The 72,089-nt window shown below is 36.6% G+C and overlaps 3 protein-coding genes across 5 annotated transcripts; 2 read left to right on the forward strand and 1 right to left on the reverse strand.

The window, feature by feature from the left end:
• The first annotated feature begins 4,397 nt into the window (after nucleotides 1–4,397).
• Nucleotides 4,398–10,517, forward strand: LOC108999226 (ubiquitin-conjugating enzyme E2 2). Its single transcript, XM_018976069.2, has 6 exons — nucleotides 4,398–4,773; nucleotides 5,475–5,617; nucleotides 5,757–5,782; nucleotides 7,634–7,723; nucleotides 7,806–7,894; nucleotides 10,166–10,517. Exons 2-6 carry the CDS (start codon nucleotides 5,493–5,495, stop codon nucleotides 10,292–10,294), a joined length of 459 nt encoding a protein of 152 aa, XP_018831614.1. The 5' UTR covers nucleotides 4,398–4,773; nucleotides 5,475–5,492; the 3' UTR covers nucleotides 10,295–10,517.
• Nucleotides 10,518–16,103: 5,586 nt separating this feature from the next.
• LOC108999227 (protein IQ-DOMAIN 31-like) lies at nucleotides 16,104–22,499 on the forward strand. The gene is made up of 8 exons (XM_018976070.2): nucleotides 16,104–16,271; nucleotides 16,414–16,453; nucleotides 17,069–17,199; nucleotides 17,873–18,169; nucleotides 19,144–19,347; nucleotides 20,003–20,083; nucleotides 20,780–21,875; nucleotides 22,155–22,499. Exons 3-8 carry the CDS (start codon nucleotides 17,116–17,118, stop codon nucleotides 22,184–22,186), a joined length of 1,794 nt encoding a protein of 597 aa, XP_018831615.1. The 5' UTR covers nucleotides 16,104–16,271; nucleotides 16,414–16,453; nucleotides 17,069–17,115; the 3' UTR covers nucleotides 22,187–22,499.
• Nucleotides 22,500–22,944: 445 nt separating this feature from the next.
• Nucleotides 22,945–30,486, reverse strand: LOC108999275 (ABC transporter A family member 2-like). 3 transcript variants are annotated; one of them, XM_018976144.2, is made up of 16 exons: nucleotides 30,049–30,485; nucleotides 28,957–29,188; nucleotides 28,672–28,841; nucleotides 28,388–28,573; nucleotides 28,156–28,251; nucleotides 27,877–28,077; nucleotides 27,529–27,688; nucleotides 27,210–27,436; nucleotides 26,407–26,524; nucleotides 26,238–26,314; nucleotides 26,035–26,124; nucleotides 25,707–25,850; nucleotides 25,302–25,622; nucleotides 25,142–25,222; nucleotides 23,465–23,641; nucleotides 22,945–23,335 (listed from the first exon to the last, which is right to left on the reverse strand). In XM_018976144.2, the coding sequence occupies exons 1-16, from the start codon at nucleotides 30,415–30,417 to the stop codon at nucleotides 23,078–23,080; spliced, it is 2,907 nt and encodes a 968-aa protein (XP_018831689.1). In that variant the 5' UTR covers nucleotides 30,418–30,485; the 3' UTR covers nucleotides 22,945–23,077. The 3 variants fall into 3 exon arrangements, with proteins under 3 accessions (XP_018831689.1, XP_035543787.1, XP_018831690.1); XM_035687894.1 differs by having other exon boundaries at nucleotides 23,154–23,325; XM_018976145.2 differs by lacking the exon at nucleotides 22,945–23,335 and adding an exon at nucleotides 24,917–25,004 and having other exon boundaries at nucleotides 23,537–23,641; nucleotides 30,049–30,486.
• Between the last annotated feature and the right edge of the window lie 41,603 nt (nucleotides 30,487–72,089).

The following is a 72,089-nucleotide window of genomic DNA, read 5'->3' on the forward strand; positions in this document are numbered from 1 at the left end:
TGTCAAGTTTTCTGACTCAAACAAATAGAAATTAGTCTACAAGAAAATTGTACCGATTGTTGTAAAGCAACCAGTCTACATATGAAGGTAGAGAGATAGAGAAATTAGTTCAAGCGATACTTGTGTTCACGAAAGGAATTCACTCCAAGAGTCTCGGTGGAATATGCTCACCCTCCGATACTTGAAAATCCCAGAAGAAGTCACTCCAAGATTTCTAGATGGACGCACGGATTTGGTAAGGCAAAAAGGAAACAACAACCCTAGCTTCTATGGGGAAGGAAAATGAAGTGGAGGCCAAAGCAAAAGCTTTGGGGCGTATTTGAAAATGGAGATGAAGTCGTATGTATGAAGTGGGTGGATTTAATTGTAGCTAGCCGAATTGGGGAAGAACGTGGAAGTACTGGGGAAGAACGGAGATGATTTTAGAAATGGGTAAGGCTCGGGAGGGGAGGGAAAGGGGGAAATAAATTAGTTTTGGCATCCAGACCTTTCCCGTCGATTTCATCTCATTGCAACTTGTGATTTTATATTCCCGTGGATTTTTTTCGACGCTAAAATACATTAAATCGTTGCAAATAATTAAGTTAGGGACCACAAAGTGTTTTTATGAATATTCGATTTTAAAACGTGCGACGAATTCGAAATCGCTGCAAATAATAGCTTATTGTGGCTATTTTTTTTGTAGCAGAAATAAAATCACTGGGAAAGGGCCTATTTCTTGTAGTTTACATGTAACTAAATTTTTTAGAACAAAATATGAGACGTTGCATGTATTGTTGGCCTTCCCTCTTAACATGAATCATGATTTTCTAAAGTCATAGCATAAGAGTTATGTTTCATTAACGTCCATCTCAATTTCTCATGTAGTCTTAAAGAGCTATTACTGCTTAATATTCTGATTATAAGATTTGTGTTATGCACCATAGGTCAAAGACAATGACAACTCAAAGTACTACTCCAATTCAAATAATTTTTTGGTTCTCATATGAACGTGTTGAGAAATAATCTCACATTACCTGTAGATAAGGTCTTGTGCATATTTATAAGGAATGAACAATCATTTCTTGTAGAACCAGTTTTATAATATGAGTTAGGTCCATGAATTTCTTCATGGTATCAAAGCCTGTTACATGATGAATTGAGGCTCACACTACTTATTCCGTGACAAGAACCAGGAAAAATACTGGTTTGCACTTGAGGGAAAGTATTGAGGAATAATCTCACATGACTTGTGGACAAGGTCTTAGATATATTTATAAGGAATCAACAATTCTCTCTTATATAATTGATTTTATTAGATGAGTTGGATTCATAAATTTCTTCAAAACGGATGCATGCATGGCGGAGCATAAGTGCATGGCAAATCATGCACTTGTATGCATGGAGGATACACTAGTACTGATTTGCCTGTAAACGCTTGATCTCTAGCTCTCACAAAAATTATAGAGGAGCCATCAATCCCATCTCTCGGAGGGACTGGCCGAATGATGACTGTACGGAGGAATCTATGCAAGTATTGTTGTTGTATCTGCAAAGCCTACCCAAAGGCCGCTCATGCCGGATTGTATATATATAGGAAGTTGGCCATATATATATATATATATATATATATATATATATATATATAGAATAATGATACATATAATCGTAGAATGTCTAAATATCATGCAGTCGCTTTGAAAAAGAGTGAGATCTATTATTAAAAAATTAACTTATTTTCTTGTGGATCTCATATTTATTCATTTTTTTCAAAACGACTGTACAATACTTGTACATTCATAACTGTAAATATCATTTCTCATATAAATATATATGACGCCTGCAATTCCTAGCGGTAAGTCATCAGCATATTGCGCAATAAATCCATATTAAGCAATGGATTTTTTTTAAGGGAGACAGGTACTTATCGGTCAGGAGTCTCTATGACTTGATAACTAGCGTACCTGGCCACCACGCCCAGCTCTCTCACCAAGCTGGCCTTTCTTACTTTCATTATATATAGAGTATTTATGTTGGGAAATTACAGTACTACTTAATTTGCCGCATACACTAATAATTGATACATAATTTTATGAGCTGTGCAAGTCTGTGAGCTGTGCTACTCTGTTGTTTGAGTAACACCGCTCAAATTAACCGTTAGGTTAAATTAGTATTTTTATTTTTTTAATTTATATTTTTTATCCTTTTAAAATATTTTTAAAAAAATATAAAAAAAAAATATCAATATATTAATAGTTACTTCTTTGATCATTAAATTAAAAAATTAAAAATTAAAAATAAAAATTAAAAAAGTGTTAAAATAAGGTATCAAATTTAAATACCAAAATAGTATTTTCCTAATTTTATTACTGGACAATCCCATAGCTAAGGATATTTCCTGTTGATTCTGCATGGCCGTCACGACGCACAACCAATTCTAGCTAGCTAGCTAGCTATGAATTTCCTTGACTTTTCGCCTTTTCCAAATTAATATTCCGGTTCATGCATGTATATATTTGGAGGAGTAATTCTATGTATCAGTCTACATTCTCTACATATCATGTATTTAATTTTTTTTTTAACTTAATATACTAAGTGTGTTGAGTGTGTGATAAATAGTATGATGATGTAAATATTTTTCCTATTTGAAGTCTGATCGAGTTTGTTGATTTCACAAAAATCTTTGCATCATATTCTTCGTAATATTCATAATATTCTTCATAATATGACATACATAAAGCTTTTGGTAATTAAAAAAAAAAGATAGAGATTTACTAAGATTTAATTGTGAACTCTAAAATTTAAAATAGAAAAGAGATAGACATATAAAATAAATTTTACAATATTTATTATTGTTTGAACGAGTTTTTTTAGATAATATTAATTTTTTAATAAATATTATGAAACTCATTTTATTTATTTAATTCACTTATTGATCTAGACCCTAAAAGCTTAATGACATATATATTTGTTTTTATATAGAAGTGCGGGATTCGAACTCAGTTGTTTCATAATCAGGCATTCTAACATATTATTAAAAAATAATGCTATATACCACATTATTATATTATTTTTATTTTATTTTATAAATATGATACCTTTCATAATATTTAGATTATATCTTATTTTCTTGTAAAAGAAAATTTAAAAACTAACCTACTTATAAAAGAGGAATTCTGTTTGCAGTACCCAAATGCGCACGCGAAACAATGTGTTTCATTAAACAAAAAAACGCATTGTTTTGGCAGATGTCCATCTCTTTCCCCCTTCCTCAGTGCGAGATCCATCTGAGCCCTTCGTCAACTTGAGACGGTCGTCCCCTTCCTTAGCTTGTAGCCGTGGTCCCCTTCCTAGATCTCTCTCTCTCTCTCTCTCTCTCTCTCTCTCTCTCTCTCTCTCTCTCTCTCTATTTGAAATTGATTTATCAGATCATTCTCGATTACTCGTAAATTTTCTATTTTATGAAGAATTATTTGATTTACACGGTATATCTGTTAGCTTATATGTTGAAATTTGGTATTAATTGCTCTGTGTTTTTTTTTCTAGTTTTCGTTATTATTGTTACTTGTAGTTGCTGCTTTTGTTAGGTTTAATTGTTGTTTTTTTTTTTTTTGTTTCTAGTCCGTTTCTTTGCATTCGTTGGGTTTATGGCTACGCAATCGATTTATAAGATTGCGTGGAGAAAAGAAACTAACAAAAATGTAAATAATTCGTTTGCTCGGTTTATGGTTACACAATCGGCGTCGGCCCCTTCCTCAGTTTGCAAAGTAACGATTTCGATGGAATCACTGTGTTATTTATGTTCTCTTTAAATTTCTGGTTGGTTGCCTGGAAAATGAGGGTGAGGGGAGTGAAAGGAAGACAACTGGATGGTGGGTTTTTGTTTTGCCCACCAAGTATTTACTTTTAGGCTCTTTGGAAAAAACTCGCTCACTTGTTTTCTAAACTATAAGTATGCTAGAAATGAAGAAAAGAAAAATCAAATTGTTATCATTTAAAATGTTGCAGCCCAGAAATGAAGAAAAAATCAAACTGTTTTCCGACGGATAGGGAAAAAGCCTATGCACGAGGAAGCCGACGATGGTGGAAGAGGCCAACGGTGGTGAAGGACTTGACCATTGGTACTTTGTAGGATAAGAATTGAAGAGACGAGGCAGGGAAATTTTTCAGTCGATTTCAGAGAAACAATTCGTATTGTATACATCAGTGGCATTATTGTAATTCAAAGAAATTTTAAGGACAAAAATGTCAAGCCTGCGTGGACAGTCCTCAAATGAAAACTGTATGTAGACGGACTCTTTATAAAGAGAGATACGAGAAAAATAAATTTATAAATTAATATTACTTAACACGTTATATTATAAAATTTCCTTTATTATAAATTATTAAAGAGAAATGTGTCGTGCACATTTCAGTTTATCAAATTATCTCAATGATTTTCTTCCGAAGTTAGCGGATCAATCGGGCGTACGTACGCAGCCTATGAATGTAGAAAGAATACACGTAAGACACACGGAGACACGCCGGCTAAGAAGTAAGAACCCATAAGTGGGCCAGAGCCAGTGGGGACGATCTGACTAGACCAAACCCACCTACATCCCAGTTTCTCCTATAACAATCTCTCTCTCTCTGTCTCTCTCTCTCTTTCTCTCTCTGCATCCTTCCATGGGTTGGATCTGATCTGGTTCCCAAATTTCTGATTCTACTTTGTGCTCTTCTCTTCCAAGCCCTAGCTTTTGCTCCCTGAGACCGGAGCTTTTGAAGAATCAAGGCTTCTCTTCGCATCGGCTTCCAGTTGAGACAAACTTTACAGATTTTTTTTTTTTTAATTTATTTGTTATTTGCTACGAATTTCTGTCTCGTTTACTTTAATTTCGTTTTCCAAGTGGTTGTTGTGGTGGATGATGAGGCTCACGGGGAGAGAAGGATCCGAGTTTCGTGTTCCATGAAGATCAAAACCCTAATATCTTCGTGGACCGTTTCGTTGATTTCGTATTGGGATTCTCCTGTACAGATTTGGGAAGCTTTATCACCGGAGTTGTGAAGGGATTTTATTAGCTTTGATTTTGAATATATAGAGCTAAACGATTTCCTGAATTGAAGTAAAAACTCTGAATTTTTGGAGCTTTGTACAATCAAGGTCCTTTACGGGGTGTTTGTACGCTATGTTCCTCGTGTGTGCAACTTGATTTCAAATCTTTATATCTTTGGGAACTCGTGCAATTTCATAAATAAAACTTTGGTATCAATTTTCGTTTTGTATAATAATTGGAACGCGTTTGGTCGTTGCTGTTCCATGGAATTTGGGTTGCCTTGATGTGTTATTTTTAATATTCATGTACAAAAGCATTTTCATAAATGTGGCTGTTAGAAAATAAAAATAAAGTGTCATTCTTTTCCACATAATGCGCCCTTAGTGTTTGATAGACTTGTACCCCATTGAGTCTATATATTTATTTGCTTTTTAATTTTCTTTTCCGGTTGGTGAATGGCAGGAATAATAGTTGGTGACAATGTCGACTCCAGCAAGGAAAAGGCTGATGAGAGATTTTAAGAGGTTGCAACAAGATCCACCTGCAGGCATCAGTGGGGCACCCCAAGACAACAATATAATGCTTTGGAATGCTGTTATTTTCGGGTAAGTTGCGGATACAGTGCATAAAGATATGTTCTTGTGATTTTTGTTTGTTGTTAAACTGTTTCCTTTCATTTTTCAAGTTTGTCTTAAGTTCAGTTGGATAAGCCATTTCTGGTTTCTTGTCTGGTTTGGATTGCAGTCCTGATGATACTCCTTGGGATGGAGGTGAGTCAATCCTTGCACTGAAAATTTTATTGAATTAATTGGTATAAACTTTAAATGGATTACTTATAAAAAAAAATTAAGGAACTATCCAATGGATTATGTTTAATTTATTTGATATATTTCCTACTTGCTTCAACATGCTATAGAAATGGATGCTGTATGTCCTATTTACTCTCTCTTTGGTTAAGATCAATGCAAGACTTTGATGCATGATCCTTTTTCTATTTGCCATTATTAATTTGGTCATTTTTACTACATTCCATATTCTGAAACCAGCATTTTACATGGTGGAATGGTTTCATATTTGGGGGATTTCAAAATGGTTTCATATTCCTGCACATGGAATATGGTCGTGTTCCTTTCTGTGCTGCCTGTTGAGATAAAATGATATTCTCCAGTGTGATCATTCTTTTTTGGAATTTTATTTTAAGGTACTGGTTTCATTGTTTACAAAAGCTTGTCTGTAATATGCATAAATTTACATGTTTTCTGTACATGAATGGTTTCTAATAAAATGAATGAAACAGAAAAGAATGGAAAGGAAAGGAATGGAATGAATAAAATCATTCTTGTTTGGATGCTTTATAAGAAGGAAGGGAAAGCAATGGAAAGTAAATAACCTTATTTAGAAGTATATGATAAAAATGAATGTAAATGAATCATTTGTAACAATATTAGCGTTATGCCCTTTTCTTGAATTTCATTTTCTAATTTATAAATTGTACTTTATTGAGATGAAATTTTGATATTATTTTCACCTAATAATTTTAGAAAGGGACTTTCAAATATAATTTTTACTTAATAACTATTTCAATATGCACTTGCGGGAAACTGCTTATCGAGGGCCTGTGCACCCCGGGATTAGTCGGGACATTGTTTTTGGACACCCGGTGCCAATGAAAAAAATATTGAATTATTTTGCAAATAAATAAGAAAATTTACTTTGGATCTATTTGAAGTATCTTATTCACTTTAAACTATCAAAACTGAGTATTTATAAACGGGACAAGTAAAGAGAGTATTAGAAGAAAAATAAATGAGAATCTACGTGTGAAAATGAAAAAGAAGGGTAATTTAGTATTTTAACAAAACATAATGGAGGTATTAACTCTTCTTCCATTCCCTCTCATTCCTCCCAATTTTGGAGGGAATGAAAAACTGAGATTATGAGGGAACTGGAGGGAATGGGAGTTTTCTTCCACCCATTCCATTCCCTCTTAATTAAACATCCAAATAAGGAAATACTCGTTCCATTCCCATTTGGGAAGGAATAGAATATGCTAACAAATTATATTTTTTCCATTCCATTCCATTCCCTAGTCCCTAAAGATGATGCAAATATGTCTAGTTTATTGAGCAGCAGCATGTAAGAGCTGGTTGCTCCATTTATTGAGGTGTTGAGGTGCAAACTTTTGTGGCATTATGGTGATTTGGACCCAATAAATGTATTTTTTGACCTGTGGAAATGTTCTCTTTCTGCTGGTACCATGCCCTGCATGTTTGATACTAAAAGTTGGGTTTTGGATACGAGTGTGCAAGCAAAATTGGAATAAGATGAAACTAATTCGGTATTTCTTATTAGCTTAATCATATTGAATAAGTGAAGGCTAGTTGCATTCCATCCTAATCATTTGGAATCCTCCGTATGATCTCTTATAGAACGAGATCACCTCTAATTGGGTTTCTGATTTATATTTTTAGGGGGCAGGAGGTGTAGATTTTGTGTATGTGGATGCATGTATTGAGTTTTTTACTCCCTCCCATTAACTGATAAATGGCTACGCTTGTGTTTCTTAACATTATCTTAACAACATAAATCTTCATAAAAGAATTTTCATTTGAGTTATCCAGGCACGTTCAAGTTGACTTTGCAGTTCACAGAGGATTACCCAAACAAACCACCAACAGTACGATTTGTTTCTCGGATGTTTCATCCAAATAGTAAGTTGGATAAAGAACTATCTTATCATGTATGGAATCTTACCCCAACTATGGTTTCTGACTGCAACTTTATTTTTGTTAGTTTATGCTGATGGAAGTATTTGTCTGGATATTTTACAAAATCAGTGGAGTCCTATATATGATGTGGCTGCTATACTCACGTCTATCCAGGTATGATAAAATGTTTTTATTTTGTGTTGGTAGAATTGTTGATCATTTCATATAAGTAAGTGAATCAAATGCATATATTTCATACATCATGATATTCTCTTTGATTTACAAGATGTCTCTTGGCAGCCAGCTAGTTGAGCAAGCAAGATTTGTAGGTTCTTTGTGTCCACTATGTGTATAGCCGCAGTAGAGCGGCAGTAGGGGTGAATAATCTGTCAACTTTTCCACTATCACCCCAAAAAAACCAAACTCTGCTTTATTTAAAGTTTTTATGTACTTTGTAAATGCATCTTTGTAAATTTGTGTTGAATTTTAGAACCATGTCCAAAAACCTTTCTAGGACCCTCCTTTGGCACAACCCTCAACAGTATGACAGGCTACCTTCTTCAATTGATCAGTTCAACTTTCTGTCAAAGTGAAAGCATATCACCCTGTCCAAGTTTATGAAATTGACTTGTACTTGTTCCTTTTTCTGCACCTCCAGTAGAAAAACTTTCCAGCTTTTGTCATGTCAAACAGGTATTCCATTCCCGTGTCCTGTACTTTGCATGTTGAGTACCCATTTATTTTTATCACTGTTCCAAGTAATTGTTCAAAAAATGAACTGTAATTTGGTCCTTTTTTGGGGTTCCTGACCAAAACCATGGTACTGTACTGTTAGCCCTTTTTTATAGTGCCCCATTTCATGACCAATTACAAAATAAGACATTTAGTGACAACATCATCTGTTTTTACAGACTGCTTTTTGTTGCCCACTGTCATAGTATAGCTTTCCGTGGATCTTTCTATATCGTGCATTATATTTTTCTCTTGCGTCACACATTTTGGTTCTCGCGAATTTGAATCTGTCCCATTGATATTGTTTAGAAATACTGTTGATTATCCTGGTATGTACTGCCTATTCTGAGGCTAAGAAATAAAAGATAATACTAAAATCTATCTAATACTCGTCGGCCTTCTAGATCTAGGCCGTTTGGATCATTAGAAATATAAGCATCATTTAGGAATCAATTTCTTCATGGAAAGATGAATGCAATCTTGGGTAATATTTGAACTTGGACTTGGGTTAAGCTTTTATCCCCCCTTTGAAAATAACTTTGGTTAAACTCTGATTACCCAAGAAATGTAATTATTAAAGGAAACTTGTGTTTTGGCTGATAAAAGATAGGGTACTTACTGAATTAGCCTATTTGCCCTAGTCCACTCTTGTCTTATTAATTTGCAGAAGTCACTTAAAATTTGAAAAACTTTGGAGGAGGGGCAAGTATAGTGTTTAAGGATTAGAGCCTGTATAGGGAGGGATCTCTATTGATGGGCATGTTCCCCCTGTGAGACCATGGTTACATGTGCGGCCCCAAATTTGTTTTTGATACGTAAATAAGGTATATTACTCCAAGAATAAGCCTAGCCCAGTATATACAAAAACAACCCTGACTAGGAGGGTGCAAGGGAAACAATTTAAATTTTACTATTTAAATAATGTGGTTAGTGTGTTCTACCCACTGACTTAAAGATAGAAAAATTCTTATTCGTAACCATTCTTCTCTTATGCAAGGCAAATAAATAATGGAACGACCCGTGTTAATCCTTAGATGCTTGCCTGAATGTGTGTCTGAATGTCATATTTGGCGAGTCCCTATATTCTTTTTAGATATCCACGACATTGATGATACCGTGTAGTAATTGCTTGTCATGTCATTTCCTGCCATATCTTTTTGAAGTCTTTAGTAATGTAATTTTCCAGCTAGTTTCACGTAAAACATTGATGAACACATCTTTAAAAAATAAAGAAAAAATCTGTGTTATTTGGATAAGGCTGCAAAAGACTGCATTGTAATAAAATAATATTGGCCAGTCATACACAACTAAGCTAAAATGCAATATGAGATTTAAGCAGAGTTGCTAACTTGTCTCCTTGTTCCTGGAACCATTATGCACTATTACTTATTAGAAAAATGTGTCAAAATTGTTGAATGGTTAGAAATATAGCATTGCTTGTGCCACTATCTTGGGCTGCAATCACAGCAATGACAACCGTGGACATAATTGACTTTTACCCTGTCAGTGTTGCATATGCCTTTGGGATCTTGCTACATGTATATTTCAATATTTTTATGCTCACTAAATTCAATTCGTATATGTAAAAAAAAAAAAAAAATGATTTCGCATTTCTGGTTGAAAGATTAAAATAGTGATTAGAAGTTCACCTAATGAAAGCTTCTGCCAAGAACGTTGTATAGAATGATAAGAGATATCATCCTGTTATTGCAGTCACTGCTGTGTGACCCCAACCCCAACTCTCCTGCAAATTCAGAAGCTGCTCGGATGTTTAGCGAGAACAAGCGCGAGTACAATCGTAGAGTGAGGGAAATTGTGGAGCAGAGCTGGACAGCAGACTAAACTCGAAGGGGCAATGGTGGTAGGGCAGTCGTGAGGCTGTTTGATGGAAAACGACATTGCCACCCAAGAAACATTTGTGCAAACCTATCAACTTCTATCTTGTATTTCATGTCTTCCAATCGTAATTGTTTGGGAAGTTTTATTTGTATTTGAATATGAATTGCTGTGTCACGTGTTGTTATGCTAATATGAAATAGAATTTATGGATCACTTTTACATTGAATTGTTCATGTGGACTTTGCTTCAACATAGAAGTTTCTTGCGGACTCATTACTCAAAAGATCCCAAGAAGTTTCCCTGACATGTCGGGGAAAGAAAGGGAAATACAGCTCAAACTCTGACAAACCTCCGTTTCAATTCCCGACTTTTATTAATTATATATATTAATTATTATAGCATAAAGGCCCAATCCAAAACCTTAAATTTTAGGCCCAGCCCAACTCATTTTCTAAAGAGTAACACCGTCTTCAAAATATATTAATTTGCTCAATGTCAACTAATTATCAGAGAAGGATTAATGACTTGGGTGTGGTCCGTGGAAGAGGTAAGGGAAAAGTGCCGTTGAAGTTTAACAAAGTAACAATGGTTTCTTTGACAATAATTCAGCCCATGATACAACTACACATCAATTGTTGTGGAATGTTGTGTTGCTCTCGATAGAAGTTTTGGGTGCCCTTCATCTGACGAGAGATTGGGATGTTTTCCTTTATGAGTAGAACTTTCTAAGACAGCTTTTTGTGCTTTTTTTTTTTTTTTTGGGGGGGGGGGGGGATTTGTTTACTTTTGTTTTCAAAGCTTTCTAATTTTATAAATATTAGTGAAATAGTACGAATGAAGATATTTTATCAGATTTTAAAAAATGAGAGAAAAAATTGAATACCATAACTATTGTACTGAAGTTTGTAAAATTTTGAATAAATAAAGTTTAAAAGTTGTTTAAATATAATTTTTTAATATAGTTTTTTCAAGTTTATAAAAGTTATATTGATTTTTGTATTTTATTTTTAAGTTTGTAAGAATTGTATTGATTGTTATATTAGAGTAATAATTATGGAATGAAAATTTTGAATATTAATTTTTTAATAATAATTTACTTTATGGAAACAACATAAAAATAATGATTTTTTAATAGTAGATTCACTATTTCTCAAAAGGGGTGTGTCGCTTACACAACTCATGACTATATCTACTTATCTAGCATTACTTTATGAAACCAACATGAAAAATTAAATTTTTTAATAGTATATTCCACTCTTTTCATAATGAGTGTGTGGTGCTTGCATAACCAATGACTGCATTTAACATTACTTAAAATCCCACTTGAAAAAATTACAAGTTCATAGCGTGTATGAAAAACTTTTTTGAGAAAAAAAAAATTGAGTTGGTTCCTAGTTTTTTCAAAAGATTAATGGGGCTTGCACATTATGAGCCTACACAAATAATTTTTTTTAGTTTTTTAATCATAATCCCCACATCTTCCTCTAATGTAGCTATGGGTAAATTTGGTCCGGTCCGATCGGTCCCTAGAATATTTTTGAGACCAGACTGAACTCCTTCGGTTTAAGGTTTCTCCACCCTGAATCAGACTGAATTCACATACGGACCAAACTAGATCGTTGACTATCAGTCCGATCAATCCGTTTGGTACGACCATTATCAAATGGGCTAGTTTTTTCACATTCGGCCCATTTAGCCCATTTTGGTCCAAGTTCTTACTTTTATCCCATTTACAACCTAGATTATTATTAACCTACAAAAAAATAAAAATAAAAATAAAAACTTGAAAAAAAAATCGAGAAGTATAGTTTTCGAGACTATAAGATCAAAAGTTTCTTTTTTCCTTTTAGATTCCACCACTGAAAGAAACCTAAATTCAAGAATGGGAAAATGTTAACTATTAGTATTCAAAGAAATCCATGAGAAAAAAATTCCGACTCACAAATCAAGAAATGGGGATGAACGAATCTAACAATTTATATATGAGTTTATCACTAATTCACTAGAATCGCTACATTGTAAAATTGCAAATAGGGCCAATGAGAAAATGCAGTTAGTCTAGGAGAAAAGAAAATGCAAGACTGTACCTTAGGAGGCAAGGACTGCGACGATTTTGGAAAGGGGAGGGGATGCGACAGAGGGGTCGGAAAGGGTAGAGATAATGGGCGACGACTGCTATTGCTAGGGTTTTGAGTGAGAGAATGGGAGGGATTTGGGGGGTCTCTAAGAAGTATAACCCATATGTTGAAAGAATGTCGTTTGGGTTGAAAATAACCTTAAACGGCGCCATTTCAACAAATGGGTTATTTAAAAAAAAAAAAATGAGTTGTGTGAAACAACACCATTTTTGCGAAAAAAAAAAATATTCATAACTCATTGAAAATATATTGTCGTTAAAAATTATTAATAACGACAAAAACACAGTTGCAAATGTACCACATTTAGTGATGACACTTTCATCTTATGAAAGGTCTCATACTTGGTTTCCAGAAATTCCCATGAAACCAAAATGGTCGCAAAAATTAATGCAATTGTGACAAAAGACTTGGTTTTTACTAATATTAGACAATTAATGTCATCGCACGTATGAACATTATAGAGAGCAAAACAGTTGTCACTAATAGAAAACTATTTGTGAAGAAATATTTATGTTGTCAAGATTACTTTTGCCGTATAAATCTAGTTATCACAAATAATAAAATAACAATGAGTCTAGAAATACGTGATGGGTTAAATTCATAAGTATTGTCTACTACTGGCAACTATTAAATCTCGTCACTATAAGCCATGATTTAGAATTAGTAACAAATACTTATTATCATAAAGGGGGAAATGCTTTTAGAATTAATGATAAATATATTTCATCACGTATAATTGTACAATTTTTCATTCTTCATAAATAAAAAACCAAATAATCATCTATATTGGGAAAAGAAACTTAACATATTCTAATGATAGATAAAAATGCATCAAATTAAAGTCATTACTTAAATCTACCATTGTTCATAAAAACACTCAAATAAAACTTGAACTTTGCAAACTAAAGAAGAAATGTGAAATGGAATGTCACTTTAGGACTCTATTAGAATCTGATTGTGCCATGACTTCTAAGAGATGACGATTATATTCACGTAGTTTCTTTATTATATTGTTGAAATTTGATTATATAGATTTTGCCCCTTGCAGTGACTGCTCCTACTTCTCCTTGTAAACCTCCATTTGATTCTTATATTTTTCACTTGTTGAGTGAGTTGGATGAATTTTGGATGAATGTGAAGATGATGGAATATGCATGACATAATTCCCCAATCTAGGAATGGGCGATGGGCCTTCACCCCTTGCCACCTTGCTCCAGTCCGCCCCGTCCCCTCCTGGGCAATGCTGGCAATAAAAATTGAAGTGGCATTAAAAATAAAAACTAATAATATTAGAGTTTTTTTTTTCATTTTTTTCTTATTAAAAATTCAATGAAACCATGGTATCTCACCCATTGGCCATTGGTGAGTATATATACACACAATAGTTGCCAAAACTGCCAATATTGGCAAACACTAACCTATTGCAATTTTATTGAAACATATAAAATTTTTTTTTTTATATAGGTAAAACATATAAAACTTCGCTTCCTCAACTCAGTACCCAACCCCACCGAAAAAGGAAAAGTAAATCTAAACTGTCTGCAGTCTGCCCTTGACTACACTATTTAGAGAGGTGCTAACTCTACAAGGGATCTCACAAACTGAACTGTCTGTCCTTGATATGATATGTTAGATAAATTTTTTCTTATAATTTTACGTATTACATCAAATTATATCAGTTTATGAGTCTATTTTGTGAAATTCATTTAAGGATGAAGTATTTCTATACTACTTACTGTATCAAGAAAAAAAAAAATCCTAGCACACCTCTTGCTCTCTCCATTTACTCTCTAGAGCAGCCCCCTTAAAAAACCCAAACCAGAGAAGAGGGTTAAAGCTTCGGCTCCTCCCTCCATCATCCCTCCTCCCTCTTCTCTCTAGTTTATTTATTTATTTATTTATTTTTTGATTTTGTGTATTTTTCTTTTAAAGTAGGGCAAAATGCCGATCTGTTGTTTGGAGCCCAACGACCACCATGCATCTCATTGCAAGATTCCCAAGGCATCAATCCTTCAAATGAGCGAAGAATCTTTTTGAACAAAGCAGCACGTGAGCCACATGCACGATCTAAAGTATGCGCGTGACATCCATGCCCCACCGCAAGAGGAGCTCTACTGCCGCCACGGGCAGCATTTTTGGGACCAGGGCATCGGTTTATCTAGACTCGACTATCTGCTGTACTTCTAGGGTGGTGTGTGACGTGTGTCCCTCACGCTCCACCATAGTCTCTGTGTTTGCTTTTTTCATTTCTTCTAAGGTTGAAAATGCAGATTTATAGCTTTCCAACTTGTATTTCGCTATTTTTCTATGTATCAATTGCGTTTTCTGTTATTTCTTTTGTTTTAAGTTAATAATAAAAAATAAATAGTCTCTTGGGCATTTTGTTTATAGAGCGAAAGTTTTATCCTATGTCTGGAGGATGGAGTTTGAAGTCTTTGTTTTAGACAGAGTGTGGTCTCTTAGACGATTTGTCTGTAGAGAGTTCTAGAAGTTAAGACCATACTAATCACAAAAGAATTTGTATACTAATGGAGCCCCAACTGTGAGTAATTGGCTTGTAATATGAGTTTTTTCCTTGTATGTATCAGTCACAGTTGTAACTTCAGTTTCATAAATGAATGCAATCTATTTTCCATAAAAAAAAAAACACGGTATTATTGATCTTGGTCAAGTGAATATTAGATACACTATAACGAGTATGCTAGATATAATTATAAAGTATGCAAGTTTTGCGTATTCTCTTTGAGAAAAAGTAAGGTGTACCATTAAAAAATAATTTCATCAAGTAGATCTCAAATTTATCTACTTTTTAAAAAAAAGTGCACAAAACTTATATAATCTAAAATTGTTCCATTATAATAGGAGATCTATGAATGAGATTTTTTTTTATTTTTTTTTTACCAATGTATAAGAAAAAAAAAATTATACGAGAATGGAGTCTCAAACATAATAAAATACAAGAATTGTCCAAATTTTCATTTTAAATTTAATAAAACCCCGGCCGTTTTATCAATTAGAAGACAATGTGAAAAAAAAGGTTCGTCCTTCCATTTGATAAGGCCTAGCTAAGAGTTAAGACGTGTTAATTGTTATGGACCCGGACAGGTGGATCGGGGAAACGAAGATGACCCATTTCAACTGGATTCAGTTAATTCAACCACTCTCCAAACATTTCAACGGTTAATGTCTATCTCTCCCCCGCTTTTACCTCTCTTACTGTTAATTGCAACCCCCCCCCCCCCAAGAACTCTCTCGTCAACTACCACGCCCACACAAAATATCCTCTGTCATCTCACGCGCTACCCATCCTACGGTTCATACCGACCAGTCTCCGTACACTCTCTTCAGGGTAAAAAGTTTCTGGTACGAGGGTACTTTCGTAGTTTCACAATGCTTGGGGAATAAAGAACACCCGGGACACTTGTTTCCGAAGTAACTGCACTTGGGACACCCATCACACCTTTACTCTTAACAACTCACTCGCGTACTCGCTCACACCACAGACTCTCTTTGTTGACCGTCCGATCCTTAGGTTCTTAAAAATCGAACGTTCAGTTTCAAAACTTATTCAAATTAACGGCCAAGAAATCAGAACTCACTGTTTCTATAAATGTCGCGTCCACACCTTATTATTGCTAATTATAATATCTTTGTGTTTTTTGCAAATTTCAGGTATATTTTTGTTTTTGCTCTGAAGAGAGAGACACTACAGTGAGTGACAAAAGAAAAGAAAAGCAAAGCGAAAGCAGAAAAAAGGAGAGAAAAAAAAAAAAAAAAAAAATCGGTGGGAGCTCAGAGATCGAATTTCCTTTGTTTGCAAGCTCTCTCACTCTCACTCAATGGTGCATGCCCCTTTCCTTTTCCTCTCCCACTCACTTTCTTCGACTTGTATATATGTTGTCTCTGGCATTTTTATTTCAGAAACTTGAGCAAAATTTGCCCTTTTTTTGGTTGTTATATGGTTTGATTCGTTTTGGCTCCCAGGAATGGTAGATTTGGGGTCTACAAGCGCCACATTTGTCAAGTAAGTTTCAGATCTGGTCTGATTCGATCTTCCTTGTGTTGGTATTGTGCTCGGTTTCGTGGTCTAGATTTTGTGTGCGTAGTATTTTTTGTTTGTTGCTCGGAACCGATCTTCTGGGTTCTAGGGTTTCTTTGTAATGAGGGCAGTGTATTATTACTACACTTCGGTTTAGGTTTGGTCGAAACACTATTTACTGATTTAGAATGCTTGGAAAAAGGAAAAAAAAATATTAATTGGTATTTTTTTATTTCAAAGGTAATTTCTTCATATTGATACATTTCACTCGATATTTTGTTTATTTGATGTAAGTATCTCTTTATTCATCATTTTGACTTAGTTTGTTAGTTGGTGAGCTGAGGAGATCTACGTACTTTGCTTAGTTGCTTTGGATCTATTAAAAGTCTCTTCTTTATGTTTTGTTTTAGTTGTTTTGAGAAAACGTAGTAAATAGTTGTCGCCTTAACCCAATAACTATTGAAATAGCGCCAAAAATGTATACGAAAATTAACACGGTGGTCATACTTGGTTCAGTGATATTGCATGGCGTTATGTTTTTTTAGCATTAAAATGTATCATTTCGTGTGTATAAGCTGTTCTCACATAAAGAAAACGCAGAGAGTGGGATTCAGCTTCTCGTGATTTCTGGTACTGGCCTTCTTGCAATGGGAAAATCACCTGGGAAGTGGATCAAAACCATACTGTTTGGGAAGAAGTCATCCAAATCTAATCTTTCGAAAGGGAGAGAGGTAATACTTTAGCTATTTACTACAGAGATTACATATACTTTTACGCATTGGACTATAACATTGTAAGTCAACTATACGACTGCAGATCCTCATTCAGTGGCATAATAAGAACATATATTCTGTTGGTATGGGCTTTTTCTAAACCCATAGCAAATAGTAATACTGGATTTTGAGGATCTCAAGCGGATGCTGGAGGAGCTTAAAACTCTCTTTTTCAATACCTTGTTCCTTTTGGCAGCCTCTAGAATTTAATGGGCTGGTTTCATGGTTTCTTGCCTACTTTTCTATTTCTAGTTAGGTGTTTCTGTTGTATACTTTCTGTGTACACTTGGGCTACACCTTTTGAATTTCTTTTTAATATAATATTTGATTATTTAAAAGAAAAAGTAAGACTGTATTTATAGAACTTTAGCTTCAAACTAAGTTTCATGTTAAATTGGTGCTACAACTGAAGTGTCATATTTTGAATGAAAAGACTTTGATCTTCCTGCCGAGAATTTGGATTTGGAATTTGGATTCGGTGTCCAGTCAAATTCTTGATAGGTTATGCTTTTAATATGCGCATTACAAATTTATGAATGATTTTTTTTTTCAACTGTAGATCTCACCGTTCTCTCAGTTATCTAATTATTATACATAAGTCCTAATATTCTGACCGAGAAATCTGTTGTAGAAACTTACGAGTGAAAAAGAAGTCTTGGTTCCTGCCAAGACATCGGTAGGAAAATTGGGTTTGGATCTGCCTGTGGTTTCATATCCTACCTCCAGAGCTGTTGGAAGACATGAAGGGAAGGTAGAAAAGGAGAACAAGGAAGTCACAAATTCATCACATGATGGGGGGGAAATTTTGCCCAGGAATCTAGAGACAGATGCACGAGGATCCACACCCCAATATGCACCACATGATCCTGAGAATATTAGGCAGGAGGAAGCTGCAACAAAGGCACAGGCTGCTTTTAGGGGTTATCTGGTAATTCTCTCTCTCATTGAAGTAAAACTGTAATGGTGGATCATTGGTAATTGTCTGCTGAATTAATACTATTGTGGTGGATAATTGAATTTTAAGTAAATCTGCTGCACTTATTTCTATTTGAGTCATCCTTTTTTAAGGGCTTTGGTGGAATTGAGTTCAAGGTTTCTAACACCTGCAATGGTCTTGAGTTTCGTAATGCTATCACCTCAAGAAAACCCTAGCTAGTCAACAAAATATTTCAAATAATTGCATTACTTTTGTAGGGTAACTACTTATAAAAAAAGTTTTTTCAGGGTAACTTAGTTAAAAAAGGGTAAATTATAGTTGATGCACACTTGTTACTTTTATGTGTTAGATGTTGGGTACATTTTAGTTCCAGCAGTGCTCTTCGTTCTTTTCACTCATGTTGGACTCCAAATCACTTTCTTTTTGGCTTTGAATCGCAAGTATATCTCATTTACTCACCTCTTTTACCCCACTAATTCTGTCATTTTAGATTTTTAGCCTTGATGGAGTAGGTATGGCCCCGATTAAAGAGGTTTGTCTTATGCATTATTTACTCGCCAAAGTGGTTCCAGAAACGTTTGACTGCCTGCATGCATCTTATATTTGACTCCATGCTGGAGGTAGCCTCACCTAATTGCTGAAACTCTTTCCCCAGTAGTTTTATGGTATACAGATTAGCTCCCCTTTTGTTTGCTTCATCTTGTCTATATGTCAGCAAACTGACTTGAGAAAATAATTTTTAGCTTATGCAATTTGTCCATTATGCCGATACTATATAATTTTATCTTTTCTTGGTATAGTTGTAATTATTTCTTGTAAACTCTAGTTAAGTACCTCTCATATATACATCCTTGTGTACTTGAGCTATGCCTTCTTTTCTTATATATAAAACTTCTTGATTACCTATAAAAAAAATAAAAAATAGTTGTAATTATTTTGGCACTAATTGAGCATATTATGTGAAGGCTCGCCGTGCATTTAGGGCCCTCAAAGGCATAATAAGGTTGCAGGCACTTATTCGAGGGCACTTGGTTAGGAGGCAAGCTGTTGCTACACTGTGCTGTATGCTGGGCATTGTCAAGTTTCAGGCTCTTGTTCGTGGAAGAAGGGTCAGACATTCTGATCTGGGGCTTGAAGTGCATAAAAAGTGCGGTCTGGTGAAGCCTCTGGTAATTCTTTTTGCTGTCTCTGCGAGTACTCAGTTAGTAACTACGGGCATCATTCATTAGTTTGTATCAAATGGGACATATTTTCTGCTAGGATTTTCTTTCGACAAATATGTCTGCAATTTGACCATAAATGCCTTGTTTATGGAGGGTCAAAGATTCCACCATGTTCAAGCACTTTGGCTTGGGGGCATTTTTTATTTTAAACTGAAGTAAAAGCGTTAATTGATAGGCAGCTTGGGTGCATTCAAAATGGTGTTGACTCACATGCATAGTCCCAAAAAAAAAAAAAAGAAACTGATATGGTAAATAATCAACCTTGGTCGATCAAGATAAGTGTATCGTACCTTACTAACTTTTGTAGAAAAATTGGAGCTGTCAGTAATCTCTGCTACTTATAAAGATGACCAATGAATAAATTTTTCTTCATGGCTAATGTTAAATAATGTTCTAAAAATCATTTTAAATAAAAAGTCTCAATTGTTCTTTTGTTTCAAGTTATTATCATACATCAATGGTGGATATGGAAAATAAAATAATAGTGTCAAGGGCCGCCTAGAAGGCTCTAGGTAAATGTAAATATGGTTAAGCTAGCTGCTTTTAAATGGCCGTAATTATGCTTCTGCTTATAATTATTATTCCTTGCGCAATCTATCAGGAAAGCCGGCCTGCAGTTCCTGTTGAATTTGATATTTCTACACGAATTGCAAAGCTTTCTGCAAATGCTTTTGTTCGTAAGGTGAGTTCAGCATCATGTCATGCCTGTAGGTACATTTGTTCTATGCCTCTCTTTTAAGTTAGCAATGGATGCAGCTATCATGAGAACAATTTAGTGTGGTATGAAGGCAACCAAAATATGTTGGATATTAGGCTTTGATCTATCTACTGTATCAGAAATGGATTTTTAGATAAAGAATAAATCAGGCCCTAGAATTTGGCTACATATATTCTTAAACAATAGTTGACTCCAGTACACGATTGGATGAAACCTACAACATCAAGCTGTGGTCTATAAAGTTTCTCACTTTCATTATAGGTTGAGCCTCTTCATCTTGGAATATTTGTAGAAGTTTGTAGTTCATAACTATGTATTTGTTTACATCTGGAATTGGGGATGATGGCAGCATGTGTGTGTATGCATATTGATTTTTATGTCCATTTTCTTATTTTAAATCAACCTGAAGCATATACAGTTTTCAAGTATATATTGAACTTCAGTTTTGAAGAATCTTAGAATTACTTATCAAAAAAAAGAATCTTAGAATTATTGTATGTCACTGTGATAGGACAGGGAAGACCTGGCAGTTTGACTTTATATATTCATCTAACCCAAACATATAAAAGTTTCAATTGCAGTATTACTGTTTAATTTTCCTCTCACTTTGTTTTGTATGCTTTTGAATTGGTAATCTGACTGCTTGGTTTATCAACTTAGCTCCTTGCTTCATCACCAACTGTCATGCCTCTGCACCTACATTATGATTCTTCGGAACCAAATTCAGTCTCAAACTGGTTAGAAAGCTGGTCATCATCCCATTTTTGGAGACCAGTTCCTCAACCAAAGAAAATCATAGACACAAAATCTAATAGAAAGCAGGGAAGTGGGCAAAACGTAGAAGCTCAATTAGCCAAGTCAAAGCGCAGTACCCGGAGGATTCCTGTTGCACATATGGACAGTGCCTCAGTGCAGGCAACCTCTGAATCTGAGAAACCCAAACGTAACTTGAAGAAAGTTTCAAACCATTCAGTAGATTCGGTACAGGAGAATCCACAAAATGAGCTTGAAAAGGTCAAACGTAATTTGAGAAAGGTTCATAACCCTGTGGTAGAGAACTCTGTCCAGCCAGAGGTTGAAACTGATAAACCTAAGCAGAATATGGAAAAGGCCTTGAACAATTTGAGCCATGATGTTTTAGGACGGGGAATTAATAATTCTAGTGAGAAAATGAAGAGAGAGGCAAGCTTGAATACATCCAAAACGTCTGATGTGGAAACACCTGAACCGTTGGTGCTGAAAGAGTTATCTGATTTACCGCATGGCGATCAAGCTACAATGGTGTCGAAGCATTTGACAGAGGGGAGTGGTGAAGATAAAATTAATTCTGGTGAGGAAGCTACACCTGAGTCAGATATTTTAATAGAGAACAGAGTTAAAAATGAGAACATTTCCATAACAAATGGAGATGAGAGCCAAAAGGAAGATTTGACAAACGAGAACCAGAAATCCAACCGGAAAGCTTCTGTCACCACAAAGCAAGAACGTACTGAGAATGGGTCACAGAGCAGTCCAACATTGCCCAGCTATATGCAAGCAACGGAGTCTGCAAAGGCAAAGCTGAGAATTCAAGGCTCCCCAAGGTTTGGACAAGATGGGGTTGAGAAAAATAACGTCACAAGGCGCCATTCTCTGCCATCTTCGACTAGTTGTAAAATCAGTTCACAATCCCCAAGGACGCAGAGGCTAGTGCAAGCAGGTGGGAAAGGGGGAAATAAAAGCGACAGATCTCTCTTGTCTTCAAGAGATGGAAATGGTATGATGGGTTTGGTTCCCAATATAGTTTCTGATTCTTAGGATCTTTGGTGGTTTTAAAATGTGTTTCATATTTATTTTATTCTTTTTAGAAAAGTACTTTTAAGAAGTTTTAATGGAAGTTATTTTTGGTGGTAAAACGTAAAGAGACGTAGCATACTTACCTATATAAAAAAAAAAGTAAAGAGAGAGAGCAAAAGAAAGCTGGGCATCATTTTCTGGAAATGAAGTGTATTTACTTTTGACACATTAAAACTTGTCTTGGTGTTTGATTTTGCAGCGAAGGTAATCCAAGCCGAATGGAAAAGATAATTTCTGAATGAAATAGGATCTTCAGAAGTTTTAACACAAAACTTGGTGATGAAGCACGGAGCTAAGTTGTTTTAACCATCGATCTGGAGTATTTTGTTTATTTTATTTTATTTTTGTGTGTTGCAAGTGTTCTGAGACTGGAACTGTGACTGTAATTGAAGGGTTGTGTCGGGCCAAGAGCCTTTACTGATTTTTCTGCATTTGGGGTGTCTGTGTGTGAATGTACATCATAGGATTTGGAATTTATCGTGTCATACTTAAATTCTGAACTGTGGGGTTGATTTTGACATGCTTTCTGGATCTTCTTACTTAACTATGTCTGATCTGAACTGCACCTTAAGTTCATGTTTGCTGAGCTCTAATAACGTGTACTTAATGAACGTTGAAGTTCGGTCAATCAGTTCTAATCTGTACCAGTCGTTGGAAGGACAGAGTTTCTAGATATAATAAAGCTTGGCCTCTGGAACCAATGGGTCATTGGTTGGCTCTTATCTCTTAAAATTCAGTCTAGTAAACCATAGACGTGTCTGTGAATTAGCAAAAGAAAAATGAAGTTCACTAGTCTTTGAACTCCCCTTTCATCATCTATAGATTTGGTGTCAAAAGATGATAAATAGTATTTATCAAGAATGCTAAGAGCACACAGTAAAGTCAAGTAGCCAATAGCCATACCACTGTTATGAGGCTTAATATGCGTTGGAATCGGATTAGTTGATCACCAAATTTAACACTTCAAATCTTTATTCACAAATGTAAAATTACGCAAGAAAGTAATGATATTATGATATTGCTAAATCAAGTAAAGTAATCACACAGCAGGCTAAAATGCCCCTGAATGGCGGAGCGCATTCAATGTAAAAAATGAACAATAAAAAAAAAAGAATATAAATACTAATTGGTAATACCAATTTGATTGGGATCAATAACAATTCCATGGACTGGTCCTGGCCGGCCTAAGGAACTTCTTCCAGAACTCGTTGTAGAAGGCATTGTTTGAACATTAGGAGGAATTGGAATCTCAGCTGAGTGGCCCGAAATGCATAGGGTTCCAGAATCATCTTGCTCCCAGTACACTTCTACCATTGTCCCTCTAGGATTCTCTCCAGATTCCGTTCCCGGAATCCCCACGAACCTGGCCCCTAAAGGTATCTGTGAAATCATTACATGCATAAGATAGTAGTGTACATAATGAGTCTGAAACTGTTCTCCTGATGTCCCTTGCTATAGCAATTAGCAAAATATACGATCGAAGTTTATATAAGTTTATATTCCACATACCTGAACTGAGGCTCCAGACGATAGACTCAGAGTTGCCATCCTCCCCTCAGCTGCTGCACTCTCTAGCTCTGCCTGCCTAGCAATATTCAAGAAAACTTCTTCCAGAGTTGTAAGACCAAGTTGGATGTCAGAGATACCAAATTCTCTCTCTCTATGTTCGAGCTCCTCGAAAAATTTCTGTCCAGGATTATGCATACATAAGGAAAAAAATAATTGATAAGAAGAGGTAAAAAAAAAAAAAAACATGAACATTTAAGTAAAACCTAAGCTGCTTAGCATGATTGTTTCAATGAATATGAAAATAAAGTTGACGCGATCTTTCTCCAGTTGGATTTTGTGATAAGTATCATTTCAAAGAATGCAATATATAGGAGATTAGGCTATGTTTGGGTACCAAAAGTTCCTCAACACTTTTCAAGTATTCTCGTACTTTTGAAAATACTTCACATGCCAAACAACTTAAAATACTCTCAATGGGACCCACAAATCCACTTCAATCTCTACTCATAACTATTCACAAACATTCTATAATATTTATCACTATTACATATAAATAAAAAATAAAATAACTATAATATTTATCACTATAATATATAAATAAAAAATAAAATCACTATAATATATAAATGAAAAATAAAATCACTATAATATATAAATAAAAAATATTTATCACTATTATATATAATAAAAAATAAAATAAAAAAAATAAAAAATAAAATTACACTATAATATATAAATAAAAAACAAAATCACTATAATATATAAATAAAAAATAAAATCACTATAATATATAAATAAAAAATATTTATCACTATTATATATAATAAAAAATAAAATATAATAAATAAAAAATAAAATTACTATAATATTTATCACTATTAAATATAAATAAAAAATAAAATCATTATAATATATAAATAAAAAATAAAAACACTAAAATATATAAATAAAAATAAAATCACTATTATATATAAATAAAAAATAAAATACTATAATATTTATCACTATTATATATAAATTAAAAATAGAATCACTATAATATATAAATAAAAAATAACATTACTATAATATTTATCACTATTATATAAATTAAAAATAAAATCATTATAATATTTATCATTATTATATATAAATTAAAAATAAAATCATTATAATATTTATCATTATTATATATAAAAATAAAATAAAATCACTACAATATTTATTAATATTAAAAAATTACTATAATAAAATCATTATAATATTTATTATTAAAAATCAAATCACTATAATATTTATGGGACCCACACATTTTTTAATTACCTACTCAAAAGTCAACAACTCAACATACTTCACACATCCAAATAACTCAAAATACTCTCAATGGGACCCACAAACTCACTCCAATCTTTACTCATAACTATTCACAAATATTCTCAACACTTCTCAACACTTTTCAACACCCAAACGTACCCTGTCAGCCTTTGACCAAGTATCATTAGAATTTTCCAGGTGCTTCACAAAGACAAGGATAGTAAGTTGTGACTTGAGGCTCAAACTTCTGAAGTTGCATAAGTGGAAAAATGCAATTCAGTTTCAGATATTAATCCATATCCATAACGATGCTAATAATTATATACATGATAAAAGATAGCTTTAGATGAAATAGACGCGCAATATAATGTAAAAGCTCCTCACCGTCAAAAGCCGCTCTCTGTCATGAGGAATCACGAAAGTCAGAAAGGCTTTATTCTCCTCTTTTGGCACTACATCCAATCGCTGTCAAAACATTCCCTAGTCAGAAACCAACCCTTTTTTATGTTAAAGAAAAACTTCGATCAATTTACTTTTAACATACATCTTTAAAGAACTCCTTCACAGCCTCATGATGAATTGTAGAAGCTGCAGCCTCATTGGAAGGAGAATGAGTCGGAGGAGTTTGCCCATTTTTGCTTCCCAAGAAGCTAATATTAGCAATGAAGCCAGTGCCAAACCGTGACTTCAACCTGATTGAGGTTCCAATGCAACGAAGCCTGCCCTTGGCCATGATTCCTATGCGGTCGCTTAAAATGTCAGCTTCTTCCATTGAATGTGTTGTTAGAACAATGGCACGCCCTTTCTTTGCATCATTTATTATGTCCCACACATGTCTCCTCGTTATTGGATCCATACCAGTTGTCTGCCGATTATAGGGAAAAATGGAACTTCTCATAAGTATATAAAGTCAATAAATATCTGAGCGAATATATCCCCATCTTCATACCGGTTCATCCAAAATGACTAACTTTGGATCACCAATGAGGGCTATTGCAACACTGAGTCGGCGCTTCATTCCTCCACTATAACTTCCAGCTCTCATTTTGGCCGCCTCAGTGAGTTTCACCTCTGCCAATGACTTCTGAGCCATCTGCATTTGGGTAGAAGTATTTATCTTAATAAGAATGAACACGAGAGCATCAACAACAGATTATCAACTTCACAAATAAATCCAATTGGATGCTCTTCCTGGGATGATGAAATGTGTTTTGAATCTTCAATCAATGATAAGGAACAATGCAGGTGAAATACCCTTTTGCTTGCAAAATGTGTACCAGAATGATAGAAGATGGTGGTAGGCCTTTAATGCTAGCAAAGAGGTGGAGGTGCTCTTGACCAGATAATGAATCCCAAAGGATATCAAACTGTGAAAAGATTTAAAAAAAAAAAATTCAAGAAAAGGTTAGCTTATATCTTTCTTAGGCAATAGCATATTACTGAAATAATTGGGCAAACCACACACACGAGTGGGGGTTACCTGGGGACAAACTCCTATAATTCTGCGTATGTTTGACATGCCAACTGAGCTTCGGACTGAATCTCCATATATCAATGCTGTTAATGGGGCATATTCAAATTTTAAATTCTTCTTGAAGGTATTTTAATGGGATAAACTGAGAGAGAAAGAGAGAGCGAGAGAGAATCACCATCTCCTCCAGTCACCGGTGTAATGCCAGTCAAACAATTAATTGTTGTAGTTTTTCCGGCTCCATTGGGTCCAAGAAGGCAAAATAACTGATCCTTTGTAAAGTTCACCCATAAGGCCTGAAGGTAAATTGCAAATTTACAGAGTTGAGTCCACCAAAACATAAATATTACCCATGGTCAGCATCATTATTTTCATCTTATGCCTTGTACTGATGTTTGATGACAATTAAGAAACTTGGAAGAATAAAAAACTTTGATGATAGTGATACAAAAAGGAACATAAATCTGGATGAGAATAGATGCTCCTCAGCAAATGTCATGTATGCCAGAAGTGATGGATAGCAGGAACCTCCACTCAATAGATCTTGACAGGCAACCTCATAAGCCAACAACCAAGCATACTGATTGATACTAATAAGCTAGGTATTTGGTCTACCCTACTTAATCCCTCTCTCAAAGAATAATAACAACAAAGAAAGAAAGAGGAACTGTTGAAAAAACAGGAGCATATTTAAATAAGATATCTGATTAGGTCATAAAAGCATCCTCCTTGAAAACCATCAAACCCTAGGTCCCTCCACCAACTCATGGACAATCATATAATGACATAGATATGAACAAAAAGCTTACTTTTATTGCCTCAACTTAGCCAGAAGCAACGTTTGAAAGAAGTCCATATGCTAAGAGTGCATTCATGCATAGATACGAACAAAAGGCTTACAACTCATGACAAGACATAAGCAAAAAGCTTTTGTTTACTCCCTCAACTTGACCAAAACTAAAGCTAAAAATAGGTCCTTACCCTAACAGCATGGTAGGGTGCAGTCTTCTTGCATTTACAGCAACCAAACTGCCTAGTCCCAGGATATATCTTCACAAGACCACGTATCTGAACAGCAACGTTTGGATCAACCACACCTTCATGTGTTTGATGTTTTACCATGTTTTCCTCTTCAAGGACATCTCCATCATCTGGAGTAATATGCTCTTGCTGTGGGACTGAACCCATGCAGCTAAAAATGCCACCCTCTATGATGAGAGAGGGGGTAAAAAAGCATCAGTCATAATTACCAGCAATGAAAATAACTCACGAGCACAGAGTGGAGATCAAACTGAATTACCTTTCACTTTGCTTCCACCTTTCCCTATCCAATAGCCAGGGTTTAGGAAGTACAACACTGATTTTCTTAAACCCGATGCATTTGGGATTATATTATCGAAGTATATAGCCAATATGAACCACACTAGGAATGTACCAACCAGCCATTTGTAAATATCATCCTGTCAAAAGGACAAGATATACAGAATAATTTTGACTGTAGTGATTCAGCTTATTAGATTAAAGTTTAGAAAGGAAAAAAGAATAAGGAATAGAAAGGGGAAAATAGAGAAAGGTGTCTCAAGCATAGAATGTATATTGGGATCTATTTATGTCATAAACGGGCTTTGAGCTTGAAGTTTTCACATACAATCGTTATTAAACACTCAGTATCATTTGGTGCACACTTGGCTCGTCCACTCCAGCTAACCCCGACATCTTGAGAGGTTGAAGTTGCCCCAGCAAGAAGATTTAGAGCTTGAGCAAGAAGGTTAGGTGGGAATAACGACCAGATAGATCTTACGGTGCTAGAGAAGTTGTGACGGTAGGGAAACCCAAATACTGTTACAAGCTGCAAGGACACAAGGAAAACATATCATACAAGTATACCGAAAGCTCCTTCCATAGAGATATTCAAAGATAATCTTGCCTGAGTCATAAAGCCAACAATAAATATGGAGAAACCCACTGTTGTGGATGAAGATGATTTGCTTATGAAGGCTGACAGCATGAAGGCAAAGCCAATCTAGCATCAAAAGTTAGAAAGACAGATTAAGGGTTACAATATTTGAAACAGGTTGGATCAATTAAGAACCAAAATTAACATTAATAAGTTTAAATTAAAAAAAATGATCTATAGGGCTTGCAGGTAATACTATTACCATATTGAGTTGGAAAAGAAAGAACACGAGGAACACTACTGCAAAACTGTTGTTCAAGAAAAACTCAAACTGAAACATCATCCCAAAGAGAACCAAGAAAAGAGAGGAGAGAAATGTAAGAACTCCCTCCCACGTGAGCCATGAGAGCCAGTAAGCAGAATCATATAGACCCATCATAGTCATTGCCTGTGGGGATAAGAATCAAAAATGAAAAATTGAATAATTCTGCATAAGGGACAGCAATGTTAATCCTATTATAACTTCAGACTGCAGAATGTCGATACCTGGCGAAGTTTAAGCTCTTTCTCTGTGATCAAAGAACTAATTTGAAACACAAAAGCAAACATGGCAGTTGCAAGGAAAAAGGTTGGTCCCACCGTAGCAACTGCAGAGAAAAGCTCCACTGCAGGGTGTGCAAACTCCTTAAATCCAAAAACCCAGCTAAAATTTGGATCTGAACAAGCAAAGAGTCATTGAATTAGTGGTACATATTGCCAAATGTGGAAGTGAAGATTACAACAATAAATCGTGTGGCAAGAAAATTCCAAACAGGAACTTGGATTTAATACCTCCAATCAGAAATCTCGCAATCTCACGCTCTGCGGCAATTTGGAGTGGTATTTGAAATTTAAACGTTGGATCTTCATAATTCCCTCGCACTGCAACTGGAGTAGAATTAGTCTGTATGCCATAGCTAATTATAGTAGCATTTCTTTGCACAAAATGCAAAGCTCCAGGGCACCTCATCGGATTACTAAACAGCCATGCGTCTACTTCATATGATGTTCTAAATGATTGAACCTGTATTAACAAAGCAAACCATTTAGAATGGCTTTTACGATCTTCCACGTTATGAATCGTCTATATTATTTGCCTTTTGTTCAAACTTCACCTCCTCAACTAACCCCAAACCAAGATTTCCAAATCTATTAAATTTTGGACCAAATTTACATAAGATTCCAAAATTTTCAGAAAAAAACTCAAATTTACGATTGAGCTGCAACAAAAGGGTAGGATTGAAGACTTTCACTTTTCATCGAGTTTGTCCTTTTATGTAGATTCCCAGCAACCAAACAATGACAAAAATCTCAATAAATCTGAAAGTTCTATTTGTATCTAGCTGGTAAACTGGCTTAATTTCATTTCGATTATCGTACTTTTTTTTTTCCCCCTCTTTTTGAACAATGACATTCAAAATTCTTCATTTCTTTTCCGACCAGGCAACTGGCTTCGTTAACACGAGATCTCTTTTACGAACGAATTCAAGGAAACAGAACAAAAAATTTCAGAACTTTCACATTCAATAAGAATAGAAAATATTTATCTAAAAAAAAATAAGAATAGAAAATAAACATCCACGGCATTCGAATTTCCTTTTTCCGCTGCTTTCTTCGCATCCGAAATGCGTCTAACTCTCATTAAAGTCCAGTTTATCTAATTAATATTAAAGACGTCGAAGTGATACGTATTATCCGAAGATGATTGGAATGGCACTCGAAATTCCTTTTTCCGCTCACATTCTTCGCATCCAAATGCGGCTAACTCTAATTAAAGTCCAGTTTTTCTAATTAATATTAAAGGCTTCGAAATGATACGTATTATCCGATGATTAATTTCCATTCATCTTTTTTCTCGGCAACCAAAATGAGTTAGACACGTACCTTCGTCGAAGGAATCGGCCTCCCAGGATTATTCGCCATGATACCATTCACAATGCTCCGAACCGCGGCGCTCTCGTTTCCGCTCCACAGAAAGTCAAAGCAAGGGACCTTAGTGTAGAACTTGTCCTCACAGGGAGGGATCGGGGTGGAGAATAGGGGTTTGGGATCGATGACACGCTTGAAGGAGGTGGCTGAGGCGTAGCGAGCCTGGATGGCACGCTGGATGCAGAAGATAAGGAAGATGAAGAAGAAGGAAGAGAAGAGCTGAAGGAACGTCGCCGTCTTGTTCCTCCATGATAGCAGGAGGTTCTTCTTCAGAAGTGCCGCGTACTGCTGCAAGAGCAAAGGAAATCCGCGCCGCAAGTTCATGATTTCTAAGCGAATTGGGCTCTAAGAATCTCTCTAGAACAACTAGTCGAGAGATTGTGTGGGTAACTTGAAAAAAAAAAAATATATGCTACGTACACTCATTTTTTTCATAATCTTTGTCCATTTCATTAATATATGATTAGTAAAAATAATTATTTTATATTAAAAAATTTAAATTAATAAAGTGCGTGAATACTCTCATTAGAATAATAGCTTCGTTTGGTTCACAAACTAATCTCAACTCATCTCAACTCATCATTACAATTTTTTCAAATCCCAATACAAAATATAATAAACAATTCAACTTTTTCAAATTTTAAAATAATAATAATATTAAAAAATAATATTCTAACAATATTTTATCATCTCAACTTAACTCAACTCAACTCATTTCAACATCCAAACATAACCAAAGTCAGTACTAAAAAAAAAAATAGTTAAAGTCAAATTCAAACGCAACCTTAGTTAATATGAAATGAATGTAGTTTTGACTACTTCATTCATATTAAACTTTTATATTCACTATTCATTTATTCATTATATAATAATAAAATAATATGAAATAAATTTGATTTTAATTATTTTATTTGCATCAAATCTCTACATTGAATTATTTATTTATTCATTACATAATAATAAAATAATATTAATTTAATTTTTTTAATTTTATCATATTTTACCATTTTATCTATTTATTTAATTTTATTTAAACATTTTTTCCTTCATAGATTTCAAGAAAAAGAGACGAAATGAGAAGGAGAGGTGAAATAATAATAAACAATTAATTTAGTAGTGCTGCAGTATACATTCAAATATGACTAAAAGTTTACATTTAGTGTAGTTGAAATCTATCTTTTTAAAATTTATCTAATTCAATGCGATAAATTTTTATGTCCTAATATTTATTTGAAGTAATTTTTTAAAATTTAGCTAATAAAATTGATACAGATATAAAGTGATTATATAAAATAAACTCATAAGTTAATGTAATTTTATAGAATTCATTAAATTTATTTTATAGTTTTATAATTTAATATATTATATTATATTATATTAATTTATAAATTTATTTTTATATAATTCATTTATTACTAAATATTTTCCTTTAACCTAGAATGATAGACGGTAAAGAGTCAAGACAACAGCGCTCGAAAGGCCGTTTTGTGCGTTAATGGTAGGTGGGGGCCGCAGAGAATTACGACGTATGCAACTTTCTTGGTTGACTCGTCACCAATTTATTAACCTTTTAATTATACGCGATGTCTAAGGTTTCCTAGGCTTTATTGTTTCAAGATATAAATCGGATTTTTCGAATAATATTAAATATCATGGGACCATATGCAGTGAACTTCATTTAAAATTTACGCATGCTATAGCCATTAAAAATAATAAATGTTGTATTGACAAAGTCATTACCATCGAGTTTGACAAAAATAGCTAAGCATTGAAAACATCTATCCCATCAAGAAGAAAAGAAGTTGTTGCCACCGAGAAAAAGTAGTTTATTGAAAACACCAATATAATTCTACGTTTATAAGTCTCACGTATTTATTTAAAAAATAGTAACGTCCATAATAAAATAATAATTTTTTTTAAATAGATTTTAAATTCATTTATTTTTTAAAGAGAGTGTACAAAACTCTAAAACTATATAACTCATTTTCCCATAAAATATATACAACCAAACTTTCATGACTTAAATTAAACAAAAATTATATATGTTTATGTAGGCGCTGCGTTAGTACTTTCATAAACTAAAGGGTAGTTCGGTCAATTAACTTGTAGAGGAAGAAGAGCAATCTGGTAATCTGATAAATGTGGCGACAATGAATGATCTATGCTGGTTGGTCAAACGTTGAAATCTTCATTAAAAATAAAATTATAAAAAAGTCGCTACGATCATGCCCCCCCTTTGTACTTCAGCACCGGTTTATTTATTTATTTATTTTTATACCATTTTGAATTAAAATTATATATATATTTTTTAAAATTTTAGCTTTAAATTTATTTTAATTTGATGCGTTTAACTTAGGAGTGAAAAACGACATGGTCGGTATGGTTTCGATTCAAAATCGACGCCTCAACGAATGCTTTTCTCATATGTTTCAAACTAATCGATTACGGGGAGTAAACAAGAAACCTCAGTGTCGACGTGATTCCAATCGATTCTTTAATTTCCAGTCGGTGGCACTATGAAAGAGGAGCAGAGCGGAGGGTTGTGGCGCTGTTTGTGAGAGAGGAGAGAGATTCTGAAGAAAGAAGAATAATTGGGAAGAATAATTGGGAAGAATAAGAAGAGGGAGGGGATGGGGTAGGGTTATTAAACCCTAGGTCAAAATGACGCCGTTTTATATAATTTTTTTTTATAAACGTCAAAATTCAAACGATACCGTTTCAATCACTTAAGCGAAATGACGTTATTTTATATACTTATAATATATTAGAAATGATAAACTACCAACTAATTTACTACTCTTAAACTAGTATTGAATAAAATAATATTTTTTTTAAATTTGATTTTACTTTTGGTTTTGATTTGATGTATCTAAAATTTGAAAAATTTATATTTTATAAAGAAGTAGTAGACAAATTATAGATGAGTTGTTAGTCTATCACTACTCATAATATATATATATATATATATATATAATTAGCCCGTTTAGCAGTTTGAACTAGGCTCAAATCGGGATCGAATCAAACGATGTTGGTTTCTATATTTTTCTACCGTCGGCCAACCAGTTCTCTTTCGGTTTCAGCCGTCTTGTCAGTGACAGTCGGCATGGTCTGTTTTTATATTTTTTTGCCTCCTGCCGACTAGTTCTCTTACGGGTTCGGCTAGTTCTCGTCGGTTATGACCGGTATGGTTGGTTTTTGTATAGCCCTAGTTTAAATATTTAAAAAATATTATTTTATTAAGAATTATAAATTAACTTTGATTATATTGTATCCCTATCATTGTTCTTATTTATTTTATTTAACATATTGACTCTTAACCCTTATTTATTATTATTATTAGTACTGTTCATCAGATCCGAATGGGTCACAAAATTTACTTTCAACTCAACTGTAATGAGGCTCAAGTAATAGATGAATTTAAATGGAAGATTGTATGTTAATGAATAGTTAAATGTGTGAAGCTTGTTGAAGACGATGGACAGGGATCGAACTAACAATGAAAATAGGTGCTGTTCGAGGCGCACCTTCCTCCATGACAATTTCGGTTTCCACAAATTCCAGAGAGATCCCTCACACACGTTCCAGACCTCCACTATATGGTCTGCCACTAACTAACTTGGCTCATATATGCCTTACACGTGTTCCTCTATAGCTGTAATTAAAGATGGCAACAAAGTAAAGGATAACAATGCATATAACCGTCGCTACGCAACACTGCGTTTTATTCTTTCAATTTCTCATAACCTATCTTACGGCCCACGATCTCCTCCAAGCTGAAGCCCAATTCACTGCTTCGTGGGCTTCATAACAGATCCCGTCCCTTAGAGAACCTGGCCCACCAGGTGGGGATAATCTTCTCGAAGCCTCTGGAGTGACTCCCACGAGTTCTCTTCTGCCGATAGCCCTACCCACTTCACCAAAGCCATGGTTTGAGCTCTGTTCCCCTGTTGCCGCATTCGGCGTTCCACCACCAGTTCGGGTTCGGGCTGCACCTCACCTGTGTCGTTGACTGGAGGGAGCGACGGAAGTGCTTGGATCCGAGTACCCAGCTTCTTCTTGAGACACGAGATGTGGAAAACCGGATGTATCTTTGACTCCGGAGGTAACTCAAGGTGGTAAGCTACCGTTCCCAAACGCTGTATCACCTTGAAGGGCCCGTAAAACCTGGGGGAAAGTTTCAAATTTTTCCTTGCAACAACTGTTTTCTACCGATATGGTTGCAAACGGAGGTACACCCATTCCCCTATCTGAAACTCTCGCTCAGTTCTTCGTTGATCTGCAAACTTCTTCATTCTTTGTTGTGAAAAGTTGAGATTTTCTTTGAGTAGGAGCTTGATTTGTTCTCTATCTTTCAATATTTTGTCGGTCGCATCATTTGGTGAGGTACCCGGAATGTATGTAATGAGCCGAGGTGATGGGTAGCCGTAGAGGGCTTCAAAAGGTGACATCTTTGCCGATGTGTGGTACGAGGTGTTGTACCACCACTCGGCAAGGGGAAGCCACTGCGACCACTGTTTCGGTTTAGAGCCCACAAAACATCTTAGATAACCCTCCACTGCCTTATTGAGGACTTCTGTCTGCCCGTCACTCTGCGGGTGATAAGCTGAGCTATAGCTTAGAGAAGTGCCCTGCAGTGAAAACAATGTCTTCCAAAAAGTGCTTAGGAAAATAGGATCCCTGTCTGAGAGTATGACCCTAGGAAATCCATGTAGTTTAAACACTTCTCTTAAGAAGGTTTGAGCTACTCCGACCGCTGTATATGGATGTGCCAAGGCCATGAAATGGCCATATTTAGTCAACCTGTCCACAACAACCAGGATGACATTAACCCCCTGAGAGATAGGGAGACCCTCCACAAAGTCCATAGATATTTCTTCCCAAGCTTGGTTTGGAATGGGTAGAGGTTGCAACAGACCTGCTGGGTAGAGGTTCTCGTGTTTATTAACTTGGCATATTTCGCAGCTTTTGACCAGCTCCTTAATATCCTTCTTCATTCCATGCCAGAAAAAATTCTTTTTAGCTCTTTGATATGTTTTTAGAAACCCTGAATGGCCTGCTTCCGGGTTGCTGTGTATAAACTGTAATACCTTGGCTTTAAAACAAGAACTGGGGTTAATCACAAACCTCCCTTTCTTTAGGACCAGCCCCTGCTGGATTGTATAACCCTTAGGCAGCTCTAGCTTGGCCTGCCCCTTAGCTAACAATTCTAGCAGCTCGGGTGAGGAGGAATAGCTCGCCTTTAACTCTTCGATCCAATCGGATGTGGGAAAAGAAATAATGGCCAGCACACCCGCATCTGCATCCCCTTTTTCATCCCTTCTAGAAAGAGCATCCGCCACCTTATTTTCCCTTCCCTTCTTAAACTCAATCTTAAAGTCGTAGCCCATCAGTTTTGTCAACCATTTCTGTTGTGCCGTGGTTCCAACTTTCTGCTCAAGCAAGTATTTTAGGGCCTATTGGTCCGTCTTAATAGTGAAAGATTGGCCCAATAAGTAGGGCCTCCATCTTTGTACAGCCATGACAAGAGCCAATAATTCTCTCTCGTAAGTGGATAAGGCCAAAGCCTTACCTTTCAAGGCCTTACTGAAATAGGATATGGGCTGTCCAGCCTGCATGAGTACAGCTCCCACACCACACCCACTTGCATCACATTCAATAATGAAAGACTTTGTAAAATCTGGAAGTCTTAAAACCGGAGGTTGAGAAACAGCCTCTTTTAACTGCTGAAAAGCTTGATGAGCTGAGGCATTCCAAGTAAAAGCATTCTTTTTTAATAGGGCTGTCAAGGGGGCAGCTATGAGGCCATAGTGCCGTATAAACTTACGGTAATATCCCGTTAAGCCCAAGAAACCTCTCAATGCTTTTAAGTTAGTGGGGATGGGCCATTCTACCATGGAAATGATCTTGCTCGGGTCAGCTTTAACTCCTTCACTCGACACTATGTGTCCCAAGTATTCCACTTCCCGAACCCCAAAACTGCACTTGGACAGCTTAGCATAAAGCTGATTTTTCTCTAGAACCTCCAACACTAGCCTTACATGCTCTAGATGGTCTGCCACAGTTTGGCTATACACCAATATATCGTCAAAAAAAACTAGTACAAACCTTCTCAAAAAGGGTCTAAAAAGTTCATTCATTAACCCTTGGAAGGTGGACGGGGCATTGGTGAGCCCAAAGGGCATTACCAAGAATTCATAGTGTCCGTCATGAGTGCGAAAAGCAGTTTTGTGAACATCCTCAGGAACCACCCTGATTTGATGGTACCCGGACCTTAGGTCCATTTTAGAGAAAATCACGGAACCATAAAGTTCATCCAACAACTCATCAATGACGGGAATAGGGAACTTATCCTTCACCGTCTCTTGGTTTAAGGCCCTATAGTCCACGCATAGGCGCCAACTCCCATCCGCCTTGCGAACTAGTAAAACTGGTGAGGAAAATGGGCTAGAACTGGGTCTAATCATCCCTGACTTGAGCAATTCAGTGACTATTTTCTCAATCTCAGTTTTCTGGTAAAAGGGGTATCGGTATGGTCTTGTGGAAATAGGTGGGGTGCCTTCTTTTAATGGAATTTTGTGGTCATGAGTTCTCTTGGGTGGTAATCCTACAGGTTCTGAAAAAACATGTTTAAAGTGTTGTAACAACACGGTGAGCTCTCTGTTTTGGTTCTGGTTTGTGTTTGGGATTGTGTTTGGGATTGTGTTTGGGTTTGTGTTTGGGTTTGGGACTGTGGGTGGGACAGCAGAACATTGGATCAAAACTCCTTTGGGTCCATTCATGCTGTTCAAGAGGACTTGCTTTCCTTCTCCAAACGATGGTCTCCCCAAGTGGAGACCCTTCAGCTCAACCAACTTATTTTGCCACATAAATTGCATGACTAACTTAGAAAAATTCCAAGTTATATTGCCCAGATTTTCCAGCCAACGTATACCCAAAACAGCGTCACAACCACCCAAGGTTAATAAGTAAAAAGAAGTAGTGAAATGGTTACCTTGTAATCTGATTGATGTGGCTGTACACGCCCCTTCACTTGTGATCAACTCACCATTGGCCATTCGGACCTTGAGCTTTTGATTGGTATTCACCTTCAGCTTTGCTTTCCTGGCAATAGAAGGATCCAGGAAGTTGTGAGTGCTCCCTGAATCCACCAAAAACAGCACCCTCACTCCACCCATAAAGCCATGGATTCGCATGGTATTAGGATTGGGAGTTCCTGTGATGGCATTTAAGGATATTTCCAAGTTGGTTTCAGGTTGTTGGCCTTCTTGCTTGTCATGTGAATCAAAAAAAATTTCTTCACCCTTATCTTCTTCCTCTTCAGCACACCCTTGTAATACATACACTTTTGGAGATTTGCACACATGATTAGGGTTCCACTTCTCCTCACAATGGTAGCATAGGCCCTTTTTCCTTTTTTCATCCATTTGAGATGAGGGAATTTCTCTCCTAGGTTTGAATTGTTTCGGACCAGCAGCCTGGAACTGACTTTGAGGGTAACTATTCCCTGGGGTGTTTCTGTCCAACCAGCTCTTGCTTGAATGTCTTGAACTAGACAGGTACTCCTCTTGGATTTTGGCAAGCCCAAAAGCCACATTAAGGCTCAAGGGGTTGAACATCCGCATGGGAAGACGGATTTCATCCCTTAATCCGCTGAGAAAGCAACTCAGCTTGTGTGATTCAGTGAGTCCTCTAAGTCTGTTTGAGAGGGCTTCAAATTGAGCCTTATAGATGACCACAGTAGACACTTGTTTGAGGCGTGTAAGTGCCTCCATGGGATCGTCATAGGCTGTGAGGCCAAACCTAAGCAATAAGGCTCTAGAAAAAGTGTCCCAGTTGTTAAATTGTGCTGTCTCCGCTGCATCTTGATACCATATTAATGCATCCCCATTCATGTGATATGATGCCATTAACAATCGTTGTGCAGGAAGTGTCTGATGATAATCAAAATAGTGTGAAGCTTTGAAAATCCAACCTGCTGGATCGGTGCCATCGAAGTAAGGAAAATCCAGTTTCACCCCTCTCGGGCCTTCACGCCTGAACTCCTGGAATTCCCTGTCTTGCTGGTTGTATGTCTCTCGGTGAACAACTTGTGCTGTTTGGTTCGTGACCAATGTTTTCACCATCTCAGTCAATTGTGCTATGTCCGCACGCATTGCATGCATACGTTCCTCCTGAGCCTGCATCCGAGCCTCTTGAGCTTCTTGCCGCTGCAACACTTCTTGGCTTTTAGATCTAGTGTTATCAGCCATGAATGAATGTATTTGGATGAATGATTGTAAGGGAATGGTAGTATGAGTAATGGAGAAGATAGAAGAATGAATGGTGGGATAGTTTGGAATAGGATCGTAGACCTGATACCACTGTAATGAGGCTCAAGTAATAGATGAATTTAAATGGAAGATTGTATGTTAATGAATAGTTAAATGTGTGAAGCTTGTTGAAGACGATGGACAGGGATCGAACTAACAATGAAAATAGGTGCTGTTCGAGGCGCACCTTCCTCCATGACAATTTCGGTTTCCACAAATTCCAGAGAGATCCCTCACACACGTTCCAGACCTCCACTATATGGTCTGCCACTAACTAACTTGGCTCATATATGCCTTACACGTGTTCCTCTATAGCTGTAATTAAAGATGGCAACAAAGTAAAGGATAACAATGCATATAACCGTCGCTACGCAACACTGCGTTTTATTCTTTCAATTTCTCATAACCTATCTTACGGCCCACGATCTCCTCCAAGCTGAAGCCCAATTCACTGCTTCGTGGGCTTCATAACATCAACCTGGATTTATTTTGGACCAGAAGAAATATTTTCGAATAAAAAAGTTCCTTCTGAATTTACGAGTCGAATATTGTTTATAAAAAAAATCGGCATTTTCGACCCGCTTAAAAATTTAATTTTGTTTTTATTTTTATCTTAATTAAAGTTTAATGACGTTGGTTAACAAATATTTTTAGTAATTCGGATAAATAATCCAGTATCGGGTTGGGTCGGCTTGGTAGCTTTGGAAACATAATTGAAAATTTTCCAATTTGCAATCCGTTTCTTATCTAATCGGGTCCGCATGCCATTTTATTGTACACTCCTATTATTATTATTATTATTATTATTATTATTATTTTGAGAACTCTTACTTTTTAAATAATTGATTCTCTTTAAACCTGTTCATTCCAGTGGAATTTTTTTTCAATCCAATCAAGAACTTGGATAATTAGATTCCGGCCGAAATAAATTCGGATCGGTATAACCCACATAGCAAAATTCAAGTACACCTATGTGTACCAAATTTTAAACTTGGAATCGAGTACTTTTTATTTTTATTTTTTTAATGTTCTTCAAAGTCCAAAAGAACCCTCCACAGATTAAAGAGGTACAGAGAGAAAGCAAAAACACTGAGAGGTTTGCAAGATATATGAGCACCTGAAAGAACCGGGGTGAAAATTTGAAATGATAAAAACCGTGTTTTTAGATTGCACATAATACAATAGTTCGGTTTGAATATATAAAATAAATTCTCTCATTCTCTCATTATAATTTTTTTAAAATTTTAAATAAAATTTAATAAACAATTCAATTTTTTTAAATTTTAAATTAAAAAATTAAAAAATATTTAATTTTTAATAAAACATCTCAATTCATTCATCAAAACTGTACAATCTGGGGTAACCCTTACCAACTTTGAATAAACCATGTTTGCCAAAAAATAGGGGTTTGCGATTATGTTATGACTCTAGCTATCTGTAAGGGATGACAATGGAATGTAATGTAATAATGGTTGTGAAAAGGAGTAAGAACAGAATGATAGTAAAAATGGAAATGTTGATTGCTTGAAATGCTACGGGATCTTCGAGGGTCCCTAAACCTCCAATAGTACGTTCATACAATGCTTTTCAGATAAAACAAAATAGCATCTCTCTTTCCATCCTTATAGTCATGGATGTTAAAGAGTACAGATAATTCATAACTGAATTTATTCTATTTCTAACTTCATGTAGCAGGTGTGTGTGTAACGGAATCAACAAGTCAGCAGCAGCTCCACTTAACCAGACGACGCCGTATTGCTCTTCCCTCTAAACTCAGCACTTAATCAAACTCTAAAACGCAACCTTACTTCATTCGGAAACGACACCGTAATCCCTGGTCACACGACATCATATTAGCTTCCCCATTTACTTCACTTGTAACACACGAACTCAGCACTTCTCTTTCTCTCGCATGATGTTCTGCCGACTGAAACCCTTCATCCACAGAATGCTCAAATCGTCTCCTTTCACCATCCCCTTTCAATCTGAGCTTCTAACAATCCCCTTCGCTTAAAGAACCTTGCCCACAAGGTGCGGGTAGCGTTCTTGCAGTTTCCAAAGTAGCTCCCATGTACTGTCTTCGGGAGGAGCCCCGACCCACTTAATCAGTACCTCGGTTAAGGCACGGCCTCCTAGCCTCTTTAAGCGCCGATCCACCACCTTTTCTGGTTCGGGTGAGATTTCCCCTTCCTTGTCTGTGGGTGGCAGTGTCGGAAAGGGCTGGATCTGAGATCCCAGTTTCTTTTTCAGACAAGAAACGTGGAATACCGGGTGTATGTGTGACGATGCGGGAAGCTCTAAGCGATAAGCAACGGTTCCCAGCTTCTGAAGAATCTTAAATGGTCCGAAGAACCTGGGAGACAGTTTTAGATTCCGACGCCTCAACACTGAGTTCTGTCGATAGGGCTGCAAACGTAAGTACACCCACTCTCCAATCTCGAAACTTCTCTCAGTTCTCCTTTGATCTGCATAAAATTTCATACGGTTTTGAGCTCACTCAAGATTTTCCTTTAACAGCTCTTTGATCTGTTCTCTCGTTTTTAGGAATTGATCCACTGCCTCTATAGCTGAAGTACCTGGTATATATGACAATAGACGAGGGGGAGGATACCCATACAACGCTTCGAAAGGTGAGATTTTTGTTGAAGTATGATAAGAGCTGTTGTAACTATATTCTGCCAAGGGAAGCCATTTACTCCATTGTCTCTGTTTAGTGCATGTGTAACAATGTAAATAAGTTTCTAGACACTTATTAAGAGCCTCAGTTTGTCCATTCGACTGAGGATGATAGGCTGAGCTAAAACTCAATGTAGATCCTTGTAATTCAAATAAACCCTTCCAAAAAGAGCTTAAAAATACTGTGTCACGGTCAGAAACTATTGAGTTAGGCAGTCCGTGCAGTTTGAAAACCTGGTCCATGAATATCTGCGCCACTCCTTGAGCCGTGTAAGGGTGAGATAAAGCAAGAAAATGGCCATACTTAGTGTATCGATCCACTACGACCAATATAACACTAACTCCATTTGATAAGGGCAGACCTTCGATAAAATCTAAGGAAATATCAGACCAAGCTTGGTTGGTAATAGGTAAAGGTTGTAATAAACCGGGTGAGGCCACTGTTTCACTCTTGTTCACTTGACAAACATCACACTCCCTTATTTTCCTTTTGATGTCATTTTTCATTCCCTTCCAAAAAAATTCTCGCTTAGCCCGTTGATAGGATTTTAAAAATCCTGTGTGACCAGCTTGTGGATCCACATGTAGATAATCCAGTACCTTGTTTTTAAAATTTGAATCTGGAACTAGCACAATTCTACCCTTCTTGAGAATAATCCCTTGCTGTACAGTATATCCTTGAGGAACAGAAATATTGTACTGCAGTTTATCTAACAAATCAGCCATCTCAGCTGAAGCCTTATAACTATTTTTTAATTCTTCAATCCATTCCACTGTAGGAAAAGTTATCAAGGCTAAGCAACCATCTCCCTCTTCATTTCCTTCCATTTTCCTTGAAAGGGCATCGGCTACCTTATTGTCTTTTCCTTTTTTGTACTCGATACAGAAATCAAACCCCATGAGCTTCATGATCCACTTCTGCTGTGCAACTGTACCCACCTTCTGCTCCAACAAGAATTTTAAAGCCTGCTGGTCAGTCTTAACAACAAAAGATTGACCTAATAAGTAAGGTCTCCAACGCTGCACTGCTATAACTAAGGCAAACAATTCTTTTTCGTAAGTGGACAGCAGCAGTGCCTTCCCTTTTAAAGCCTTACTCATATAAGCTAAGGGTCTACCTTCTTGCATTAAAATAGCCCCAATGCCTTTCCCACTAGCATCGCACTCAATCACAAAAGATTTACTGAAATCCGGTAGTTTAAGAACCGGGGGATGTGAGACAGCTTGTTTCAAAGCTTCAAATGCCCTGCTGGCCTCCAAGTTCCAAGAAAAAGAGTTTTTCTTCAACAAGGAGGTAAGAGGGGCAGCAATAAGTCCATAATTTCGAATGAATTTCCTGTAATAACCCGTGAGTCCTAGGAATCCTCGTAAGGCCTTCACGTTCTTAGGCTCAGGCCATTCTAGCATGGCCTTAATCTTGGAAGAATCTGCCATAACCCCTTCCGAATTAATGATATGGCCTAAATAATCAACTTCAGCCACTCCAAACCGACACTTGGATTTTTTAGCATACAAACAGTGCTGTTTCAGCATCTTCAACACCTCTTTCAAAAGGTTCACATGCTCTTCTCTCGATCTACTATATACCAAGATATCGTCAAAGAATACAAGTACGGATTTCCTAAAAAAGGTTTGAATATATCGTTCATTAACCCTTGAAAGGTGGCTGGAGCGCTAGTAAGACCAAAAGGCATCACTAAAAACTCGTAATGTCCGTCATGGGTCAGAAAGGCTGTTTTAGGGATGTCACTAGGCACTACCCTCACTTGGTGATAACTCGATCGCAAATCCAGCTTAGAAAAAATTACCTCCCCAAAGAGCTCATCTAATAATTCATCTATAACTGGAATGAGAAACTTTGCCTTTACTGTCTCCCTATTAAGTGCCCTATAATCCACACAAAGTCGCCAACTACCATCAACTTTATGGACCAGCAAAACAGGGGAGGAAAAGGGACTAGAACTTGGTCTAATCACTCCCGATTTTAACAATTCAGCCACAATGTTTTCAATTTCTGTTTTCTGGTAGTATGAGTATCGGTAGGGTCTATTTGTGATAGGTTGGGTGCCTTCCTTGAGAATTATACGATGGTCATGGTTACGTGGTGGTGGTAACCCTTGGGGTTCATTAAAAACCTCACTAAAACCCTCCAACAGCTCTGAAAACTGTTCATCCATCTTCCCACAGTCGGGTTCCTCACCTTCATCACACATAATTTGTAAGAGAATTCCCTTCCATTTGGCTATAGTTGCTTTTAATGTCTTCTCACTATCCTCCACCACGGAAGGGCTCAATTTCAGCCCCTTAAATTCTATGGTCTTCCCCTTCCACATAAAGCTCATAATCAACTTGGAAAAATCCCACATGATAGGGCCCAAGGTTTCTAACCATTGGACCCCTAAAACAATATCACAACTAGCTAGCTCTAATAAATGTAGAGGAAGTTGTAGTAAGTTACCTTGCACTTTCAATTGCACGGTTCGACACAACCCTTCACTGTTTAGGCCTTGACCATTTGCTACCCTCACCTTTAAATTTACTAGATAATCCACTGGTAGCTGCAATTTCGAGGCCAGTGCAGTATCTATAAAGTTGTGTGAGCTGCCCGAGTCTAGTAGAATCACCACTTGCTCTCCTTTAATACTTCCCACCAACTTCATAGTGCGCACTGTCGGGGTTCCAGCTATGGCAGCCAAGGAAATCTCCAGTTCATCCTTGCTGCTGGACAGGGTTTGTATATGCTTATTTTCTTCCTCTTTCTCACTAGCTTCCTTCCCCTCTTCATCTTCTACTTCTTCATCCACTTGCAAAAAATAAATTCTGGGGTTCTTGCAAGTGTGTGTTGGGTTCCATTTCTCATCACAATGATAGCACAACCCTTTTTGTCGTTTCTCATCCATGTGCATGGAGGTTACAGGTTTAGTAAAACCCCCTGGTTTCTTCCATTTGTTGTAATTATCCTTGGAGTAAGGATTTCCTTCTATTGGTGTAGCAATCTTTTCCACCATTGGTTTGTAGAATTTCTTTGTACTGGTATGGTATTCTTCTTGCATTTTTGCTAGTCCATAGGCTCCATTTAAGTTCACAGGATTCAACATGCGGATGGGAATGCGAATCTCGTCCTTCAAGCCACTGAGGAAACAACTCAGCTTATGCGATAGGCCCCTCAAACGGTTGGATAATGTTTCAAACTCTGCCATATATCCCGCCACTGAACTGGTCTGTTTGAGGCTCGTTAATGCCTCCATGGGGTCGTCATACGCTGTTGGCCCGAAACGAAGGAGTAACGATCTGCAAAAAGTGTCCCAATCACGGCAGAATCCTCCTTCTGCAGCATTTTGGAACCATACGAGGGCATCGCCTTCCATGTGGTACGAGGCCATCAATAGCCTCTGTGCTAGTGGTGTTTGGTGAAACTCGAAGTAATGGTTGGCTTTAAAAAGCCATGCAGCTGGATTAATTCCTTGAAAATGAGGAAAATCAAGTTTGACTCCCCTGAGGTTGAACTTTCGTGGATTTGGATTTTCTACTTCCAGAGGCATTTCTGGGTTGATTGGGGGAGGGGGTGGGTTGTGTGGCTGTGCAAAAAGGGTACGTAACATATCCTTAATTTCCTGGACATTATTCTTCACTGTACTAACATCTGTTTTCAATTCCAGGATTTCATTTTGCTGAGTCTCCAACTGATTCTGCAAGACTTCATGCTGGTGTTTGGATCTTGTGTTTTCGGCCATGGTGATGTTTTCTGGGTTGAATATTGGATGCTGGTTGTTTGTGTGGTGTTTTCTAGTTTTGGGATTGAATGATGTAATCTGGTAGGACTTTTTTGGTTAGGAACGACGGCTCTTGGATACCAAATGTTATGACTCTAGCTATCTGTTAGGGATGACAATGGAATGTAATGTAATAATGGTTGTGAAAAGGAGTAAGAACAGAATGATAGTAAAAATGGAAATGCTGATTGCATGAAATGCTACGGGATCTTCGAGGGTCCGTAAATCTCCAATAGTACGTTCATACAATGCTTTTCAGATAAAACAAAATAGCATCCCTCTTTCCATCCTTATAGTCATGGATGTCAGAGAGTACAGATAATTCATAACTGAATTTATTCTATTTCTAACTTCATGCAGCAGGTGTGTGCGTAACAGAATCAACAAGTCAGCAACAGCTCCACTTAACCAGATGACGCCGTATTGCTCTTCTCTCTAAACTCAGCACTTAATCAAACTCTAAAACGCAACCTTACTTCATTCGGACACCGTAATCCCTAGTCACACGACATCGTATTAGCTTCCCCATTTACTTCACTTGTAACACATGAACTCAGCACTTCTCTTTCTCTCGCATGATGTTCTGCCGACTGAAACCCTTCATCCACAGAATGCTCAAATCGTCTCCTTTCACCATCCCCTTTCAATCTGAGCTTCTAACAGATTAACTTGAATAAACCGACCGTACAAGAAAGTCAAGTAGCAAATCACACCTGAAATGAAAAGAGCTGATCCTGAAAGAGCTTAGAGCACTAGTATTGGCTTAGGTAAAGTTGAATATTGATCAAAATTTAGATAAATTGTATTAAAAAGATCCTATATTAGATGGGGCATCTTTAAAATAATTTGAATTTTTACTACAGTGATTAGTCAAATTTAAAGAACTAAATTAATTCACCAAAAGTTAAAATAATAATTTCTCACTCCATTAAAAATATGGTTTGTGAATATTTAGATAGAATATTAGATATTTGGTTAGTGAATAAGAAATTTAGACAGAAATTTAGATAAGTTTAATCTCAATTTTTGGTTATTAGTATTAAATGATCATTGAAAATATGATTTTTTTTAATATTAATTTAATTAGAATATAATTATTATTAATATTAGATTGGTAGAATTATAAAATGTGATACAAATAAATTAAATAAATTATTAATTTAATAATATTTTATTATTTTATAAAGAGTAAATGACTAATTTAATGTGGAGATTGAATTTAAATAAAATATGCAAATATAAAAAAATGTGATATTGATTAATTTTTGAATATGCATTTGACCAAGCTAATGCTACTGTTCTTGCAATTAAAAAAAAAAAAAACTTACTATAGTATACACTTGAATAAACCGACCGTACAAGAAAGTCAAGTAGTAAATCACATCACCTGGTAGACCTTTAGAAGACAGAAGTCAGAGAAAGACGTTCAGCATTTGCAGGAAAAAAAAACCGGTTACACAACCCGGAAGTCGGGTTTCGGATTTTTTAAAATCGGTTTGATCATAATTCTTGCTCGGATCTTATCCGGATTAACTCAGGTTGGATTTTAATCCAAATTTAAAATCTGAGTTTCGATCCGGATATATCTAAATTTTTGGGTGGCTATATGGATGAATAGTACTAATTCTCTTTGCTTTAACTTTGTCTTTTGTCCATAAAAAACAACCTTTTGGTTTAGAAGGATATAAAAAAATTGAACATGCGAGTGATTGTGTTTCAAATGGATCTGCCACATGATTTAAGAGATCCTCCAAACCCAGGCCTCTTTTGATAAGAGGGAGATCGAGAGAGAGGCCGATAGAGAATTCTGGAATACCTCATTGTATTAAATGAATAATATTTACAGAAAGTATTTATACTGAAATAGAAAATAAAATAATGAGCACTCTAGCTTACAGTACACGTGAGTGTAGGTAAGTAAGAATTAAAATTACTACACTATATGCTAATAGGCCCCCTCAAGCTGGAATGTGAAGATTAATAACACCCAGCTTACACAAAAGACTACGAAATCTATCTGAAACTAATTGTTTAGTAAAGAAATCTGCTAACTGATGTTCGGAAAAAATATGAAGAGTTACAAGATCTTTATTTTAAACTATATCTCTGACGAGATGACAAACTATTTCAATGTGCTTAGTCTTTTTATGAAATACTGGATTAGCAGAAATGTGAAATGTTGCTTGGCTGTCACAATAGAGAATTGGTGCTGATGAAAAATGGATCTCAAAGTCACGGAAAAGAGATAGTAGCCACTTGATTTCACAGCAGGTAGAGGCCATAAAGGGATACTCAGCCTCTGCAAAGGATCGTGAAATAGTGCCTTACCTTTTGGATTTCCAGGAGATTAAAGAATCTCCAAGAAAAATACAAAAGCCAGGAATTGAGCATATGGAATCTGGACAGGTAGCCCAATTAGAGTCACAAAAACCTTTAAGCTGCAAGGAAGAGTTGCTGGGGAATAATAAACTTTGTCTTACAGTAGGCTTGATATATCTCACAACTCGAACTGCTGCATCATAATGTGACTGACGAGGCTTGTCCATGAATTGATTCAATGTTGTAACAAAAAAAGACAAGTTAGGTCTAGTAAGAGTTAAATAAAGAAGACGATCAATTAATCGTCTATAAGAAGCTAGATTATCAAGTAAATGACCTCCAAAATCAGTTTTAGAAAGTCTTAGATTTTGATCCATTGGACTGCCAGCAAGCTTGGCATCTAATAAACCAGCATCATAAACAATGTCAAGTGCATACTTTCTCTGAGAAAGAGATATGCCCTTAGTAGATCGTGCAACTTTCAGGCCCAAAAAATATTTCAAAGGACCAAGATCTTTTAATTTGAAATGCAAATTGAGAAAGTGCTTAAGAGCAATAACAGATGGAGAATGATTAGAAGCAATGACAATATCGTCAACTAGGGCTGTGCAAAATTATGAAATTTCAGACTCTGTCCAACATCCGCTCCGACTCTGAAAAACGGAGTCGGAGTGCGGGGTGGCTCCAAATAGGGAGTCGGAGTCGGAGCTCCGAACTCTGACTCTGATTTTTTTCAAAAAAATCAAACGACGCGTCGTTTCATCATACAGGGGGTCCAAAACGTAGGACCCCCCTTCCCTTCCCTTCTCCCTCCTCCTTCCTTCCTCATTCCTTCTTCTCTCTCAAGTCTCACGTCTAGTGGGCTAAACCAGTGAACCTCCACCTCGCCGCATCGTTCCTTCTCTATTGCCGCCGTGAGTCTTTGCTCGTCTGTAGTGCATGACTTCAATCCGAGCTTCAGCCTACGGTGAGAACCCGATTCCAAGCCCTACAATTAAATTGCTTGATTTAATTTTATGTATTCCGTTACTTATACTCTCATAGCATGCACATCTGGGTATTTTGTTGTGATTGAAATGAATTTGTTTTGTAAATTTGTAGTAAGGAAATGTGTTTGATAAAATGTGTAATATAATTATAAGTTGTGTTGTATGCATACAATATGTTTGATAAAATATATAAGAGATATTTCTATTGTTATATATGAAGAACAACTGAAAGTATCATATTGTTATAAATTATATATAGAAAATAATGACAAGCTGGGAGAGATCATATTGGGGATAGGACTTAGGAGAGATCAATAGTACTCAATGTTACTGTAGTTTATGCATTGATTCACAATGTTTACCTCTGAGTTGTCTCCACTTTCCCACTCGATTTACCTTTGTACTGCTCTCTTGCCTTTGGTTTTTCTCTCTTTCTTTTCTTTTTTCTTTGCCCTTGCCTGCTGCCTCGGTAAAGTCATCCCGGCCCCCATATCACCAATAATGCTAGTTGCTGCCCTCTCTGCAGTATCTCTCTGCTTTGCTTTGCTTTGCTTTCCAATATTGCATGCAGTTGCATCTCTTTACATATATAATATATGATCATCTCCATCTCTTTCTGACCATGTCTGTCCTAGCTTATCTTCTATGCATGGCACAGGAAGCTAGGTCATTTATGCATGAAATATCCATATATATCTCATCTGGGTTGATCTGGATTTTAGCTCCACATTAATTAAAATCCTATTATTGCATGGATGCTACTCATTAATTCATATATAGGAGTACTAAACCCATCATCTGCATGACTGCGTACAGGCTTCTTGACTATCATATATTCATTCAGAATGTAAAGTTTGACAACCAATGCAGATGCATGACAACCTTAACAAATTAATGTCTTTTTTGACTTATTGATCACATCATCATGATTACATATATTCAGAAAATACATTTAAAGATTGATCATATCGTTCATTCTGATCCTTAGGTTTTCTTAGTTCTCTGCATGACCTTTTGAGATACAGTACTGATTGATATAAAATGAAGGTGGTATTTATCCCAATATTTATGATGAATAATAATAACAATAATAAAACCCTTGCTGAAAAAAAAAAATAATAAAAACGTTTAAACAAATCTCGTTCACTAATCATTAACATAGGATCCCACTTAAGGTAACAACACTGAGTATAATAATAATATACCTTTTTAAATGTGTCATTGAAAGCAAGATTTTAGGGTTGTATGCATTCCCTCGACACAAAATCTTTAATAAATTACTCAATTTAAATAATGCCAGAGACAACGTACATTGACTGCATGTATAATAGTTTCGTCAATATTTTACAAAGTATATATATATTTTTTTATATTGATTTTGATCTTTAGTTTATGCTTTTTTCTATTTTTTTTTATGGATGAAAAAGGGTACGTAGGAGGGAGTAAGGAGAGGTGGTAGTTAGCATAGAATATCATCTCCATACGTGGTAGTTAGCATCAAATGCAACGTACTGATCCATAATTGGTTGGTAGGCCTGGTTTTCAAAGTTAAGGCCATGCATGGCTTTTGTTCTAACCTAATGATCCCTTGTCCAATTAATTTATCTTCTTTATTTCTGACTTTTTGCTCTGGTTTTTTTCTTGGCTTGGCCTTTCATGCATGGTTGTTCATATCCTATATCTTTGCTTTGATTTAAATTTTTAAAATGGCCTAGTTTATTTTTAAACTAATTTTTTACTTCTAATTTATTTTTTCAGCTTCAATGATTGTGATATAGATCCTAGACGTAGTGGAGATGATCGTCCACAAGGGGATGTAGCGGATGCCAATGCTACAACTCCTACACCGGTAGGTACTTCCACCCCCAGAGCTACATTTAGGGCAGCTACATCTAGCTAAATCTAGAGCAGCTACATCTTATGCGAGTAGTCGACTCCCACTCCTAGTAGATATAGAGGATGAGGATATGTTCAACGAAGATGAGAAGATGTCCATTGAGAAAGATCAACCACCACGGCCTTCTAAAAAGAGATAGTGGTTATGGGAGCATTTCACAAAAATTCCTGGTGATATTACGAACCCGGTAGAAAGATGTCGTTACTGTGGACAATTTTATAGATGCCATTCGAAAAAGCAAGGCACCAGTGTGTTAATGGCACATCTAAATGGTTGCCAATGATATAAGATAGCGAAGGGATTGGCAGCCACTGATCAGACCAACCTCAGTTACCAAACTTCTACAGCTACTGATGGTACACAGACTAAGAAATTAGTCATCTCTCAATACAGTGAGAAGATGTTGAGGGACATGCTTGCAGATATGATAATTACTGATGAGATGCTCTTTATCACAGTCGAGAAAAGAGACTTTCGAAAGTTTCTAAACTTTGTTGAGCCACAATTTCCTATTCCATCACGGTATATGGTGATGTGACATTGTATGAAGAGGCATGCGAAAGACAAGACGAAGATGAGGAAGATGTTTATTACCACTAGCCAGAGAGTGTCATTTACGACTAACACATGAACGTCCATACAGAACGTCTGCTACATGTGTATCACAACACACTACATTGACAGTGAGTGGATTTTGTATAAAAAAATTATTGACTTTAAAGATATTGTGGATCATAAAGGTACATCCATTATGGCTAAAATGGATGATTGTTTAAAGGACTAGAGAATTCGAAAAGTGTTGAGTATTATAGTTGATAATGCTAGTGCCAATGAAACAATAAATGATTGGTTTAAGCGGAACACGACGGTGAGAGATGATGTCATTCAGGCCCACGAGTTTATTCACGTTCGATGCTGTGCTCATATAATCAACCTCATAGTTGTTGAGGTGTTAAAAGAAGTTGATGATTCCATTATCCGAGTTCGCAACATTGTATGATATGTGAGGCGTTCCAAGTTTAAGGCAATAGCAGAAGATCTTAAGATTGAATGTTCTAGTATGTTGTGCTTGGAAGTTCCGACTCGAAATAACTCTACATATATGATGTTGGATGTGACACAGAAGTATCAAAAAGCATTCGAGCGGATGGAGGTCGAGGATGGCGGCCTGAAGTATGCTTTGTTGGAGCCAGTAGGACAGGGGCTCGGTGGGCCAGACGCACATGATTGGACCAGTGTGAGATACTTCGTTGAATTTTTAAGAATTTTTTATGACATAACCATGTGGCTATCTGGATGCAAATATACGACTGCTAACTCATTCTTCAGCGAGCTCTCGGAGCTTCATTTCCACTTGAAAAATAGTTGTACTGAGTCTACTGACTCTAGTGGATTGTTATATGCTATGACTACGAGGATGAAGACCAAATATGATAAATATTGGGGAAATATTGAGAAGATAAATAGATTGCTATTTGTGGCTGTGATCCTTGACCCCCCAATATAAGTTGGCCATTCTAGAATTTTGGGTAAATTCTGTCCTCGGGCAGTGAAGGTTGCAGAGTTTATTAGAGTGTTAAAAAATGATATTGATGACCTATATAATCACTATAACAATTAGTTGTCAGCCTTCATTCGGCAGCTGGTAGCTCTTCACATTCGAGGCCGACGGGGTCGATAGCTTCCTCAGGTGATACTGACCCATTTGTAGGGGTTATATGCCATCGTATTATCCAACAGTATCATCAACTCATATCAACTAGGAATATTATGCATTGTACATCTGAGGTTGAACGATATTTTATGGAAGCTGTCGAGACACCTAGTGATGTATTTCAGCTATTAATTTGGTGGAAAGTTAATTCTACAAAGTATCCAGTCCGTTCCCATGTAGTCCGAGATGTGCTAACCATTCCTGTCACTACGGTTGCCTTCGAGTCGGCATTTAGCACTGGAGGTTGTGTGTTGGATGCATATTGGAGTTTATTGTCACCATCAAACGTAGAGGCCCTCGTTTGCACACATAATTGGATAAGTGAAACGCCCATTGGACTAGATACCGTTGGCGTTAATGCCGAGAGCTATAGACTTGAATCGGGTAAGTTTATATGCTTTTAAATGATTATTTAATTATTTTTAATGTTTCTAACTTCTACTTTTTATAATTTTATAGATCTAATTGTGAATTCTAACATAATTGCCGATGATTGAGAGTCTAAGGCGGATGCCCCTTGAGAGTTGAGATGGAGTTGAGAGAACCCTCTTTCTTGGTAAGAATGAAATTCTACTTTTATCATATTTAGTTTTTTTTATCAATTTTATTTTTTCATTTATTGATTGCAACTTTCTATTTTCATTTCAGACATGATCAATGGACCATTAAGATTTGAGTGAAACGAGCATTTAATATTTATGTAGTTAACTTCTAAGGATAAGTCAATGTTGTTATTACGTTATAAATGAGATTGTTATAACTTATGACTACATCATACATGTTAGTTTTTAAACTATTGTATTTAAGCTTTTTTTTTTTTTTAATCTTTTCAGTATTTTTTTTTTTTTACAGGTTTGGACTTGGGCTTTGGCAATCATATTTAATAATTTATATAGTTACATTACATTGTACTCATCCGAGCAAAAACTGAAACAAGGACCCACCATATGGCTTATGATATTCTTATTAGTCTTAATGTTTTATATTTATTTTTAGATTAAGTCGTAGACATACCTACCTCTGTTAATAGTGCTATGTCATGTAATGGATCAAATTTATTTTTGCATATAATTTATTTAACAAAAGAAATTGACCACATTATTTATTTAAGTACTATTATTATTTTTTCTTTGCCCGGAGCTTCGATCGGAGGTCCAAACTGAGTGATTACATTGGCATGCAAAATCTCAGCAATTGAGTGGCTTGCGTAAAATGCTAGGCTTGCTTACAATGTATATCTCAGAAATGACAGCAGCGTCAACTCCCTCTCCTCAACTCCTCTGCTTAAGCCCTTCACAACAACACCATTCCCAGCATCCTCAACCATCAGAGCAAGGAATTTAGGCCTCAAACAGCCACCACAAGCTGCTGTGCAGCAGAATTTCTGCAACAGCAGCTATGGCAGCAGAAAATTTTGTAACCCTCTTGGATTTATCCAGTTTTATGCCTTTCCGCTTCTATGAGGTCTTGAGCCTTTGCCATCCTCATTTTTATCTTTCGTATAAGGTTGGTTGATAGTAGTTCAAAAGAAATTGAAGAAAACAGCTGCAGGAACAACAAAAAGAAATGCAAACCGAACTATAACAGCAAGCTTTCCTTCCCTCTTCCATCTCGGGTTCTTTTCTTTTCTCTTTTTCTGTAAAGTAACTCAATCAACAACAAAACAGAAACTACCTGACACCAGAAAACTTGTAGGTGAAGCAACAATAGAATCTTGTTGATATGTCAAACAGAAGCCTTAATAGTAGTTTTCATCACCATAAACTTATGCCAGCAACAATAGCAGAAATATGCAACAACTGCAGCAGGAATTTTTCAGCTTTCATACCTACACCTTGTAAGCTCCAAACCGATGGTTTAAGGCCTTCTCTCTTGAACAAATCCTCTTTGTTTCTCCTTAAGTAAGTGTAGAGTGACTATTATATGATAAATCTTTAGTTATAGCTGCAGATTTAAGAGCTTTTAACATTAGAAGCAAGTGAAAACAGAGGGAATCAATGCTTGCTGCAGTAAGCATTTTATACCTTTCAGATCTACTTTTTATACTTCAGCCTCGCTAATTTCCTTTAGTTTTCATCATCATCATCATCACTTTATTTGTTAGCCATGATAGAACAAGAGACATTAGAAACTTATAGGTTCACCAAATGGTAGTGGGAAACATCAAAGGAAAACAGAAAACTCAGCTGCATACTTGTCACATGCATACCTTTCATTTCAGCTTGATCTTCTATGATCTTTACTTGTCCTCTATTCTAGTCACTTGTCACTTGTAGAACTATGATTTAGGCCACCATGAGAAGTGGAATAAATCACCATTTCAACCTCTAGTAGAAATAAGGCAGCAACATCATGGACAATAGCAGCAGAAAATCTTGTTGCAGTAGCAAGAAAAATATTCAACCCGATAGCTTCAACCTTCCTTCCTCTCAACTCTCATCACCATAGTCACTGATTTACCTTGTTCGAGACCACCTCAAAAAGTATCTCAGCCAGTACAGCAGAATTTAGATGCCTCAAACGGCAACCAGTACCCTATGAAACTCAGCAATGTAGTATAGCAAAGAGAGGTTGGAGCAGCAATAACACATTTGGGTCTTCATACCTCAAGTACATGACACCTTCAACCAGCAACACAAAATTCAGTTTCTTTCTTTTTGTAGCTGTCACCACAGGTATCGTAGACCAGATGAAACCACCAAAGTGTAGCACAAACTCATACAAACAGCAAAAGCAAAAGAGCAACAGCAGTAGAATTTCAGACCATATCAAGCTTCTATTTTCAAACTTAGAACTGCTACGTACCCTCTCTTCTCCTCCTCTGTTGTGGTTTCAACGTTAGTACAACATAATGGAAACCAACCTAGCCGATTTAGTCATCCAAAAATAGAGGAACAGCAGCTACAAAGGACTGCAACAGCAACAACAGAAAATTATGTCAGCATTAACACCAAAATTTCAGTTCTGGGGTAGTGCCAAGCCAGTAGTAAAATATTTTCTTTTGGCATCCCTTCTTCCTTTCCTTCTTAGTTTTAGTGTATGATAACCTCTTCCCGATCAGCAGCAAAACTCATCAGCAATAGCAGTGCAGCAAACTCTGTTTAGTTCAAAAATCCTAGTTTCCTCTTTGTCCGATAGCTTCAACCTCATTTCCCTCAATCATCCATACTATTTATCCAGATCGCCTTTACTTGTGTGGTATTTTCCTGTCTTCTTCTTGCTTACAGGGGCCAAGCTGCTTATCTGATGAAATACCCGAATTCTGCAGAAAGAATATTCTATGACTCTGTGCCAGGTAACACCATTTATTGATGTGGCTGCTTACATATGTCAAAGAGACCCAATATTTCATGTTATACTCAGGAAAAATGTGTTTAGATTAAGCACTCATATTCTGAACAAACAGATGCTTTATTCTGGCCATTTTTCGTGATAGCAACCCTTGCTACCATGATTGCCAGCCAAGTAATGATATCTGCTACCTTTTCATGTGTGAAACAGTCTATGGCTCTTGGATGCTTCCTGAGGCTGAAGATAATTCTCCTCCTATTCTTCTTGGAAGTGTCTTTTAGGAAAATACTATCTGAATGTTTATCGGTTGGTTATCTTGTAAAAATAAGCCGTGTATTGTGTTGAAAATTCTGCTAATGAAATTCAGTTTGTTCTTGCAGGCATAGTTGAAGTTGGTTTCATGATTGTGAGGACCACCTTGGTAACACTTGTTATTGGTTTTGTGCTTCCCACTTGTGCAAAACCTTATGGGTTGACTAGAATGCAAATGATCTAAAAAAGAGGTATGAATCTCATACCTCCCATTCTTGTACTGCTCTGATAAAATTGACATCCCACTGAGGAGCATCTCTAGAAAACTATAAATTGTCTGCACCTAAAGTGTCCTTTACATGACTTTGGCAAAGCTACATGCTGTGTTGAAATTTTATATTTTGTCTCGGATAATTGGACCTATTAACAATAATGATATCTTTGATTAGACAATCTCATTCTTAGGATCATATCATTCTTTTTCCCATTGTGTTGACATGAATGTTGCCTTTTGGTATGATGCATGAAGACATGCCTGCTAACATCTGATTTATATATTCTTATGAAACGAATGGTCAGTTTAATGCAGATTGTGAACTGGAGATCTCATTTGAAATTCCCTGAAGAAGCCAAGCTTTCTAATAAGACAAGATATCATTTGCAAGCTCCTCTGCAATGTTGAGCAGAGGCTTGGTACCAAAGGAGCTCATGAACTAAAAGTTGGGATTTTTACTAGTTGCTTCCAATTTGTTGTTTTATGGGTAGTCTATTTTTTCTAAACGTATAACTGAGATGTGTCTACTCATATTAGGCACACCCATGGTTTAAAGGATCACAATGGGACAAATTATATCCGATGGAAGCAGCTTTTATTCCTGGGGTCAAGGATGAGTTAGATACTCAGAACTTTGAGAAGTTTCAAGAGGTGAGAATAATGGTTCTGTTGAATTTTATCATATAATGGTTTGAAGGATGAGTTGAATTTTATCATAAGGTTCTGTTGAATTTTATCAGAGCAGTGCAATTTGCATACCTTGGTGACACTTGTTATTGGTTTTTAGATCATAAATAATTTGTAAGTCTGGTTTTGTGCTTTCCACTTTGTGCAATTGCTTTTTTGTGCAAGAACATATAATTTGGATGTGTATTATATTTTTTTATATATTCTGTTTTTGTGCATTTTTTTTTAAAATTTTGTGAAAAACCTCTTCCGGTTAGTAAATTTCGCCGGAAATAATATTTTCATCATTTAAGTTAGTCACGGCGATTTGTGATCACCGCAAAAGCTGTATTTCGGCGAAAGTACCCACTGAAAATACATCATAGCGACGATAATTCATGATTGCTGGAAAAAAGATCTAGTCATTTGTGGCGACCTATTGAGTATTTGTGACAAAATTTTTCGTTGCTTTTAACTTTTATCAACGATTTAGTGTTTAATGGATCACACCATTTTTGACTTTTTTTTTTAATGTATTTGCGACGAATAAAAATCGTTTGAAAAGGAAATTTTTCTCGACGAGTTTTATCTATCGCTGGTTCAACTTATAATTGAATAAACAATTGCGACAAACGTTCGGTGATGTATAAATCACTCGGAAAAATTAAATGCGGCGATATTGTGGGTTATTTGAAACGATTATTGGTCCCGGAAAAGATAGTTTTTCTTGTAGGTAGAACTAAATCAGGATCCTAAACGAAAATTATCCTTTATCCAGAAACACGTGTTTTAAATCATTACAACAAAGTTGGCTATTTGCAACAAAGAATAAAGCAACAAACTGTATTTCTATTGATAAAAATGAACAATTACCAAGACTAATAAAATGATGTTAAAAATAACAATATTAACATCAAAACTATTGCGACAAGAAATTTCCGTTGCTAGTAATCCTATACAGTAGGGGTGTGCATGTGGCCCGAGCACCGATGGACCCGATAAGGTTGACCCGAACCGAACCGACTTTTTATCGGGTATTACTTGAGTGGGTCCCAACCCGACTAAATAACGGGTTTGCGAATTTGTGTCAACCCGTCCGAGAGTATGATTCTCAAACCCTAGCCAGTAGCCGCCCACTCAAGCTCAAGCCCTCCGGCGACCAACTCCACGTCCTTCTAGCCAACATGGACGCCAACAGCAACGGCACCGTCGAGTTCGACGAACTTGTCCAGGCCGTCTTGCCCGATATTGCGAACCAAATTCCTTATTTTGCCCGATATTGCTATTTTGAACAAAAAGAAGAAATTCACAAAAAGGAAAACGCAAAAAAGGAAAATGGGCTCTCAGACTTATAGATTTGAGGAGGATTCTTCAAGTGATTTCATGAGAACTGAAGGATTTTTGGAGTACCGAAATGCTATGCAGAGAAGAGAAGAGGCTATTTTCCAGCTGAAAGGCTTATAGATCTACAAATGAGTGACGTCTCTGACGTAATCCCACTTAAAACAATCTTGATGTTGACCAAAAAGAAGAAGATGAGAGCTTCCTCTATGTTGGGCAACTCGTAAATTCACTTGTGCTACCCATGGCCCTGCAAACGGCCATTGAGCTTGACATTTTCGAGATTCTGGCCAAAGCAGGTCTTGGATCCAAGCTCTCCTCCTCGCAGATTGTGGCAGAGATGCACACTACGAATCTTGAGGCGCCCCAAATGCTAGACTACATCCTCAAGATGCTGGCGAGCCACTCCATGGTAAGATGCTCAATGGGTGCTGATGACGCTGGGTTTCTTTACTTTGGTAGTGTAAGTCTTCTTATTGACGAGTTGGTGCTGGGCAGCTCGAGATCTTCTCCTTCGATTCCAGATTCCCAAGACCACTTCTCTCTTCCTCTCCCGTGGTTCGTGAATGTGTTTCTGGAAGCATCGAAAGGAAAATGTAAAATGATGTTGTTTTTAAAGGTCGGGTCATAGACTCATACGGGTTCGATGGGTTCAACCCGATTTGGTTTTGTTCGGATCGGTTTGGCACGTTAATTAAAATCATTCGGGTTGGGTCGGTCTCAAACCCGTGTTTAACTGCTCGGGTTGCAGGCCTACTATACAGTGCTCGCAACAGTGCTACATAATGCAGTGTGACTAGTATCAACGATAGATTCATCTCCGTCTAACAAAAATGGCCATCGCAACTTAGAATATATAATAGCAATGCGGTAAATTCATTGCAAAAATTGTCTACCTATATGCAACAAAATTACTCGGTCGGAAATGAATTGAAACCATCACCAATGACATCAATATCCTTGCAAATAACTATACATGTAATTTCGAAATGCATCATCAGTAATAGCACATTTTTATTGGAGATTATAATTAATTTTGTATTGTTCGAATTAATTTCCATGCAAATAAGACGGTTTAGTAGCAGCGACCACATTTTCCTTGCAAAAATAGTTGATATTACTAACAATTGATCAATATGCTTGGAAATAAATTTAGTTCCAACGAGTATAATCTCGTTGCAACATATATGATATTATGACCAACAAGATGCTTTCGCTAGAAACACATGCAAATATCGTGGTCCGGACTTGACAGTGTGTGTGGAATCCGTTCGTGGCCGCTTATGCTTTCATGGTCTGGACTCGATATAGAATGGTCAATTTGTTCGGTGCACTTTGTCCTCTTCTATCATCAGAGGTGATAAGACACGACTAGTCCAGACCAAGGTTAGCACGACCATATCAAAAACTTTCAAGATTTTTTGACTGACCATCTATGCTTCTTTCGATATCCCCCATTTTCATTCCATTGTAGGGACAACTCACATATGCCACTATAGAAGATAGGATTTCCACTGACGCCACCCCAGGTATGCCTCCTCTCTCCATTTTTCTTTAGATATTTTTAGTACCTAAAACCCATAAATCCCTTTTGGGATAATAATTAAATGAAAAAGTTGAAGATTTGAAATTGAATTTTTTTTGTATATGCGATGAGATGAGTTTCCAAACATGGCCTAAATCTTCATATTCAGCATCATCACTATATATCCATATGTCACCATGACTCCTATCATAAGACCTTTACACACATAATCTAGTCCATCAAATCTCTTTGATTAAATCAACACAATATATATTACAAACCGGTCGCCCAACAAGGCCAGACCCCCGTTTGAGTACTCTCCTGGTTGTGTTGGGTTTTCCTGCACATACCCATCCTTGTAGTCAAATTTTGTTTCAAAGTTTACGGTTTTGAAGAGCAAAACCATAGTGGGACTACCATGGTGTCATTTCGAGAAATCCCATGAAATGAAACTCATGACAAATAACATGATATGCACACAAAAGATAACGAAAATCATGATAAGAACATAAGAGACTGAGCAAAGGTACATACTTAGGAGGCCCAGAGATAGAAAATATACCCCAATTTGAAGGGACATTGGGTGGTGACTCATGACATGGCACACGGGATTACAGTGAGTCGATTGACTAACTGATGGTGATGTTGAGCTATGGACTCTGGGCTTCTATGTGGCTCTCAGGGTTATGATGATGCTTGGCTAGAAGAGCTACAGTTAAAAGAGAGAACTGCGACAGCATGACGGTGGTTCCACTGATGATCAACGGCCGTGTTGGGTGCAAACGGGTTGAAGGACAAATGGATTGTTCTGTTTTGTAGGTAGAGAAACAGGGGTGGCTCTTGGTTGAGAGAGGCGGTGGACGACATGATTGATGGTTATCCTTAGGAGGCAAATGGCAGAGGGGGTTATAGTGATGGGAAAAATGGAAAAAAAAAAGTGGGTTCTCGATTGCAGGGCTCTAGCTCGGTGTTCCCATGGTAGCTCATGGCTGGGTAAGGGCTACTCGGTCTTGTGATCGGTTGATAGCGGCATGATAGGTGATGAGGGGTTGGCGTGGTGCAACAATGACTTGGTTTAGGGTGTGGTTGCATAACATGCAGGGGCGGCTCAATACAAATTGAGGCATAAGGTGAGATTTAAGTATGTCATTTGTAATTATAATATAATAAAATATAAATTATTATATGGAATATTTTCAAACTTTACAATAAAATGAGATTTTATTTCAAATCTTTAAATATAGTTTTTGTGAATTTATATTTACAACAAAAACTTAAGATGAGGCAAATTTTGTGCCTAAATTTAGCAAGATCTTAAAGAAATGATTTAAAATATAAATAATTCATTGTATTACTTATCAAAAAACAAAATTTATTATATTAAATATTAAATTCAGTATTATGGGCCTTGCACACGTTGAAAACTATAAAAAATTATTTAAAATTTTATTTAATGAAATGGTTTCTTTATTTTTTCAAAAGAAAAAAATTAAAAAAAAAAACACCTTGTTTTTATTTTTGGGTGCCTTACATAGGGTGGGGCCTTAGGCAATGGCCTAAATGGCCTTACTATTCAGCCGACTCTGAGAATGCAGATTTGGCCACGATAGGGAGTGGGTGAGGCTCACGTATGCTTGTTTCTCGATTGCTCAAGGTGTTGAAGTTGTGAGTCATGACGAGGTGCTAATTAGCAGATGGATTTGCTGTAGGCAATGGTGGGCAGCTCGACAGGTCTTCCTTATGATGGATGAGGACAGTGGCTGTGAATGGAGGGGAGACGTAGGAGAATTCGAGAGAGAGTTGTTGCTGCTTGAAGTAAAGTAGTTGTCTGACGTGCTTTATGGCTGTTGGTGACTGCAAGGCTGTGACGAGGGGCTAGGAGACAGAGACGTCGGATTGGGAGGGAGAGAAGCCTAGATAGGGGGGGGGGAGTGAGAGAGACACAGAGAGAGCAGGAAACTCAAAGGGAAATGAGAGAGACGTTGGGAAGGGTAAGCACTTAAGATAATGCCCTAACTCAGCTTGTTGTCCTGATCCACGTACACACCCAAAAGCTTCTTCTTTTAAAAAGGTTGCAAGCATACACTTCATAAGATCCACATCTTCCTTTATTTCAAGAGCATTAGTAGTGGGCTTAACAAAACTCAATTTTAGCCAAAGAATAGCTAAAGTACAAACTAAAGTGTAACAATGAGCTCAACAAATGAACAATAATTTTAACTTCAGATCATATCACTAGCCAAATTTATTCAGCCAAAGGGGTTGACCAAATATTATTTTTGGACTAAAATATTATATTTCCGCTGCTTGCTTCTCTCCATTGCAAGTATAAATGTATTTTTCTCTACTGCTTGCTTCTTCCCCAATCTACAATGATGACTTTTTGAATATGAACTTTCAAGATAATTTCTGATATGAACCCGCGGGAATGAAATCTCTTGAACCCACAATCAATTTGAAAACTCTCCCAAGAAAGCCAAAATCAAGTCAATGGATGGAGAATCTAGACCCGATAAGAACTCGTTTCAAGAATCTAAATTTTATTAAAATCTAGACCCGTTGAATAACCTGTCTCAAAAACCCAGATTACAAAGGAGAAACGCCACAAAGGTTGTGATTTATCTTTGATAAGTTCAAAAGTTCAATTAAGAACAAGAGAAGTAAAACTCAACTCACAATGAATAAATTCATCAAATTTCATAAATTTCTTAACATGAGACAACAACGAGTATTTAAACTAAAATCTAATTAAAACCCTACCCAAAATAAAGCCCCATCTTCCAAAAATACCCCTGAGTGAACAGTGACACGGCTACAGTACGACGCTACAGTAACTCGGCTACAGTAACCTCTTGAAACCCTAATTCCTAAAAAGTAACTTTCCAAATAAGCCTTTGGCCAAAATACAAGGCCATCCCAAAAACCCTAGTTCAAAAGAAATAATAACTTTCCCAAATTGCCCTTGAATAGGTGCCCCCTTAACTCATTTTCATAACAAATCTAATTATTCTAAACTAAGAAAATAAGTCTTTTAAATGAATTAAACAAGTTGGACTCTTGCTATACTCCTCCCAAGTGTATTGTATCGCCTCATTGATCTTCTTGACTCTTGATCTTGTGATTGACCCATCTAGAACTTGCAAAAGATCTTTAAGACTAGGCCCACTTTAGTTCTCATCATTCCCATTCTCTTCTAAAGGATTCGACCTCGAATCTCCACCTGGATCAAAGGGAAAAATATTAGTAATATTGAAAATAGCAGAGACATGATACATACCTGGAAGATCCATTTCATATGCATTATAATTAATTTGTTCAGGAATTTGAAAAAATCCATCAAAACTACTCCTGTCATCAACAGGTAAAGACATTAAATCTAAAGGTGTAAATAGATTAAATCTATAAACAATTTCAAAAGGTGAAAATTTAGTAGTAGCATGAACACTCCAATTATATGTAAACTCAATGAATGACAAACAATACTCCCACAAATGTTCATGAAACACATCTAAAGTTCTCCTCACCCCAAAATGACCACTCAAATTATATGCAAACTCAATGAAAGACAAATGATACTCCTACAAACTTTCATGCAACAAGTCAATGAATGACAAATGACACTCCCATAAAAATTCATACAACAAGTTTAAAATCTTATTTACACCAAAATGACTACTCTAATTATATGCAAACTCAATGAAAGGCAAATAATACTCTCCCAAACGTTCATGCAACACATTGAAAGCCTTCCTTACACCAAACTTACCCAACGAACCACCATGTCTATCACACATAAGCAACTTACGCATAAAACTAGTAGGTACACAAAATCTATTCTCTCTAAACAAGTACCAATCTAGTTTGTAGAACTTACCAAACGATACTTTCTTACTTGTTCCATACACACTAGCAAAGTCATCATCATTAGCATGCAATTCCTTATCACATTCAAGTCTTAACAATTTTACATCTAAAATGAAGACAAGGAAATGTCTTCCTGCTAAAGCATCAATCACAAAATTTTCTATACCTTGTTTGTATTTGAATACATGAGGAAAAGTCTCAATACAGTCATCTCACTTAGCATGCATTCTACTCAACTACTTACCTTGTCCCTTCATGCGTGTCAATGATTTATGTTCTTCAAAGAAAGGTTGGGTAGGAATTGTCGCACCTGGCACAAAATTAATGTAGTGCTCTATCTCCCTAATAGGTGGCAATCTACTAAACACACCACTAGGAATCATGACCTCATATCCCTGCAACAAAAAAATAACAACACTAGGCAAATAGTCGTTAAATTCGTTAGTATAAAAGCTTGCCTTAGCATAAAAACTCACTTTTGTCTTTCTGTTTGTCTCTGCAATCTCTCTTTCTTTTTCCTCTTGTGGCTCCACTCTTTTTTCTTGATTCCCAACCACCTCTTTATTTTCCTTTTCTCTCTCTCTTTCTTTCGATGTTTTGGCCTCATTATGTTTTTTCCTCTCACTCTCTTTGTTCTTTTCACTCTTTTTTTCTTTTCTTTCACTCTCCTATTTTTTTGAACTCTCGGCCCCACAATTGTTTTTCAACTCATTCTCTATTTTTCTTGAGGTTTCAGCCTCACCCAAATCTTTTCCCTTAGGTGGTTCGGTCTTCCCCTTTGTTACGGCTTGATCATTTTTGTCCCATTTTGGTTTCCAAGGAGTACTAGAAACCGAAGTATACCTTGATGTACCCTTTCTTTTTAACTGCCTCTCCACCTTTACAACCATGTGCACCATATCCTCTACCTCCACATAATGTTACAACTCAACTACATTGGCTATCTCCCTATTCAACCCACTCAAAAATCTTGTCATCGTGGCCTCCCGATCCTCCACTACATTAGCTCGAATCATAGCCACCTCCATCTCCTTATGGTAATCCTCTACACTCCTAGACCCCTATATAAGATTTTTTAGTTTTTGGTAGAGGTCTCTATTGTAGTGGCTAGGTATAAATCTCTGCCTCATGATAGCTTTCAATTCTCTCCATGTTTCTATAGGCCTCTAGAGATTCCTCCTCCTATTGGTCACTAATTGATCCCACCAAATAATCGCATAATCAGTGAACTCAATTGTAACCAACTTCACCTTCTTCTCTTCAGAGTAATTATGATAATCAAACACCAACTCTATTCTTTTCTCCCACTCTAAATAAATTTCAGGGTCAGTTCTACCTTGGAATGATGGTATTTTCATTTTGATGCTCCCAAGGTTCTTATCTACTCTATCTCGACCCCCTGGGTTTGCCCTAAGTCCTCTTCCACGCCTAACTCCTCTATGTCTACCCAATCCAACTTCAGATGTTAGGCCTTCCTCATCCTCACTGTACTCTCCATTCTCATACCCATTCTCAATACTAGGCTCACGTCGCCTCCTATCTCTTTCACCTTACAGATTTCTATTCACCGCTTATTGATTATCCATACTATCCCTCACATCATCCAACACCAAGCACTTCACCCAACTGCTTCTTGTTGTTGCATGGCTTGCAACACAAATGATGAGTTATCTGCCATCTCTTTTGGTAATGAGCTACTCCTATGAGACATCATAATGTGCTGCACAAAAAGAATGTTAGTGGAAAACCTCACACACTCCCTTACGTGTTTACACTAGAATAATGACACTTCACTTGTGTTTCACTCTTAATTGGCTTTTTATTCGATAATATTTTCACACTCTCTTGCCTTTTACCTCAAGAGTTTCCCTCTCAAGTTCTTTAAAAACTAATTGAACTCAATCAAGACAATACAACCTTGTATTATTCCAACCAGTAATATAAATCCAAGAAACAAGGAATGAATAAAATGACACGAGACTTAAGGAATCTATACGAGGGAAAGAGTATTATAAAACTATATACCAACTAGAAAGATGTATTCAGCCCCTATAATGATAAAGCTCAATCAACAAATACTTTCTTTCTCTTTGTTGTAACTATGTAGCAACTTTTGAATATACTTACTTTTCTTTTCTTCTTCTTCTTTATTTTTTTCTTTTTCTCGAATTTTCTTTTCTTTTCTTTTCTTTTCTCTATTTAAATCACAAACAACAATATTCAATTGTAAAAATCAAGTAATTAAATTCAAGCACACAAGAATTGACAATGAAATAGAAGAGAATCAATGGAACGACACTCTAAGCAATTGACAAACTTAGAGATGCAAGAAACCCTAGAATTTTGAAACCCTAGGTGGTGCAAATTTCAGTCAAACCAAAACCCTAAAAATATTGGCAGCCTATTTTTTATTTTTTTTTTTCAACCCAAGAACAATGAAGCCTTAGAATTAAATTTAAAGATACAAGAATTAAAAGATAGAATCAGACCTGATTGGAAACCTTGCTCTGATACCAAATGATATGAACCTGCGGGAATGAAATCCCTTGAACCCACAATCAATTTGAAAACTCTCACAAGAAAGTCAAAATCAAGTCAATGGATGAAGAATCTAGACCCGATGAGAACTCGTTTCAAGAACCTAGATTATATTAAAATTTAGACCTGTTGAAGAACTCGTCTCAAGAACTTAGATTACAAAGGAGGAACACCACAAATGTTGTGATTTACCTTTGATAAGTTCAAAAGTTCAATTAAGAACAAGAGGAGTAAAACTCACCTCACAATGAATAAATTCATCAAATTTCATAAACTTCTTAACACGAGGCAATAAAGAGTATTTAAACTAAAACCTAATTAAAACTCTAGCCAAAATGAAGCCCCATCTTCCAAAAATACTCCTGAGTGAACAGTGTCGCGGCTACAGTCCGACGCTATGGTAACTCGGCTATAGTAACCTCTTGAAACCCTAATTCCTGAAAAGTAACTTTCAAAATAAGCCATTGGCCAAAATACAAGGCCATCCCAAAAACCCTAGTTCAAAAGAAATAATAACTTTTCTAACTTGTCCTTGAATAGGTGCCTGCCTGAAGTCATTTTCATAATAAATCTAATTATTCTAAACTAATAAAATAAATCATTTAAATGAATTAAGTTGGGCTCTTGCTATACTTTTCCAAAGTGGATTGTATCACCTCATTGATATTCTTGGCTCTTGATCTTGTGATTGACCCATCTGGAACTTGTAAAAGATCTTTAGGACTAAGCTCACTTTGGTTCTCATCAATTTCTCTCTCTCTCTCTCTCTCTCTCTCTCTCTCTCTCTCTCTATATATATATATATATATATTAAAATCTTAACTATGATTCTTAGTTTCACAACACTTGCTAGCTCAACAAATAGAATAAAATATAAGCTAGAGGTAAAATTTGTATTAGTTTTCCAAGTAACAAAAATTTATAAGTAAAATAAATAAAGAATATCCACTAGAATTAAAATAAAAAATTAACAAGAATAAATTAAAATAAATAAACAGTTCAAAATCAATATTTTAATAGAATAGTAAAATATTTGTTGAGCCTATTATTTGATGTTGTTGAAAAGGGGCTAGTAAATTTGTAAAAATGAATTTCTTAGTCAAATTTTGGCCAAAGTTTGTTGAGCCCACTACTAGTGTTCTAAAACATTGAGCGGCACAACGCTAAAAAAGAAAAGCTTCTTACACCTAGCTTGCACAATGAAACACTGTGTACAATGTGGATTGGAATTGACCTAACAACATCTCAGCTTATGGCAAATTAACCCACATGCTATTTCTTTTCGAGGCTGAAGACCAAAGAGTGGTCCTAATGAAGATATTCATTGATAAGGAACAGTGAAGCAGAATGAGACTACAAGTGTATATAGTTCTCGTAACTTGTATGGAAAAATAGGGGCACACGACAATCGACAACCCAAAATAAGAATCACAGCCCAACAAAAAACCAATCGACTGCTTGTAAAATTAGATTACATAATTCATAGAGCAAAACAATGGACATAAAGACCGGCAACCCAAAAACAAGAACCAGTTCCCTATCAAAAGTCAATCGACTGCATGTAAAATTAGATTACATAACTTGTAGAGCAAAATAGAGGCACATGAACATTGACACCAAGAAATAAGAACCAGTACCCTATCCAAAGTCAATCGAGTGCATGTAAGATTAGATTACATAACTTGTAGAGCCAAAAAAAGGCGCATGAAGATTAGGTTTGGGTGGAAGGGCTTCGTCCTTGACCACCCCACCAAACCTGGGCGGGGCCCTTGTCCACAGACGAGATCTGTCCACACACTTTTTGCCTCCGAGTATTGGGCCTCGGGTTTGGCCTAGGCGCCCGAGGTTTACCCCGTCTACTTGGAAAAAATTCATATATGCATATACATATATATATATATATATATAACAAATTCGTAAGTATAAAACGATGTAATTATGAATGAGCATATAGCTCAGAATGACAGAAACTCTAATCCTTATTATCATCTCTTATGTCTCTCTCTCTCTCTCTCTCTCTCTCTCTCTCTCTCTCTCTCTCTCTCTCCTCCTACACTTTTCAGTCATTTTTTTCTCCTTTCTGAAGCCTGGTAGTGGAACCACTACCACAAATGGCCTTGGGTATGCTCAGAACCACGGCCACGTTGTGGTGTTCCCTTGGTGACGTCGTGGTCTTGCTTTGGGTTGGGGCTATGATTGTTTATACTTTGTAATTTATTGGATTTGTTGTTGGAGGATAGATATGTGGAATTTAGGGATGTATTAGTAGATTTGTTATTGGTTTTCAGTTGTTTATTTATTTATTTTTCATTTTTTGGTTGTTTTTCGCCTTGAGTGGGTTATGGGCAGGGTGGGGCAGACGACCGTGGGGGCCAATTCGACCCCCAGCATTGGATTGGGGCACGCACTGTCTGAGGGCCCAAATTGTCCACCCCCTAGCCACATGGGTGGGGAGTCGGATAGGGGTACCTCTTGTATGGGGGTGCGAATAACACCTACATGAATATCAGCAACCCAGAAATAAGAATCGGTGCCTTATCGAAGGTCAATCAATCAGATGTAAAATTAGATGACATAAATTTTAAAGAAAAACATGAGCACATGAAGAACGACAACCCATAAATAACAACCAGTGCCCTATCGAAAGTCAATTGATTGCTTGTAAATTCAGATTACATAACTAGTAGAATAAAACAGAGGCACATGAAAATTGAAAACCTAGAAATAAGAACCACAGACATATCACTTTCAGTCGACTACAGTGGTGATATCAAGAACAAAAGGAGAACGTGCAACTTTACAATCATAAACAACCATTCCAATAATTGGTCATGGAGTTCACTTACCTCGTGTAGAAAAGGTTTTCTGGCCAGCTGGTCGCTGGTGCGCAGAGCTTCTCACTTAACGCCAATGCCATCCATTGTACAACTCAATGTTAGTGTGTGAGGCTTTAATAATGGCAAGTATTCTCGGTTTGAGCAAGGGAGTGTGGGATAGTGAGACAAAGCTTCAGACTAGCATGGTAACAAAGGTGGAATTGGCGGGTTAAGCTCAAGGGCATAGGGTTCTCTTTTCTAGAGTGAGGGTTTTGGCTAGGAGAGTTGGAGAGGGAGGGGTTTCAGAGTTGTGGGGAAAAAGACAGAGTGGGGAAGGCTATTTTTAGAAAGAGGGTTGGGCTTCACACGACTAACAGTGCTAGACATGAGTTGGGTGTATTGGTTAGTGGGCATCCACGATACTAGTACAACAAATGAAAGATGTGGCAGAGATGGAAGATGCTTGCTCTGCTTACCTCAGGTGATTCGGCCAAGGGGAGTGAAGTTTAGTCTTGTCGATTGTGAACATCACCCACATGTTTTAAAGGCTCTTTGCATGGGTAGGCATTGGGGGGGGGGTGATGTTTTATGCCCAATTTGCCTTATGCCTTGCTTGCCAACCTAAGAAACCAATTAAAAGTTAAAATTTTCCGAATTATAGGACCCATGAGCGTCTACCAAATATTTACATTGCAACACTTTTAGTGAATCGTAAGTATAGCAAGAGGTCTAGGGGCTTTTGAATTAGATAGTTTCACTTGACCTTCGAAAAATTGTTGGAGTTCTGGCTAGTTTATCAAATTAAGGACCAGCGACTATCTTTCAAAAATCTTGTGAAGGTCTAGCGGATTCGATATGATTGCAACTGCATGATGATTTTTCCCTCCATATGGGATGACCCTTGCATGTGGGATATTACCTCCCACCCTTCGCTATTGCTAGCCAGAAGCTACTATTTCACTTTGTGTTTTTTATAGAAGATATAAAAAATATCATGCGGCTCTAAGAAAATATATTATATATAAGAGTACTTCTAAATGTGTAACAGATAATCGATGACATGTTGTGGTATGTTATAACAATTACAATAAGCATAAGTGGCATAAATATAAACAATATAACTCTTACCACCGCACGTACATAAAAATATGGAGAGTAAGTTAGAAGGTAACTTATAGAAGTGTAGCATAAAGTTAAGCAAAACGTAAAAAGGCATAGCCTGAAATGAGAAAGTTCCCAAGGTTGCTAGTTGGCCATTTATATCCTTAGTTATAAAACCCTATTTAGACACTAAACGACACATTTCATGAAAGCTTGAAAGTACTACATCAAAGAAAAATGTCAAAATACAAAGATTAGGTCAAATAAGACCAACCCTTGATTTTCTTGGTCTAACACACTCATATAAACTCCAAAAGTCGATAAATAAGTTTTCCAACAAGTTCATCATTCAAACCTAGGTGATAGCATGCTTGACTAATCAACCAAAGTTCACAAAATACTAAAACTGTCAACACCAAACCTTTCAACCAAAACTCAAGAAAAATTCACCAACACTAACTCAACTATTCTAGACTCACTATTAAAAAGAAAATAAAAGAGCTTTGATCTAGATAAAATGTGGCGTCCCAGACCCCCATGTACGGAAACTCGGGAATCGAGACTCCTGAATGATGACAACACGGTCACGCATCCTGACGATAAGTGCCAATTGTGTGTACATGCAACAGTGTACAACAAGAAAAAAACAACGGATAATTCAAATAAGTCGACTAAGTACTAGAATTTGTTTAATACAAATCGACTTAACACAAAGGCTCAACATCAGCATCATCAGCATCAAAATATGTGATACCATAAAACAATACCGCAGGTAAGTAATAATCTAAACAACCCACGAGATAAAAATGCATTAATGCAACCAACAATTATGCATGCAAATGATGAAATATGTATTATGCCCAAAACATAAATTTCTCTGAAAATGAATATTTTCCAACACACCAAAATCCCATTTGGCCCAAAACATATCCAGAAAACATTTCCCGCCATTTTCCCTGAAAATGGCCCAAAACAATAATCCACCATTTTTCCAGAAAATGGTCCACATATCCATTTATAAAAAACTGTCATTTTTCCAGAAAATGACCCAATATCCATTCTAACCATATGCACCATGATCTCCCATATGGATCATCTGCACACCCTGGCTTCCTTCGTCACACCACGGGTAACAACCGTGCGAGTGACTTCATAACGAGCGATGCCCGGTTCCGCGTCCAGTGCGTTCGTGGCCAAGCATCCTCTATCTCCGACCAACAGTGGGGTCACAGAGTCGGCATGAGAGCGTTACCATTCCGTCCGATCCTGTTGTTGCCCAACGACAACCTAGGGGACATCACTTAGTATATTTCGCTCCTGAGTGACAAGAGGAGCTCCACCGAGATAATGCCCCATCTCGGCTTGGGGTCGTGATATACCGCACTAAAAAACCATTTCTCACATGAAAACCCAGTTTTCAACTATACACATGAACATGTATGCAATTATGCAAAAACCTAGTTTTCATTTACAAAAATGAACATGCGTGCAAATATGCAATGCACATGACAAGACACAAATATCTAACAACCAACAAATCCTCGCATAACCCAATCACACAATAACTCCATCCTCCAATCTAACCGACCCCCTTACTACTTGGACTTTTGTCCTGCACAACCAACTAGTTCATAATAAAAATAAGTTAGCGCAAAAATACATTTAAATTCCAAAAGTTTTTTGGAAATATACTTACAGAGCTCTAATATACTTTTCAAAGGATCACGGAGGTGCTAGAAATGGCGGCACAATAATGTAACAATGCAAAATGGACAAGGGCCGTGGGTCTCAAACACCCAATTTTTGATCGGGGACAAACGAAAACTCAAGATTACTAGAGAAGGGCTTAGGGGTGTTGGTGAAACTAATGGTAGTGGTGGTTGGCTGTGGGTGGCGTCGTTGACAGCGATTGAAGTCCAAAAAGCACAAATCGAAAAATGAGTTAGAGGAGCTTCAAAGGTGGTGGATCGGGGCTGAGCTTGGGTGGGTTAGGTAGCTGGAGGGTCGATGGTGGTGTGGTGAAAAGATGGTGGCCAATGGTGAAGCGACGGCGGCACATGAGCTCAAGGGTGTCGCGGTTTGAAGTTGTGCATGGGAGCTGACGGTGGCGAGGAAGGAGCTGAAAATGGAGGGGTGAGGTCACCGGCTGGAGAGGAAGAAAATGGGAGTGGCGGTGACTGTAACGAGCGCCGCACGGCGGCATTGTGGGTGGAAGATGAAAACTAATGGGAGAGAAGGGAAGGGGGGCTTGCACGGGCTAGAAGGCTGGGGAGGAAAAGGAAGAAAAAGAAAGAAGAAAAAGAGAAAAGTGAAAAAGAAAAAGAGGAAAAAGAAAAAGGGAAAAAAAATGAGATCCAACCTTTTCATCTTGGGTCTCAAAACTGATCCAACAAAAATTAATTCAAAACAACAATTTAAATAAAACAAATTTAAACACAGTGACTAAGTAAAACAAAATAATAAAATCCAACAATAAACTAATTTAAAATAAAGATCATTTTAAATAATGAACAATAATTAGTAACAATAAAACAAATTGAATTAAATTTCACAGTTAAAAGTCATAAAATAACATTACGTAAATCATCTAAAATTTAAAACAAGAAAGCCCATAATCCTAAGAAATGAAATAATTTCTTTGTTAAAATACA

The sequence above is a fragment of the Juglans regia genome, chromosome 2, assembly GCF_001411555.2.
Source record: "Juglans regia cultivar Chandler chromosome 2, Walnut 2.0, whole genome shotgun sequence".
Lineage (NCBI taxonomy): Eukaryota > Viridiplantae > Streptophyta > Magnoliopsida > Fagales > Juglandaceae > Juglans > Juglans regia.

Coding starts and splice junctions, on each gene's coding strand:
- LOC108999226 (XM_018976069.2), top strand. CDS start 5,493: ATGTCGACTCCAGCAAGGAAAAGGCTGATGAGAGATTTTAAGAGGTTG. Junction 5,618..5,756: donor TGGAATGCTGTTATTTTCGG/GTAAGTTGCGGA, acceptor TTTGGATTGCAG/TCCTGATGATACTCCTTGGG. Junction 7,724..7,805: donor TCGGATGTTTCATCCAAATA/GTAAGTTGGATA, acceptor TATTTTTGTTAG/TTTATGCTGATGGAAGTATT.
- LOC108999227 (XM_018976070.2), top strand. CDS start 17,116: ATGGGAAAATCACCTGGGAAGTGGATCAAAACCATACTGTTTGGGAAG. Junction 18,170..19,143: donor CTGCTTTTAGGGGTTATCTG/GTAATTCTCTCT, acceptor TATTATGTGAAG/GCTCGCCGTGCATTTAGGGC. Junction 20,084..20,779: donor CAAATGCTTTTGTTCGTAAG/GTGAGTTCAGCA, acceptor TTATCAACTTAG/CTCCTTGCTTCATCACCAAC.
- LOC108999275 (XM_018976144.2), bottom strand. CDS start 30,417: ATGAACTTGCGGCGCGGATTTCCTTTGCTCTTGCAGCAGTACGCGGCA. Junction 28,842..28,956: donor TGCGAGATTTCTGATTGGAG/GTATTAAATCCA, acceptor TTGCTTGTTCAG/ATCCAAATTTTAGCTGGGTT. Junction 26,125..26,237: donor TTATAGGAGTTTGTCCCCAG/GTAACCCCCACT, acceptor ATCTTTTCACAG/TTTGATATCCTTTGGGATTC.